The sequence below is a fragment of the Macrotis lagotis genome, chromosome 3 (genome assembly GCF_037893015.1).
Source record: "Macrotis lagotis isolate mMagLag1 chromosome 3, bilby.v1.9.chrom.fasta, whole genome shotgun sequence".
Classification (NCBI taxonomy): Eukaryota; Metazoa; Chordata; class Mammalia; order Peramelemorphia; family Peramelidae; genus Macrotis; species Macrotis lagotis.
In genome coordinates this window covers 101,798,292-101,870,380 of record NC_133660.1, presented here as the reverse complement: position 1 = coordinate 101,870,380, position 72,089 = coordinate 101,798,292, and positions in this window count along the sequence as shown.

Here is a 72,089-nt window from a genome sequence, read left to right as displayed (position 1 = left end):
AGATCTCTGGAATTAGATGATCCTTATAGATCTCTACCAGCCACCTTTTTTTTTTCCCATTCACCCTGTTTCCATGTGTACAAACTCCATCACTTCCCCCTCTCCTCCTCTCTCTCTTATCTTGGAATTTGTAATCACATAGATAACCTTTTTGCTACTAGAAAGGGCATGTCCTACTCCCCTAAGTATGTTATCATCTCCTATTATAATATAAACTACTGAGTGAACAAAAAGAAGCTTTCAGCTTTGCATTTGTATCCTTTAGGGATACAATACACAATTTAAACAATAAAACCTTTTCATTCAGTCAATAATTTAACTGATTCAGTCTCCATCTATCCATAATAACAAAATCATATCTCTCCATCTCATTCATGAGAATATCTTGATATCAAATATTTGTCTAAAAGTTTGCTTTTCTGTGTATGCACCATCTGTAAATAGCTATCACACAACATAAGCCATGCATTCATAATGTGACAAGTGACTTCTCTATCACTTTATAAGTTTGAATTATCCCTTGGCTTCATGAAACCACTTTCTGTAAGAACTTTGCTGTAATTAGAGCAAGTGACCAGCAGATGGTGGAAGTGCTGCCTCCATTCATTGTGGCCACAGGGACTTCTTTTTCCAAGAAGCTGAGTGATGCAGAATGTGATGTGAATTCAGTTCAGTTATTTTGAATATAACATTTAACACAATTTTATAAGTTAACATGCATTCCCATAAGCATTATGTAAGTAGATTAATACCCAACTATATTCAGGCACCTAGAAATTGTTATTCCACTTTCAATCTGTTATAGACATAAATGTTCTGCATATTCTACTGAAAATGAGTAAAGAAACACTTGTTGGTCTTTTAAGGCTATAAATTCTGTCCAGCTGAATAGGAGCTTTCAGAGCTTGTACTCTACAATCATAACCTTTTTTTAGGGGGAAGTGGAAAGAGGACTGGATTTGCTATCAGAGACCCGGGAGGAGGGAAGCAAGATGAGGGGGGGAAATTGTAAAATTCAAAATAAATAAAACCTTTCCAAAAAACTCCATCATTTTGCTTTTTGCCTGTATGACCTTAGAAAGCTATTTTTCTGAACTATAGTTTCTTCATCTCTAAGGAAGTAAATAAGTCTTTATTAAGCACCTGCTAGGCCAGCTACTGAGCTAAGCACTTTACAAATATTATTTCATTTGAGCCCCACTTAACCTGGGAGATAGGTATTATTATCCATCCTCATTATACAATTGAAGAAACTGAGGTAGATGGAAGTTAAGTGATTTGTGTGTAAGTTGAAATATGAACTTAGGTCTTTCTGATTTCAGGTCCAGTATTCCATCTACTACTTATCCATTTAGCCTCTCTAAAAAATGATAGGTTGGACTAAATGATCCCTGGAAACTCTCAAGTTTTTATAAATCCCAGGAAACCATAGGAAAGTTATTAAACACATAACCAGTCTAAAAGAAGTGTGATTTCTTCACTTAAAATAATAAAACAACTTGATAACCCACTTTTTTTTCATCTCTAAGCAAATGTCTTGCAAGTAGAATTTCTTTTTTCATTATTATACTTGTATTACCAGTACCTTTAATTGTATCTGGCAAGTAGTATGTGCTTAACAAATATTTGTCTATTGAATTACCCAAATTCTTATTATCTCAAGAAAATTTCAGCAAGATTTTTCAGGACATTGACTGAATCAACATGTAGAAGAACATGATACGGGCAAGTCATTCATTATCCATATTCTGGACACTTCTGGGACCCAATGCCTGCCTATTATTACTTCTGGTCCTCCTTCTCAGGAGATATAAGTAAATAAAAGTCTGTAGGTATAGCATTATTTATGTACATAACCATTTCATTTAAGAAATAGGAATTCATCTAAGGAAAGCTCTCTTTGCTGTCTATAGTGTTTTCCTAAAATTGCCACTGAATTTGGGGATATAGAATCCACTTAGAGGTCAGATGCTTTAGTATGGAATTCTGAAATCTCATTAAATTTTAAAAATAATATTATACAATATGTGCTTGAATTTTGACCAAAATTTTTAAAATAGGAAAAAAAATAAATCAAAATATCAATTTTTTGTATTGGTGCGCCATCTGCTGACAAAGAAAATATAGCTATAAAATTAGCTCTGACTTCAAGTCAGTTCTGCCATCCAGTGGTAAAATGAAAGATTGCATTATTATTTAGAAATTTTATATTCACTCTCTGAATAGGTTATCCTTGAAATGCGGCTGTTCAATAAATTTTTTGGGCTATTTTTCTACAATAACATGATTATAAGATTATAACCATTAAGATATGCTTTATTATATACTTTATAATCATTAAGATATACTTCATGATGAATTAATATTTACTTTATACATATTTTCATGCACATATTATCCTGGGCTCCATAGTAATTTGACCTACAAACAATATCAGATGTATTTCAAGAAAACTGTTATTCAGAGGGAAATGCAGACCAGCAGGATGACTTTGTAATTAATATACTAAGCCTTAAGCATACATAATATATACATTTAAATAGATACAAATTTATAGGCACACACATATATTATACATTCATATATATGCACATATAGACATATTTATACACTCAGATGCAAACATTGCTATAATTATATTGTATGTATTTTAAAATGTATTATTTGTTTTCTGCATTTAATAAATGCAAGAATATACTAATGAATAGGAAGAAAAAGTATTATTGAATTTCCATTAGGTACCATTTGAAGTATGAACATATACATGATATATAGATATAGATATAGATATAGATATAGATATAGATATAGATGATATAGATATAGATATAGATATAGATATAGATATGGCCCTAGAAAGGTCATTTTTATGAACTAGTTTTTTTCATCTCTATGGAAGATTTGGGCCTTTTGAAGTATGAACATATTCATATATAGAGAGAGACATGCATGTAAATATGTACACATATCAACACATATATTTACATGTTGAAATGTGTTATGACATGTATAATTGTGCAAATATACATATATTTACATGTGTACACATACACATACACATACACATATACAAACTCTTAAAAAGCCCAAGTAGTATCTAATAGTAATTTCAAAATCAATCTTTTTTGTCTGATCTTTTAAAATGTTCTTATTCTCTTTAGTTTATAAAGTTCTATAAGTAAAAAAAAAATCACACCATTTTTTTAATTAACAAAAGCAAAGGTCTGATTTTGAAAAGTGATTTTCAGTTTATGCTCTTGAATCAGAACAAATTCAATCCAATTGCTTCCATATTTTCCATTTCAGCTTCTTCACTATGATACTAACAATGACTCTGAAACGCATTCAGAGTCTTATTAGACTTCTGAATCCATAGAAATATTTTTCTATGCTCCCTATGGCTTTAAAAGTAAAATATTTTCAATTAGGTTCTGATTCTTTGAAAACTGACCTATATATACTTATACAGATATATAAGAATATTAAAATATGTCTATATAAACATACATATATCTGTACACATCTCTGCATATGTACACATATCTAAGTATGTTTATATATGCATAGGTATTTATCAATTTTCTAATCAAATGACCAGAATGCTCTTTGTTATGCAAATTTACATAAAATGAAGTTAATTATTAAATATCTATCAGAGATGGAGATATTATAATAGGTGGGACAGGCCCACCTATTATAGTTTAGGTTCATTATTGAAATTCTGATAGGTTAGGTTCAGTATTTAAATAAAATGAGACATTTATAGCTCATTTAATGGTTAAAAAGAAATGAAATTTACTTAACTATCTCACATAAAAGACATTCAACAAGGGTGCTGGAACAAGAGAGTCTTCTCAAATTTACAATGAAATGCATATAGTCATCTGGGAAGAGTGTGATAACCTGACAGTCTTCCAGGTGGATAGAGATTTTTATGTCTTTGGTTGGTTTTTGTTTTTCAATACAGAAAAAATACCAAAATGACATCACTATTTTTGAGACAAATTACAGTATATTCAATTGTGGCTGATCAGACCAAAAACAAGCTGGAGATGCTCTTCTGCAGGCACAAATTAGCCAGGGGTGTTTCCTCTGAACTTACTAATGTCATGTTTCCTTTGAGCTGCCTTAATTCTGTCTTCCTCATTGAGCTCAACACCCTTACTGATGAGGTCACACCATGCTTGGCAGCCCTGTGCCAGGGTCTCCCATGCTAAATAATCAGTTCCAAAAGTCTTAATAAAAACCTTCAGGGTATCCTGGTGTGAGAGTTCTCCATAAAAATGGACTTTTTGGCAAATGTATGTCTGGCAGCCCATCTTGTACTCTCTTTGGTAATGTTGTAATGCTAGACAGTTTCATTCAAGAATGAACCTCAGTGTCTGGTATCTTCTCCTGCTAGGTTATCTTCAGAATATTCCCAAGACAATTTAAATGTAAGTGATTCAGTTTCTTGACATGACTCTGGTAGACTGTCTAGGTTTCACAGGCATATAGCAATGAGGTAAACACAAAGGCTCTGTAGACCTTCAGTTTTGTCACCAGTATAATACCTCTTCTCTCCCACATTTCCTTTCCAAGCCTCCCAAAAACTGAGCTAGGTCTGGCAATATGTGTGTCAACCTCATTGTCAATGTGTCCCTCCTTGGAAAGGACACTTGCCAAGCTTCAATGATGGTGCACTTAGAGAAACCTATTAAACCAACTAAAAACTGCTTGAAATAATAACTTTAGCAAATTGGTACAATATAAAATAAACCAACAAAACATCATCAGCATTTCTATTATATCATCAACAAAGCATAGAAACAAGAGTTAGAATGAGAATTCCATTTAAAGTAACTGTAGACAAGATCAAATACTTGGGAGTCTGCCTGCCAAGACAAACCCAGAAACCATGTAAAAGCAATTAAAAATTCTTTTCACAAAAATAAAGTGAGATCTAAATAATTGGGAAAATGCTATCTACTCATGGCTAGATGGAGCTAATAAAACAAAAATAACAATTCTACCTAAATTAAATTACTTATTTAATGCCATGTCAATAAAACTACCAAAATATTATTTTATAAAGCTAGAAAAAAATAATAAAATTCATCTGGAGGAACAAAAAGTCAAGAATAGCAAGGGATTTAATGACAAAAATATAAAGGAAAATAGCCTATCTGTACTGATCTAAAATTATATTATAAACCAGCATTCATCAAGTCTGTTTGATATGGGCTAATAAATAGAGTGATGGATCAGTGGAATAGATTAAATAAATTTAAAAAAAAATAGTACATGACCATGATAAATTACTATTTGATAAATCCAAAGACATTAACTTCTGGGATAAGAACTCACTTGTCCACAGTTGTCAAAACTTCTCCATATGCTGCAATCAATGGTTCCACAGATGGTGGGTGTGGTGCTGGCTGAAGGAGCACCATGTTTTCTTGGAGTTAATTGTTAGACCAAAATCAGCACAAGCAGCAGAGAATTGATCCATACTTTGTTGCATCTCAGCCTCAGAGGCTGCATTGAGTGTGCAAGCATCTGTAAATAGAAGATCATACATCATCACACACTCCACTTTGGTCTTGGCTTGTAGCCTTTTCTAGCTGAAGAATTTGCCATCACTGAGGTAGCTGACCTTGAGGCCATGTTTATCCTCAATGAAGATGTTTGATAACATGGCTGAAAACATCATGCTAAAAAGTATGAGAGCATTCTTGTTTCACTTCATTGGTGACTGGGAAATCTCAAGAGTGTCACCTACTATCCAGAATCTTGACATACATGTCATCATGGAACTGACATACAATACTGATGAACTTTGCTGGGCAAAAAAAAATGTTGACATAATTTTCCATAAAGTCTCATTACTGATGGTATCAAAGACCTTGGTCAGATCTACTGCTTGTATACAGACCTCTGCTCTATTCTTGGCATTTTTCCTGGAATTGTCATCAGCAAATACCATATCTACTTTCCTCAACCCTTTCTGAAGCCACACTGGCTCTCAGAGAGGTGACCGTCTTTCAGGTGAAGGTTCAGACTACTGAAAAGGACTCTGACAAGAATCTTACTAGCAATGACTAAAAGAGAAACACCCCTGCTTGTGGGTACACAGGCTAACAGCCAGGACACAAATCATCTCCAAGTAAACAGCCATCTCTATAGCCACCACCCTTGCCACCACCCCACGGCCGGAGGATATAGAGCACATGGCCAGACAAATGGTTGTAATCTTTCACCAACAAAATGAGGTTAGTAATCTCCTGAGAGGAGCTATCTGTAACCTAAACCAACAGCCAGCCCTCACTAATGAACGAATCTCTTTTGTAGAACAGCAAATTAGGACCATGTGTGATGCAAGATATACCTCCTTTTGTGTAACACCATGCCTTGTAAAAAAACTTTCCCATGCTCAGACTCTCCTCAATAGGCAGCTTTCTTCCCAGTGGGACTCCCACTTACAATCCCTGCTTGCCAACATGACATATAAGGTCCTATACCTCAATGACCCAGTCATCCGACCACAACTAGACAGTAATTCCATAGACATGCTCTTGCATGATTTTTTTAGCTGGACTTCCCCAACCAAAATTGTTCTTAGGGTTCTCATTCTCATTTGTCTATTACTCCTTCTCTGTTCTTTGATTACCCAGCGCAGAGCTGCAAAAGCCCTCATCAGCTCTGCCATGACTATCCAGGCCCCCCGGGTCCTAAATGAAAAACAGGGGGAGATGTGGGTACACAGGCTATTCTAACAGCCATGACACAAATCATCTCCAGGTAAACTGCCACCTGGACAATCTCAGGAGCTAGCTTGCTGCCCTGAGAGATAAGGTGAGCTGGAGTCCTTTGGAGCCAGAGTCCTTGGGAGCTGGACATTCCGCCCCACTGTCCAAGGGCACTAGACACAGCTGTACCTTATCATCTCCTCCCACCCTGTAATGCAAGAAGCTGCGTATACATATTACTTGCACCCCTAACAAATACCTCATTATTTTTTGTTCTACCCCGGAAGACCTAACAGTATATATGTAATAGCTAAGCAATAATAAAATTGAGCTGGAGGCATAAGGAAGTAGTGGCTTGACTCCTTATTCTCAGCTCCCCTCCTGGAGGGAGGTCACCGCTGTGGGCCCCAAGGAAGCAAGCCACAACACCTGCTATTGTCATAGGACAATTTATTCCCTTCACCTTTATAGAGATGGACGATAGAGGCATTCTTGAATTCTTGTAGGATAACCTCTTTATGCCAACTTTCGGTTGAGCCATGGACCTTACAATTTGCACATCTCAGCTGGAATAGAGTACACACCAGGGCCTTTGCCACTTGAAAGGAAACTAATGGCATTCAAAACCTCTTCTTTAATTGGAAGTTTAGCTAGGGATGAATTGACCTTCAACTTGAGGTAAATGGTCAATGCATTGACAGTCCTTGGGTGACCAGGAAATGAAATCAATTTGGGAAGGGTAAAGGAGGTAAGAAAAACAAAAAGAAAAACAAACAAAAAACTAGATTACTTTTTCATAAGGGGATAGAGGAATCATAATAGATAGAAATCTTATTACAAATATGTGTTCTTTTATACTTTTGTTTTCAAGGACTGAAAATTTAATTTTCCCCCAACTTGGGAGAAAAATGGGGGAAAAAATTAAAAGCTTTTGTCATAAATATGTATGTCAAGAGTCAAGCAAAATAATTTCATTCATAGGTTATGTTCAAAAACATATATTCCTCTCTGAACTCTGAGTCTAACACCTCTCTATCAAAAAGGGGAGAGGTGTTATATATCCTATTAACCAGCTACAGTCTTTGACCTATAGGTGTTTATAATCTAAGACATATGCCTCTGATACAAATAAATATTGTCTTTTATGGGATAGCAAAACAGGAACTAAGTTAAAATATTTATTCTCACTAACCAATTGCTAATATGGAAATTCTATCTATTGATATAAATCAAAACTCTTCTTTAGCTTAATAAATAATCTTTTAGAGTTGCTGTGGAAGGGCAAAGCCAAGATGGATAATAAAGGCAGCAACCCAGCAGAATTCTCTAAATATTGTCCTCCAAATGACTTTAAAATAAAGTCTCAGATCAAATCAGAGTCACAAAAAAATCAGAAAAAGTCATTTCTCCTGACTTAAGAAAACTTAGGAGATCTACAAAGCATTATATAACATTAGAGTAGAAGACTGTCCTAGGTGCATGCATATGGAGGTAGTAATAGTAGACTCGGCAGCTTTAAGAGCTCTCAATTCAAAAAGAGTAAGGGGGTTGTGAAACTGGTTAGAAATAGAGAATTTTGCTACCTTTGCTACCACTGGGAACAGCTGGTACTGAGTTGCAATTCTACTGTCCATAGGCAATTCAGTGTTACAGCTTCAAAGCAGAGAAGAGTACACATGATTGATCACAAGGGAGCAGACACCTTGGTCACAGTTCCAAAAACTAAAAAGATGTCTAGTACTACTAGCTGTAGTATAGACCAGAAGATCAGTAACCACCCTTCTCCTAGGATCATATTACCATGAAAGCACCAAAGAGTTTGCAGACCCCCCCCCAAATTTGAAAATAACAGATACTCAACCAACAAATCTTTGAAACATGGGACAATGCCTCCCAACCCTAGTTGAGCAGAACTCAATTGTAAAGTTTGAAATCAAGAAATAAACTGGAAAAATGATTTAAAAAGGAGCTTGAATATAAAAAATTTACTATAATTACAAAAAAGACTGGGGCACAAAATCAGAAGGAGACAATAATGCACAAACATTCACAAATGTTAACTGGACAGAAGTCCATCAAGAATTCCTGGAGGAGTTAAAGAAAAAGATAAGAGTAGTAGAGGAATAATGGTAAAAGAAATGATGCAAGAAAATTATGAAAAGAGAATTAATAGTTTGGTAAAAGAGGTACAAACAAATTTTAAATAACACCCTAAAGAAACAGAAGTCACCAAATAGTAAAAAAGGCAAAACATTCACTGAAGAAAAAGCAGTATAGGACAAATGAAAAAGAAGTACAAAAATTCAGCAAAGAAAATAATAACTTAAAAACAACAGAATTGGCCAAAGGAAAAAGAGGTACAATACCTCATTGAAGAAAATAACTCATTAAAAATTATAATTGGGCAACTGAAAGCTAATGACTTCATGAGAAATAAAGAAGAAATATAACAAAGTCAAAAGAATGGAAAACATAAAGGAGGAAATATCACATTGGAAAACAGATCAACATTGTTGGAAGGGTTGTGGGAAATCTGGGACATTATTACATTGTTGGTGGAGCTGTGAACTCATCCAACCTTTCTGGAGGGAAATTTGGAACTATGCCTAAAGGGCAACAAAAACGAGCATACCCTTTGATCCAGCAATACCACTACCCGGAAGAGATCATGAAAAAGGGTAAAAACATCACTTGTACAAAAATATTTGTAGCAGCCTTGTTTGTGGTGGCAAAGAATTGGAAATCAAGTAAATGTCCTTCAATTGGGGAATGGTTTAGCAAACTGTGGTATATGTATGTCATGGAACACTAGTGTTCTATTAGAAACCAGGAGCGACGGGATTTCAGAGAAACCTGGAGGGATTTGCATGAGTTGATGCTGAGTGAGATGAGCAGAACCAGAAAAACACTTTATACCCTAACAGCAACATGGGGGTGATGTTCAACCTTGAAGGACTTGCTCACTCCATCAGTGCAACAATTGGGAACAATTTTGGGCTACCTGCAAAGGAGAGTGCCATCTATATCCAGATAAAGAGCCATGGAGTTTGAACAAAGTTCAAGGACTATTCCCTTTAATTTAGGGGGAAAAACAGATATCTTATTGTCAGATCTTGTTTTTCCTTAGACTTTTTGTCTCTTCCTTAAGAATATGATTTCTCTCTCATCACACTCAATTTGGATCAATGTACAACATGGAAAGAAAGTAAAGACTGACAGATTGCTTTCAATGGGGGGGGGTGGGGGAGGGAAGTAAGATTGGGGGGGAAATTGTAAAACTCAAATAATATCTTTAATAAAAATAAATTAAAAAGAGAAAATAGATCAAGAAAAAATAATTTAAGAATCATTAAAAAAGACTAGACATCATATTTCAAGAAATTATCAAAGAAACTGATCTAAGATATTAGATCCAGAGGGTAAAAATAGACATTAAAAGAATTCATTTATCACTCTTGAAAGAGGGCTTGGGCAAGAGTTAATTATATTGGAATGATTATCCCTCCGCTGGGAAAAAAGTGAGAAAGAGGGGTGCACTGAGAGAAGGAAGAAAGGAGAGATAGAATGGGGGGAATTTTTTTCACATTTAAAAAGTTCTCAAAAAAGTAATTTTTACAATGAAGGGAAAAATAGAGAAGTGGCAGACAGTACTTGAAACTTACTCTCTTCAGAATTGGTTCAAAGAGGGAACATTACATATATACTTATAAGGGTAGACATACATACATATGTATATGTGTGAATATTCACACATATTCAATTGTGTATAGAAATCTATTTCCCAGTAAGGAAATAAAATGGGAAGGGGATAAGAGGAAGTTGAGATAGAGAATGATAAAAGAGAATGTTGATTAAGAAAGACAACTAGTTAGAGGAAAAATAGACTTTGGAGGAGGCACAGGTTAGGAAAAGAGAGAAGTGGGATGGGGGAAATAGACAGTACAGTTTTCCCTTTATAGTTCTGGAGGTTGAAGGCACAAGACTTCCTTATTCATAAACAAACACAAATAATGCTAGATTCCATCCCAAATAATTATAATAATCATTTATTTTTAATAATAATACAGAATAACTGTAGAGAAATAACTTTTTGAAGGTATCTTAAGTTTCAATTCCACAATTATACCCAATCAAATACGAGTGATGATGATGATGATAATGGTGGTGATGATGATATTAAAGATAATGGTGATGGTGATGGTGATGGTGATGATTTTAAAATTTAATTTACTCTACTTTAAAATTTACAAAGTATTTTATGTTGAATTTTATTTTGAATTGAAATAATAATTCAATAATAATAACTTTTAATAAATAATTATTATCATCAACAAATAATTATTAGAAATCAATACATATTGCCTATGATTTAAAAATTGCATTAATAATTTAATAATGCATATTTTTAAAACACACTGAACCAACATACTGCACCCATGAAGTGCTGCCATTTCAATTCAAGAGAAAATATACTCTGCAGAATCTTTGCAACTGCCAGTTGTGGCTGCTGCAACTTGTAAATAAAGCGCAAGATACAGCAGCCACTGCAAGAAAAAAATCATGTGCTCGCAAATGGCTGGTAGAGAGACAAAACGGATTTCTTCCCAAAGAAAGGAAACAACCTGCATTTCTTCAGTGAACAGAAACTTTTAACAAAATTCAACTGTTTACAATAAATTTATGTATGTATTGGAAATTGAGGGACAACTTAACAATTGAGGAATGATTGAACAAGTTGTGGCATGATTATGATGGATTACTGTTGACTGTAAGAAATGATGAAGGCTGTGATTTCAGAAAAACATGGTAAGACCTATATTTATTGTTGTAAAATGAAATGAGAAGAACTGGAGATCATTGTGCACAGTAACAGCATTGATTAAGTGTGAAAGACTTGGGTTCTCTGATCAATACAATGATCTAACACAACTTTAAAGGATTAATCATGAAAAATATTATCCACCTCCAGAGAGAGAACGGATGAACTCTGAGTGCAAATTGAAGTACAATTTTCTCACTTTAATTTTTTTTTTGCTTTTCTTTGCAATATGAATATTATTATCTCAAATATTTTGCTAATATTATCCTAATCTTGAATAACATTCTAATATTATCCTTTTTTTTTTAGGTTTTTGTAAGGCAAACAGGGTTAAGTGGCTTGCCCAAGGCCACACAGCTAGGTAATTATTAAGTGTCTGAGACTGCATTTGAACCCAGGTAGTCCTGACTCCAGGGCTGGTGCTTTATCCACTGTGCCACCTAGCCTCCCCTAATATTATCCTAATAGAGTAATATTCTCATATAGAATAAACTAATATTATCTTCTGAAAATAGTATTCTAATATAGAAATATATTTTGTATAATTGATAGTATATTGCTTGCTTTCTCAGAGAGGGAAGGAGAGAAAAGAAAATGTGGAACTCAAAATTTAAAAAGTAAAGAATGTTACTTTTAAAAAAAGAGAGAGTTGTGGCTAAAAAAAGTCATTGCACTTGTGATAAACTTCTTTGAATTTAGCTAAGCTGGTTGTCAGACAACAAACATAAAACTTCTCACCTTTCTTAAAATTGTAAAACATGGTGAGATCTATAAAAATTTATATCCCTGATACAATCTTTAAGAACCTAGGACTGTCTCTATAACATATTGTTTCATTGATTCACTCTCAAAGAGTAAGAATGGCAACATCAACCCTCCAGAAAAAGATTTTAGGGATACTCTGAGAGAATTTGGTTTCTTCTCTAATTCTCTGAGCTTGATCCATTACTGTTTCTGCTTCATCCACTGTTAGTCACTAATGAATACTTTCCCAATTCCATTTTAAACACAATATCAATTAATCTTTCAAGAGATCAATAACATCAAAAATTTAGTAAGAACAAAGAAAATGTTTTCCCATATCACCTTGAGGACAAACTTTCTCTTGTCCTTCCATGGATTCTAGGGAAAAAAGGACTGAAAATAGTGTGTGTGTGTGTGTGTGTGTGTGTGTGTGTGTGTGTGTGTGTGTACATGGACACAAATAGATATACATACATGCATATACATTCAAATTGATATACATGCAAATACATATTTGTATATTAGATTTCTCCTTGTATATGCTCAAATGGATCATGGCTGCCAAATGAATAGTTATCTCAGTTATGAGTGGGATAAATCCTAAAGGTCATTCTAGAAGGTATTCCTTGGTCTTTTCCATTCTTCCAGAAACATCAAGGAGACCATTGTAACTGAATCCAAGTGTACATGGCAGATATTTTTTAGGGTGTAGGAGACAGCTGGGCAAGTATAAAACCTAAATTCTGGAATACCAGGAGGCTGGGATGTCTCTCTCTTTCAAAATTCACAATGTCAGTCTTCAATTCTTTCACATAAAATGAAAATGTATGTAGAAAGGATTGAGATGCATTCAGAGTCTAATATGATCCTCAGAAGAGAGAAGGCCCAAGGCATTTCACTTCACAACATTGCCTCTCATTAGACATCTTCAGTGAAAGAGTCAAACAAGAAAGAGGAGCTGTAGAGAAATAACCTTTTGGAGGTATCCTAAGTTTCAGTTCCACAATAATAGCTAATCAAATATGATTGTTGATGGTGATGATGATGATGATGATATTGATGTTAAAAATATGATGATAGTGATGATGGTGATGATGATGATGATGATAACAAGCTTTTTAAATAATACTTTTTTACAAAGTACTTTTTGTAAGTTACCTCATTTGTTCCTCACAACAGCATTGTAAGATAGATACCACTATTATCTGTCCTTTAAACATGAAGAAATGGAGGCTGAAAAGTTAAGTGATGTGAGCAGGATCACAGAGCTAAGTCATGTCTAAAGTAGAATTTGAACTCTGTCTTCATGGTTCCAAGTCTAACTTACTATCCACGAAACCCCCAGTTTACCTGAACCATTTACAGAATGCTTGACCATTCTTCCAAAAACAGCAAGGAGATCATTGTAACTTAATCAGAGTACATGGCAGGTATTGTTTAGGATGTAAGAAGACTAGGAATGTATAGGAGAACATGTTTTAAAGGGTTCTGAAAGTCAGAGGTTATGTCATTAATATTTATACTTTTCATTTTTATGTAATTGAAATGATCAATTTTGCATTTCATGATGTCCTCTATCTCTTCTTTAGTCATAAATTCTCCTCTCCATAAATCAGACAGATAAATGATGCCTTGCTTTTCTAATTGGCTTAAGGTAGCATCCTTTATGTCTAACTCATGTACCCATTCTGACCTTATCTTTGTTTAGGTGAGAGATATTGGCTATGCCTAGTTTTTGCCACACTAATATTTCAGTTTCCACAGTAGCTTCTGTCAATAGAGAATTCTTATACCAGAAGAGGGAGTCTTTGGATTTATCAAACAGTAGATTAGTGTAGTTATTTGCTACTGTTCCACCTTTATGTTTCTTAGTCATTATCAAATAGTTTTGATAACTGATGCTTTATAATATGGCTTTAGATTTGGTAAAGCTAGGCCACTTTTCTTTGTATTTTTTTTCATTAATTCCCTTGATATTTTGAGGGTTTTTTTTTCAGATAAATTTTATTATTTGGGTAGTTTGATGGACATATCACTAAATAAGTTAATTAATTTAGGTAGAATTGTCATTTTTATTATATTAGCTCTGCTTACTCATGAGCAGTTTATATTTTTCCAGATCATTTAGGTCTGACTATCTGTGTGAAAATTTTTTCATAATTACAGTCAGACTCGTGCTTTTAGGGATATCACTTTGATAGCTGAATGGAGGATGTACTGTAATGGGGAGAGAATTATAGCAAACAGATTAGCCAGAGAACTATTGTAATATTCCAGGCATGAGATAAATAAGACCTTCACAAGGATGGTTGGATCTGAGGTATTTACCAAAGGATGTATATCACAGATATTATGAAGGTAAAGTCAGCAAGCCTTGGCAATAGATTAGATATAGGGAATGAGTGTAAGTGGGGAGTACAGGATAAGCCTAGATTTTGAGTCTGGGAAACTGGAAGTAGGGTGGTGCCCTCAACAGTAATAGGAAAGTTTGAAGCGGGGGAAAATTTGGGAAGAAAGAAGTATAGTTTTAGACATGTTGAATTTTAAAATATGTATATATCATACAGTTCATGATATCCAACAAGCAGTCACTGATATAAGACTGGAGGTCAACAGAGAAGTTAAGATTGGTTAGGTAGATCTGAGCATCATTTACATAGAGAAGATTAATTCAATCTGCAGAAATTGATAAAATCACCACATGAAGCAGTATTGAGGGAGAATTGAAGAGAACCCAGGACGGAGCCCTAGGGGATCCACAGGGTTAGTGGATGATGAAAATCAAGCAAAAGAGATTAAGAAGAGATCATTTAAGTAGGAAGAGAATGAGGAGAGTGAGATCATAGAAAACAAAAAGAACAGATTCTCTGAGTGAAGAGGAGGATCAACATTATCAAAGGCAGTGGAGAGGTCAAGAAAGAGAAATGAGAAAAGACAACTTATATTTAGCAATTAAATGATCTTTCTATCTTTAAAGAGAACAATTTCAGTCATATGTTGAGGTTCAAAGTCAGACTCCAGAGAATTATAAAAGAGTAAGAAGTATCTATTAAAGCTGACCTTCTCAACTAGTTTGACCATAAAAGGCAGGATAAATATGAAATGATTGCTCATGGGAGTAGATGGATCATTTGAAAACTTTTTATTTAATATTTAATATTTTTCCAATTCCAATTCCATATAAAAATAATTTTTAATATTATTATAAAAATTGTTACAAGTTCTCTCCAATTTCAGGGGGGTTTTGAGGATGGAATAGACATGGACATGCTTGGACTCATAAAGAGGGCACCTCTTCATGTGAAACCAGGGTGAAGGAGGACATAGTAGCAGAAGACATTTAGGTTATGTGAGATAAGGAAAAGGAAGAAGGAGTAGAACAGGAGGAGGAGGAGGAGGAAAAAAGAGGCAGTGCTTGACAAATGGTCTTAATTTTTTCATTTAAAATATGAGGATAGGCTCTCAACTAAAGGGTGACTGATGGGGGGATATAAAGGTTTGAAGAGAGATGCAAAGGTTTGATAGAACCTTTATGGTAAATGGAATAGTGAATAAACTAGGAAGGTATAAAATATTTACCAATTGCCCAGTTGGGGCAATCACTGAAAAGGATCTAAGACATCACAGAATGATAGGGTGAAGGAATAGGTTATGGAAAATGAATAAACTAAGGAATTAGGGGTTTAGGGCATTTGAAAGAGTATTAAAATGTATGATGATAGGGTAGGAAGTAGGAGAAGAGAGGAAGCCTGTGGTTAAATACCAAAACCATTAAGGAAAAGAGAATGTTCTGGATTCAAATCAATTCAGTAAACATTTATTAAGTACCCACTATTACACTAAGCTCTGGAAAGACCTTTATATCAAGGAGAATATAATCTAATGAGAGAAGACACCACAAAAATAAACAGGAAAGGAAGTAGAATCCAGGAAGTACCCAGTGTATCTTGTTCCATGGAAGTGAAACCAGGCAGAGAGAGCAGTAATGCAAAATGGAGTGAGCTGAAAGTCCAATTTCTGTCCTCTATAAAGGAAAACTTTGAAAGGAGTTCGGTACTCCACCCTCTAGATTCCCAATCAGAAGGGATTATAGACTGAAGGAGCAAGGCTTGAACTGGCAGCATAACCATAAGATGGAAGTGATGAGTTTCTCCTCACCCTCCCAACATCTTTTTCCCTGGAGATAAAGCTAGAAATAGCAGCATATGCAAAGTGGATTAAATAGATATTGGTAGATAACAGATATCAGAATTTTTATTGGGTTATAACAATGGATTGATTGAACCTCAAGGGAAGATATTTCCAAGTGATGATATTAGTGGAAGAACCTGAAAGTGGCAGTAGCACCTAACCAAGACCAGTAGATTGGTAGAAGATAGTGAAAGAACAGCCAGATTTGGAAAAGGCAGCCAGAGAAGTTATGTTATCAGGAGGGAAGGAATGGAAAAGAAAAAGTTTTAAAATTAAAATAACTTTGTTGTCAAACACTGTAGTAGAAGGGTTTGGTAACTTGAAAGTAGGACATTCAAGTTGATAGGAATGAGAATAAGGAATGTGGCAAGGAGGTTATAGGAAATGGGACTTGAATGAGTAATACTGGGAACTGAAAATCACTGGGATGGGGAAGGTATAACCAGGGTAATGTTTATTAATTAGAGTTTAGTGTAAATTGTTTAAAGTCACAAAGCTGGTAACTAAACTAGCAAGAAAGAAGGAACTGATGCTGGACCAAAGAGCTGGAGCACTGTACTCACTTCTTCACCCTAAGGATGCCAACTTTTCTAGACCTTTATACACAATCCATACCATGTTTACTCCCAACAGAGTCTGACCCCCTAATGAGATAAAGTCTAGGCTTTCTTTCCTCATATTCTTCAGCTCCTTAAACCACCAACCCAGTAACTCTGAGTCAAGTTAATTAAAGTTTAGTTTGTGGCTCAAGGTTTCCTTAAAGGGAGGAGAAAAATATAAGATGAATTAAATATAGGACAAATATTTATTTCTTCTATACAAAGGAAATGATAAAGGACACATGCAACTCATAAAGCACAATAACAGAGCAACTCAAAACAGAAAGCAGTAGCTATACCTCTTGGAAGACCAATATGCCAATTATCATCAAATCACAAAATAGGGTTAACAAATAGATATTCCTGTTTCATTTCATAGCACTCTGTATTATCCATTCCACTCCCAATCCATAACTAATAGGAAAATGTACTAGACTTTGGTCAATCCTCTTGTTCATGATTTTTTTTTCTTAGAGAATGCTACAGAAGTTGGTAGGAACTTCTTCCCCTCCTGCCAGCTCTGAGCAAAAAAGGACTAGGGCCTCTAGGATTCACAGATTTGTGAGGTCACCTTCTATTCTGCAAAAATCTATCTCAGAATAAGATGCTCATTCATCTACAATCACTGAAGAATTAACATAAAAGAGGTATCCTAGAATGCATGTCCTTCCTAAGAAAGGATTTGTGATATAGCTATCATATGTCCTTGATTGCCTAACATCCAGGCTGTGGGATAGGATAAGCATATGCCTCTGATCTATGAGGAAATTATCTAAAATCATCCTAAGAGGATCTGAAGTGGAAAGAGAAGAGATCACTGAGAGTAGGTAGACTTACTTTTAAATATCCATTGAGTCATCAACTTTTCCTACTCTGAGGTCAATAACACAACTGCTTCATCAACTGAAAGCACAAAACCTTTTCAGCTTTGACTCATCACATGGTTGGAAACAGTCATGACATTCATTTTTACTGAATGCTTCACAATGAGTCATTTGTCCATAGATCAAAACCCTATGGAAGTAGAAGAGATCTCTCTTTAATGATTAACCAATTCCCACCTCCAGCATACCCTCCCCACCCCAACAATTCTGAATCTCCAGAAGTCATCATTCAAACTCCATTACCCATCTCTCATTGACTAGTCTCTTATTTCCATTCCCTTCAACCTTTTCCTCAAATATGTCTCATCCCAAAGTTACATGTCCTTTCCACTATGGAGTCTGAAATGTGTTTTACATAAGCAACAAATTCAGCTTCATCTATGAAAATTTCACTTTCTCACTCTTTCCATTTACTGACTCTCAGTAAGACTTACATCCTTCATTATGATACAGATTTTCTGGTTGCCCATTCTAGGATTGGCTATACTTTCACTCATTCTTTCCAGTTCATTAGTTTCAGTGTATGTGAGTTGTGTATATTGAAATCCTCTATGTGATTTCAAGTATTTCAATATACAAACAGATACTCTATCAAGTACCTTAAACTACTGTTCTTCAATTTATTTATTTCCAGTGACCTATTCTTCCACCCCACCTTAGACATACACACAGATGGTTATATCTCCCAATGCATCACTGAAAATTAAAGTCACTAAAATTACATTATTTGATTGTAATTTATTGTCATTCTTCCATTCCTTTTACTCCCAACCCAAAACCCAATTCTTCATCTTCATCATGCCCTCCAATACTTTAATCTTTCCATTCTCTCCTAGGCCATTACTCTTTCGCTCACTACACTCTCCTTACCCTATCTTGACTTCTTACTGAAACAGTTCAACTCCATACATTCTCTTTAGTCTTTTGCTGCATTATTTGGGACAGCTAAATGACTCAGTAGACAGGGTGCCAGTTCTGGAGTCGGGAGTATCCGAATTCAAATCCAGCCTCAGACCCTTACTAGTTGCATGACTCTGATGAAGTTACTTAATTTCTCTTTGCCTTAATCCACTAGAGAAGGAAATGACAAACCAGTCTAGTATCTTTACCAAGAAAATTTGATAGACAGGATTGATATACTGTGGTCTACAAGGTCATGAAAAGTCACAAACAACTGAACAATAGCAACAAAAAAGACTATCAGTTTATCAATCTGACTTGCCAGGTCAGCAATCATTGTTGTTAGGGCCCATTAGGTGGTCCAGTGAATAGAGCACCATCCCTAGAGTGAGGAGGACCTGAGTTCAAATCCCAATCTCAGATACTACATGGATGATCCTGGGCTATATATTTAATTCTATTTTCCTCAGTTTCCTCATTTGTAAAATTAACTGGAGAAGAAAATGGCCAACCATTCCAGTATTTTTGCAAAGAAAAACCTGAAATAGGGTCAAGAAAAGTTGGACATGACAAAAACAACTCGACAACTCATTATACCATGGATATTACTCTAATGATTCTCAGGCATGGATCTTTCCCATGATCTGCTGCCTTTTCTCCTTCACTCCTATGCATGTAATGCTAAATAATACTAGAGAAAAATCATAAAACTTTGCTGACTAGTCAGATTCACTATAAGTTTGTTACCTAAACCTTCCACCTCCCTAATTAATTCACCTTTCCATTTACCACAACATCTCCTGTAAACCTTTCATCCCTCATCCAAACCTCTTCTGGCTCCTCCTGACATTATCTCCTCAGTAGAGACCTTGTTTCATATTGTGCTAAAAAACCCCCACAAGATTCATAATCTAGGTACCATCCTTGATTCCTCACTGCCTTTCATCCCTCATATCTAAACTATTGCCAAGATTTGTCTATTTTATCTTTTTAATATCTCTCATGTGTTTTTTCTTCTGATACTGCAACTCCTCCTGATTCAGGCCCCTTTCATCTCACACCTGCAATATTGCAACAAGCTGCATGATGATCTGTTGCCACTATCCTCAATCCAACACATCTTCTCCTCAGTTGTCAAAGTTATTTTGTTAAAGCACAAGTCTGAGCCTGTCCTCTCCCCCATCCACCTCCCCCGATTCAATAAATACCAGTGGCTCCCTACCATCTCCAGAAGCTTATAAAAAAAATCCTCTATTTGGCTTTCAGAGTTCTTCATACCCCACTCTCCCTATCTTCCCAGTCTTCTTGCATCTCCTTTCTTCTCTGTCTCTCTGTAAGCTATAATCAGGTGACAATAGCCTTTTTTTTTTATTGCTGCTTGAACAAGGCTGTCCATCTTCCAATTCTAGGTATTTTTCAATGGTTGTTTGCTATATATGGAATACCCTCACTCTTCATTTCTGCCTCCTTGTTTCTCTTAGACCTTCAAGATCTAACTAAAATCCCACCTTCTATGGGAAGTCTTCCTCAATCCATCTTAATTTTAGTACTGTCTCTCTTTTAATTATTTTCTACTTATCCTATATATATTTTATTTGTACAGAGTTATTTGCATAATGTCTTCCCAATTAGACTGAGAATTCATTGAGAGTGCTTAGCCTAGTGCCTGACCCATATTAGGGGTTTATTAACACTGATTGATTGACTGATTGAACATTTCCCTAAAATCGCTAGAAGTTTTCAGGCAAGCTCCATGCCCATGATTTCTTGAGATGAAACCCAAAGACCTATATAGGTACTATAATAATAACAGTTGACATTTATATAATGCTTTCAAGTTTACAGTGCAATTTATATCCCATATCTCTTTTATGACAACCCTATGAGGTAGGTTCTGCAGATAAGAAAAACGGAAGTTCTGATTTAATCAATTGATTGATAAATAATCATTAAGTATCTACTATGTCAAACATTGCTTTAAATATTGGAGATCTAAAAAGAGTCAAAAACAGTCCCCACCTTCAAGGAATCTAAGGACAATAACTACCATTTATATAGTGCCTTCTTGATTCCAGATACTATGCTAAACACTTTACAAATATTATCTCATTTGATTCTCACAACATCCCAGTGAGGTAGGGTTTACAATCCCCTTTTTACACTGGAGACAACAGATATTAAAGGACCTGCCCAATGCCGTTCAGCCAGTAAGTATCACAAGGTGTTTAGAATGCAGGTTTTCCACATTGCAGACTTAGAACTCTCTCCATACTGCCTTAAACTAAGCAATTTTTCTGAGGTCATTTGCTAGTATTTATAAAACTAATATGTTCAAGCAATAGTATTTGATCCCATGTCTCTGATACTTCCAAATCCAAAACTGTTTCCAAGTATTATTGTTGAGGTAAATTCTGCTTTTTCAGTACTCATTTCTTAGATAAGATGAAAATAAAACTCTCTGTCCCTTTCATGATCCCAAAATTTCCTATTTATTTGGGGTCATCAACTCCATTTTCCAAAAAAAAAATTTAAATCTCTTCTTGAGAAATTTAAAATTAAACTCAAAGGGCAATATGACTGTACTTATCTGTTGAACCAAAAATACCACTGCTCTAGGTCTGTATCCCAAAGAGATTTTTAAGAAACTGGGGGGGGGGATACTTGTAAGTATGAAAATATTTATAGTGGTAAAGAATTTGAAATTGAAGGGATTCCTCTAATTGAAGAATGGTTGAACAAACTGTGGTATATGAATGCAATAGAACATTTTTGTTCTATGAGGAAATCATGAGGAACAGGACTTCAGAAAAGCCTGGAAAGACTTGTTTGAATTGATGCAGAGTGAAGTGAGCAGAACCAGAACATTATATACCTAACAGCAACATGGAGTGATGAGCAAACATGATGTACTTATACATTCCAACAGTAAAATAACCAAAGACAATAAATACTAAAAGACTTGTGACAGAAGATACCATCCATATCCAGAGAAGGAACTGTGGAGTTTAAATGCAGACCCAAGTGCTTGCTATCTTCAATTTTTAAAAAATGTCTTATGATTATATCTTTTTTTCTCTCTAATTTTTTTTCTTTGTTTGGATTGATTCTTCTTTCAAAACATGATTAATATGGATATGCCTTTACCAGGATTATCCATATATAGTTTATATTAGATTGTTTTCTGTCTGAGGCAGAGGGAAGAAAGGGAAGGGAAAGAATGTAAACTCAAAACCTTACCAAAAAAGTAATTGTTGAAAACTACCATTCCATGAATTCAGAAAAAAATAAACAAATAAAAGATCTGTTCCTTAAGCTTTCAAAATTCCAAGTTACACTCAATTTTTATTGTATTCTAATTATTCCCTCTACCTTCCTTTATTCTAACTACCTTCTCTCAATGTGAGTAGGTGATATAGTTAGTTAACAGTGATGATGAGTAGCTATGGAAAGAACTAACCAGGATGTAATTCTTTAATAGAAATATATATGAAAAAATTACAATTTACAAAGTAAGAAAGCTAAAACCAATACTTATTCCAGTTTGATTCCAGAAGATTCTTAAATGAATTTTGAAATGCCTTTTATTCTTTCTTTTCCAGTGGACTAGTCATTATGAATAGCTGGGTGGACTATTCTTAAGTCTAAAGTGGTACTTGGGGTTTCATTTTTTTCTCTTATTTCATCCTTGTAGGGAGTTAATGGTGAAGAAATCCCCTCTAACAATGCAAATAGGCACCTAGAGTTGCCTTCAATACTGAAAGGTGTAGGGGTTTGTCAAGAGCCAATAGTCCATATATATCAGAGGCAGGACTTGAATTTACATTTTTCTGACTCTCAAGTCAATTCTCTATCTTTCAGGTCATTAATGAAAATGTCATTTTAGGCAATATTTCATCACTTGTATAATTTGAAGAGGAAAAATTATTCCTCTAATTAAACACTTTATATTCATTGAGAATCCATTCAAATATTTCCTAAGATTTTAATCATTTTCCCCATCTTCTATGCAGATGAAATAAAGAAGCTTTTTTTTGTAAGTTAGAATGTATTTCTATGATTCAAGCTTGAAATGTAAACTTAGCCCTTTTGCTTTCAAGCCAATAGTGCAGAAAATGGATCGAGGTTGCTAGAAATCCCATAAGAAAGTGTTGATGGAGGGCAAATTGACAAGTACAAGGTTTTCTGAGTCACATTTGCTCCAAAACTTATTGTTCCTTTCCCCCACCCTATTTCAAGGGAATTCAGACTGAAGACTGACAAAAAGAAATTATCAGACACTTTAGGAAATACTTCCTAATTGACAATTAATGAGCAGTTTTCTTTGATGGCTCTTTTATAAGTGTGGCATGCTATAGGAAAGCATCCACAAAGGGAACACCATGTTTCCTGTTTATAATTAATATTGACTTTGTTTAACAAATGTCTTCAGGGAACCAAAATGACCTGCTTAATTTGTGTTTGTAAACAATGAAGATAATTGCTTTATTCAGGACTCTGGGGCAGTTATTAAGAATTGGATGACAGCAAAGAAAATATAGCTCATTTTTAGCATTATGCTCTTAATTTACATCTCTATTGTGAGAAATATATAGTAGAATAAAGCATTGGGCTGGAAAAGACCTCAAAATTCATTTAAACAAAACACCCCCCTTTAATTTTGATGGAGAGAGAGAGAAAAAAAGAGAAAGAGAGCCAGAAAGGGAAAAGGGGAGGGAAATGGAGGAGAAAAGGGGGAAAGGATGAGGAGAGCAAGAGGGAGATGAAATGGGAAAGGGAGAAGAAAGAAAAAAAAGGGGAGTTAGAGATAGATCCAAATTGGTAGGATCCTCTCGTGCTTTTGGACTTTCTAACCCAAGAAAATTTGCAGTCAAATTAATAGGAGTTTTGAACAAGAAAAAGGTGGTTAAATGTTAAAATACAGTTTTGGTTTCACCTTTTTAATTCATTTCCCTCCTATTAGGATATATTACCTAATAGAACAATAGTAATTTGACCTCCTAAAATATTCAATTTTTTCTCTAACCATTCTTTGACATGTTCCCATGAAGTAATCAAAGGAACTGTTCCCTGATCAATACCATAATTCCTCCAATAAATGGGGAAAGATGCCCTTTAATAGTATTGCCTTTATATAGTTAATAGCTCTCATCCATTAAGGGAATGGAATAAGGTTATGATCTTATATACACAAGAGTTGTTCTAGGTTTGATTATCATCCTTAATTCCTTGTCCTCAGGGTTTTTAACCTTATTCTTGACCTTTTGCACATTTTTTCTGAAGGGGAAACTAAAACAGGCAAACTTTTAGACAGCATAAGTATTTATTAAATTTTCATCTTAATTGATGATTTTTTAAATGTTTCAGACAGACAGCAGTTCAGAGTTAATGGTAGTTTAATATGTAGACAAAGATAACTGAAATAGAGAAAAGACATGATTTACCTAATATTTAGTATAGGGAGAAGAATGTTAGTTTACCTAATTAACCAACTCCATTTTTATTTAAACCTCTATATTGTGCTTGGCATTTTCTGACTGAGATTTTTTTTATGTTATTCAGGATTTTGTTCAGTATGTTGTTTTTCAAAAATAAAATATTCATTTGTGTAGTATAATAGTTTGGTAAATAAAATGTGTGTTTCAAAAACAATTAATAAACCCATATGAACAGATAGGACAGACCACCAATGAGAGCATCTTATAAACAAATTAGATAATTTATTAAAGCACATTAGATAATTGGCCACCACACCAATCAGAACTCTAATATAATTGGACCATACTTTCAGATAGTTTGATAAAACCATCCAGAGATCTCAGCCATCAGTCTGTTTTGGTTCTCAATCAGGACGGAATCCTGTGTTCACTGGAGGGCAGTGCCGCTTCATGGAAAACAACCAATGTGAAGGGTGGTACCCAGCCCCTGGTTGAGTAGAGAGGGAGCCTTGTTGAACACCAGTATGAAGCAAACTTTTCAGGAATTCTAGGAAGTTAGTAGTTTGTGTTTTTGTGGACTTTTTGGGAGGGATGGCTGATGTATGTAATGTCAAATAGACAACTGCATGCTATAAATTTTTAAAGTTTGATAGAATTTACTGATGAATAAAAAACTGATTTATTGTTTCCTTTTGCCTGTTTTAGTTTCCCCATTAGAAATGTATGCAAAAGTTCAAGAATAAGGTAAAAATCCTGAGGTAAAGGAATTGAGGATTATAACCAAACCTCAAACCAATAGCTGGAATTTCCTGGAGTAGAGAGGATCTAAGTTCAAATCCAGTCTCAGACAGTTATTGGTTATGTGATCATGGGCAAGTCACTTAGCTACTGTCTTCCTCAGTTTCTTCAACTGTGAAATGTGGATCATTAAAGTACCTAGTTTACATTATTGTTGCAAGAATCAAATGACATATTTGTAAAACATAATATATCACACACTATTTTTCCCCTTTTCCAACTCCCATCCAAACCTTCCTTATCTTTACATTGTTCTGTGCTCTGACCCAAACTGAAAATTTCTCTTTGGATCTTCAAACACCAGCTGCCTTCTAGGATGGTTGTATGGATAAAATAAGATCCTATTTCAAAGTGCTTTGCAAACTATGAAGTTCTATATCAATGCTAATTATCATTATTACTATTATTAAGAACTGACAAAGCCTAGTTGTGAACCCTTAGTCTCTGGACTTTGGTTACAGAGGTATGATTTGGGAGTACAAGAAGGCAGTTGTAGAGAAATAAATTTAATTTTTAGGTAATAAAAATCTTCTGAAAAATCTGTTGTTTCTGTTGAGTCATTTTTAGTTATGTTTTACTCTTGATGACCCCATTTGAGGTTTTCTTGGCAGGAATACTGGAGTGGTTTGCTATTTCCTTCTCCAATTTATTTTTACCAGATGATGAAACAGACACCCAGGGTAAATGACTTGCCCAGGGCCACACAATTCATATACACAGTGTCTAAGGCCAGATTTGAACTCTTCCTGTCTTTAGTCCCAAGCAATTAGAATTTTGCAAATGGGCTACTTCAGGACAAATAAGGTTCCTCTTCATTTTAAAATCCTTAAGCATAGGCTGGATGACCACTTGTCAGGGGTATAATAGAGGAAATTCTTTTGTGGGAAAGTTTGATTTGGATATATTCTTAAATTTTTCATTATTCTGCAGTTATTCTCCTTGGAACTCCAAGATCAACTAAGGTACTATATATATATATATATATATATATATATATATATATATATATATATATATATATATATATATATACTATTGATCCCATCTTTTCTTGTTTCCTCCTAGTAGTTTTCCATTGCAATCATTAGTGCTTGCTCTCTCTCTCTCTCTCTCTCTCTCTCTCTCTCTCTCTCTCTCTCATTCTTCTCCCCTCAGTTTATCCATGAACCTCCCACAAAAAAGTTATTTATCTTATTTATTAAATGTGTATGTTTATTTCTTCCCATGTCATATCTTCTCTCATATTTCTCAAATCTTTGCAATTTGACTTCTGACTCCATGACTCAAATGAAACCATTTTCTCTAATGTTATCAATGATCTTTCCCTAAAATTGCAAAATTGTTGTTTTCTCAATCTTCATGCTTCTTGACTTCTCTGATTAACTATCTTTTGTTTCTGGATGCTCTACTGAGTTTTTGTGACCCTGCTCTCCCCCTGATTCTTCTTTCTTTTTGACTTTTCCTTCTTTGTCATTTTCATTAGATCATTATGTTCCCTGATTGTGGTAGTAAGACAAGGTTTTATTTCTGGTCTTGTTCTCTTCTCTCTCTACATACACCCTCTTGGTGATTAATCAGAAAACATGAATTTAGTTATATCTCTTTCTCTCCTATTTATCTTTTTTCTCCTCTCTTCTTTTTCACTCTCTCCTCCCTCTAGCTCTTTTTTAAAGGGTTTTTGCAAGACAATTGGGTTAAGTGGTTTGTCCAAGGCTACACAGCTAGGTAATTATTAAGTGTCTGAGACTGGATTTGAACCCAGGTACTCCTGACTCCAGGGCTGGTGCTCTATCCACTGCGCCAACTAGCTGCCTCCTCTCATCTCTTTTTGAATCAGTTCTTTATCCCTCTGCTTTCATTCTCTCCCTCCTCTCTCTCTCTGTCTACTTGTCTTTCTCACCCCTCCCAATCTTTTACTCTCCCTTCCCACAATACACCTTCACATGATGTATATAAATAGCTATATAAGGTATGTATGCTTACATATATACATGTATACATGTGTTTATAAATATACTCATAATCTATGCATACATACATGTATATAAGTGTGTATAGATAATAAATCTCATCTGGGCACTTAAGTTCTGTTAAGTGAATTTTTTCCTTTTTTTCTAAATTGCTATATAATCACTTATTTAGGGAGATCTTTGCTGCCAAAATGTATGAACAAAAATAGGTAGAAGGTAACCTGGTCAAATCAATTTTAACTTAAATGCATACAGAGAGTCCTCATTCAAATTCATGTTCTTTTCATGTTCTTTCCCTCCCAACTATCCCTCTTCCAGACTTCACTATTTCTGACAAAGGTAGCAGCAACCTTCTACTACAGTCACCCAGATTTATCATCACAGATTCATTTTCAACTCTTCACTCTCCTTTCCTCAGTGAAATATCACAGTGGTAGCTATGGAGGGGGTCCCTGAGTTGGAGAATCAATTATAAGGCTGTTATAAAAGTGAGAAATGAAAGCCAACTAGGGTGGTGGCCCTTTGGTTGGAAAAAAAGAATGGATGAAAAAAAATCAAAAAAAAATTTTTGTTATTCGCCCCTTTCTTTCTACAAACATGTACTACCCATTGGTCTTCATCATCTCTCAATTTTGTAAAACTTTTTAAAATTCTCCTCATCTCATGCTCCACCACCTTCTACAGAACTGCTATAATGATATTTCTAATATTCAAGTATGAATATATTTCTCTCCTAGGCAAATTTCAGTAATCTTCTATTGCCTTGGGAACAATAAAAAATTCTCTGTCACTTAACAACCTAGCTGCAACCTACTTCTCCAGGCATATTCTATGTTACTTGCCTCCATGTACCCAAAGTTCAACCAAACTATTTGCTGTTTCTGACATAAAATATTCTATCCTCAGCCCCCCTTACCATGTCTTTGTTTAGGCTGTTTTCTATTTCTAGAATGCATTCTTTCTTCACCTCTGCCTCTTAAACTCTATACTTTTCTTCTTCCACTTAAAAGTCAGTTCCTACAGGAGACTTTTCATATACTTACCACTATCACCTACTTGTGCCTCTCATTCCTCTATATAATGATTTTGTATTTATTTTGTAAGAACCTATAGAAAGGGTGGAATGAAATTATTTTCTCTTGTTTCTTTAAAATTTGTTAATCATAAAAATGTATTTTAAAACTCAAATAGCAACTGAAACCATAGTTATCTAATCAACTGACCCAAATGTTTGAAGGTCAGTCACTATGCTATGGATCTGGATTATAGAAGAATTAATGTGATTTAGTTGTTAACACTGAATAAATGAACCAGTAAGTGCTAAGCATTTGTCATAATAGTTAGACATAATAGATTCAGACAGAAAATGGTCAAATCAGTGTTCCATATAGATGAAGACCAATTTACAGAGGATAGATACTGAAGCTGCCTGCAGGGGCAAGTGAAGCCTATCAGTAAGACTCAAGTATAATTTATGAGTAAATCAGAAATTTCAGTGGCCTCTGAAGGGCACACACTCTTGATGATTTACAGATGGCTATGGAATTATAGAGGGAAAAAGGCAATGTTGACACAAAATACTTCCACAGGATACTTGGAAAGAATATGTGGCTTTGTGGAAATAGTTTGATTTGGAGTCTGAAGACTTGTTTTTCAAATCTCACCCCACCTGCCACCTACTATCCTGTGTGACCTTGGACAAATAGTGTCACTTCTCTAGTCCTATATTTCATCTTCAAATATTAAGAATTGGCCTCAAAGACATCAGTTTCTTTTCAGGTAAAGCTGGATCTTCTATTTTAGGAATATTTTATTATTTTTTTTCAGCTCACTCACATTATCTCAACTGCCAGGAGTGGCTACCTCTTTTCGATACTTCTATCTAAAGCTTTATCATCTTTCCAGCCACAATTTATTCTACCCTTTCTGGAGTAATTCTTTGCAATACTTATCTCACTCATCCCTCAATACCTAGAGTACTTATTGTTTGAACTGGGGACTCAAAGTTTATGGAATATTATGGAATATATAACTATTCCTAATTCAAAAATAAACCTTACTTCTAATAATTTTTGCCATCACTATAGCCACAGGACACTCTTCTTCTCTAAGAAATTCTTCAAGAATTGATTTCATCTCCAGGAATATAATACTTGTCCCAAAGTATTTTGGTATAGGATTGTCTCCTTAATGGTAGGAATGAATGCTCTGCCCTGGATGACCTTTGACATCCCCACTTTTTGTCTTCAGAACTAGTCCTCCTTGGGGTTTCAAAGAGTTTTAAATCTTCTTCAGAATTCTCCAAGTGATGTCTTTTTAGCCCCAAAGAGAAGATGGAAGGGGCAAATTCCATTTCAGATTACTTAAGGAAAAGTCTATAGGAAAACACAAAAGCAGCCAGCAGTATTGATCATAGCATCTTAGTCTCAGCTACCTACAATAGAGACTTCAAGATGTTTTTGCTGGAGAGATTCAAGACACACACACACACATTCTCTCTCTCTCTCTCTCTCTCTCTCTCTCTCTCTCTCTCTCTCTCTCCCTCTCATATTATGTGAAAGGGATACATAAGAGATCATTTTTTATAAAGTGTTCATCAGATTTGGAAGGGGGTTTGGGGGTTTGTGTGTTTGTGTGTGTGTTTTTTGCTTTTCTTCCTCTGGTTGGGGACATTATAGTCCATAACCAATGGACTATACAGTTGTCCAAGTTCTCTGGACTGTCAAGAGGAGCTATTTCCATCAAGGTTGTTCATCTTATAATGTGGGTGGTATAAACATTTGTTTTCTTGGTTCTACTCCTTTACTCAGCATCAGATCCCATAAGTCATTCTACACTTCTCTAGAGTCTGACCATTAATGGTTTCTTATATAACAATAGTATTCCACAGTATTCATGTACCAATGACTTGTTTAGCTATTCCCCAATTGATGGGCATTCCCTCAATTTTCAGTTCTTTGCCACTACAAAAAGAACTGCTATGAATATTTTGGAACATGTGGGACTTTCCCCATGTTTTACAATTTCTCCTGAATATAGACTTAGAATTGGAATTACTGGGTCAAAGAGTATGAACAGTTTTATTGCTCTTTGAGGAAAGTTTCATATTGCTCTCCAGAATGGTTGGATGTGTTCACTACTCCACCAGCAATGTATTAATGACCCAATCCTCCCACAACCTCTCCAACATTGATCGCCTTCCCTTTTCCTCATCTTGTCTAATCTAATAGGTGTGAGATGATAGGTCATTGTTGTTTTAATATGTATTTCTCTAACCAATAGTGATTTGGAGCATTTTTTCCATATGGTTATATGTGTAGCTTTAATTTCTTCATTTGAAATCTCCCTTTATCTCTGTCTCTCTCTCTCTCTCTGTCTCTGTGTCTGTCTCTGTCTCTCTGTCTCTGTCTCTCTGTCTCTGTCTCTGTCAATGTGTCTCTGTGTCTCTCCTGGTCTCTCTCTGTCTCTCTCTGTCTCTGTCTCTCTGTCTCTGTCTCTTTCTCTCTCACTATCTCTCTCTCTCTCTCTTTCTCTCTCTTGAGCTGAATTATCTGGCTGCCCATGGGAAAGCTCCTTTGTTCTGCATTGTCTGCTTCATGTTATCTCAAACCTTCTCTGGTTTCTGTTTTGCTAGATATAGATAATAACAACAGTAGTTAACATTTTTATATATCTTCTATGGGCCTTGATCTGTGCTAAGTACTTTAAAATTCCTGTCTCATTTGATCTTCACAAAAACTCTGGGAAATAGGTGCTATTATTGGACCCATTGTTTTACAGATGGGAAAACTGAGACAAACAGGGGTTAAATGAGTTGTCACACAGGGAGTGACTGGTGATAGATTTGAACAAAGATCCTTTTTTTTTTTTTAACTTAATTTTTTTAGTCTGAACTTAAGAAATAAAAGGAGCATTCCAATAACACAATAGGATAAAAAATGATTGCATATGAAACTGCAAGTCAATTATATATTTAAAAGAAGTATATTTCTTTTAAATAATAATAAAGTTTCCATGTAACTGTTTTTTTTCATTTCTTTCTTCTCTCTGCTACTCCAAGAAGGCTGCCATTAGACACAAATGGGTGTGTATATGTAAAATCATTCTCAATATATTTGTATTTATCATTTCTTCCTCTGGATGCAAATAATGCCTTTCTTCATATGTTCTTCATTGTTAATTTGGGTATTTATAATAGTCAAAACTACTTAGTCACTAAAGTTGTTCTAAAAACACTATTTTTGTTTCTGTATATGATGTTCTCTTGGTTCTGCTCATCTATTTATTTCATGCAAGTCTATATTTTTCTAAGGTCATCAAACTCATCATTTCTTATAGCAAGTACGGTGATACTCCATCACAGTCATATCTCACAATTTGCTTAACCATTCTCCAACTGTCAGACCTGACTAGAATTTCTAGTTCTTTGCCATCACAAAGAGAACTGCTATGGATCTTTAAAAACACGCAGGTTCTTCCCCCCACCCCCACCCAATCATTTGGAAACAGACCCAGTGATGGCATTGCTGGGTCCATGAATATAGGCAGTTTAATAAATCCTTGGTCATAATTCCAAATTACTCTCCAAAATGATTGGATTAATACACTAACAGTAAATTAGTGTCCCAATTTTTCCACATTCCCTCCAAAATTTATCACTTTCCTCTTCAATCACTTTAGCCAATTTAATAGGTGTAAAATGACATCTCAAGTTGCTTTTCATTTTAATTTCTCTAATCTAGCATTATTATGCTAGCAAATTTTATATGATTATAAATTATTTTGATTTAAAAATAAATCATATATATTTATATATTTATCACATAAATAATCAGTATTCCTATACATCACAAACAAAATATCCTGCAAGAGGAGATAGTAAGCAATACTCCATTTAAACATACTCTAGACAGTGTAAAATACCTGGGAGTACTCTTGCCAAAACAAGCCCAAGACGATAGGAACAAAAATTTTTTTTAAAGCTTTATTTTAAAATAAAACCATATTTTAAGAAATGGAGTAATATTAGTGGTTCTTGAATAAACTGGACCAATATAAAAAAGTGAAAATTTTACCTAAACTAATTTATGTTTTCAATGCCATTCCAATTAATTTATTAAAACTTATTTTACTGAATTAGAAAAAAAATTCATGTGAAAGAACTGAAAGGTCAAGGTTTTCAAAGATACTGATAAAAAAATGTAAAGGAAAGAGGTTTGACAGAATTTATTGACTATGAAATAAAAAGGTAGATCAGTGAAAAAATAGACATATAATTTGCAGCAGTAAATAAATATTGTAACCTTGTATTTGACAAGTGATTCAAGTTTTTGGGATACGAATTCGTTATTTGATAAAAATTGTTGGGAAAACTGAAAAGTAGTCTGGTAAAAATTGGACATAGACCAATATCTTCCATAATTTACTAAAATAAAATCAAAATGGATACATGACCTACATATAACCAGAGATATTACAAGAAAATTTGAAGAACATGGAACATTTTACCTATTAGACTTATAAGTGAACAATTTATGAATAAACAAGAAATAGAGGGCAGTATGACATGTAAAATGACAATTTTGATCACACTAAATTAAAAACATTCTCTACAAATAAAACAAAATGTAACCAAGATCAGAAGAAAAACAAAAAATTTGGGGGGAAAATTTATAGACAGCTTCTCAGATAAAAGTCTCATATCTCCAATATATAAATATTTATCAAATTTGTAAAATATGAGTCATTCATAATTGATAAATGGTCAAAGGATATGAACAGGCAGTTTTACAATGAAGAAATCAAAAGAATTTATAGCCATATAAACTAAGGTCTTCTTGACTCCAGTCCCAGAACTTTACATGCTACAGCTGGCTTCTTCCATTTTGCTATGGCTATTCATTGGGGAATTACTACAGGATAGGCAAGGGATCAAATCTTGGACAGAGCTTGGGGTCCTCCTCCCTTAAAAGGACAAAGCTTATTGGAAGCTTTATTAACAATCAAAACTAACATTTATTTGTTATTTTGAGTTTTCCAAGTATTTTACAAATTTAATCTCATTTAATTCTCACAAGGTACTATTATTCTTTTGGGAGGAAACTAAGACCAAGATACATTAAAGCAACTTGTCCAGATTCACAGAGCTAGTAGTGCCTGAATAAGGATTCAAATCCACATCTTCTCAACTTCGAGTTCAGAACTCTATTCATTGTAGCTTTACATAAAACTTGAAAATGGTAAAATAATAATAATAATTTAAAGGATAAAAGAGGAAAAAATTAGCAAAACTGATCAAGACTTCAAAAAAAAGCCTGAAATTATATGTAGTGTATCATACCCATAAACTTCCTCACTTCTGCAAAGGAGTAGGAGTGGTGCTAACTTCTCATAATTCTTGTCTAGAGCCAAGATTATTCTTTATAATTTTGTAACATTTATTCTTGATTGTTGGGGGACTGATCTTCAAATCTTGTTTTCTTGTATTTATTCCTTAATTCTGAATGAGATCATGTAAATGTTTCCATGTTTCTCTGTATTAATATTTTCTATTTCTCAGTAGAGTTATATTCCATAAATTCAGTTACAATGATCTATTTCCTAAAAAAAGTATTTCTATTAATTTCCAGTTCCTTATTTTACACACACACACATACACACTCACAAATATATGTATATATATATTTATAAGTACTTTCTATATGTAAATGTAGGCCTATATATATATATATATATATATATATATATACACAAACATTTATTTATTTTGTTTGCCTAGCTTAAAATTGGTTTCATATTCATAACTTTACTGACAATGCATTATAAAACTTACTCTCCTACAATTTCTTACCACCCAAATGCTGACTATTCCTGTTTGATGTGAGTTTGGCTTATGCCTAAACTATTCAAGCTATTCCAGATTGTGTGACCTACTTGGAAGGTAATGAGGACCTGCTTTTGGGAGTTGGAAAAATAGACATATGCATAGGCAGTTAATAGTTGGCCTACCTACCAAATGACAGAAGCAGCTTTTCCCATTGGTTCCATAGCCAGAAATGGTTGTTTCTTTACAATTGCATTGACTGAGCATTTTTGGAATTTTCCTTTGAGCATGAAGGACTCACAGTCAGCAATTCCAGGTAGTAAAAGAGGAGGGTCTGAGTGCTGTCTGCCCTCACCCCAAATTAGTCCATGTGGCCAGAGAAATGGGCTTGAAATTTATGGTTTCTTTCTTCATTCTTTTCTATTCCAGGAAAAAAGGGAGTGGAGTCTCCAATTTAGATGCATGAGCCACAGGGATCTGAGATCCTGGAATGCAGTATAAAAATTGTAACCAGCCCAGCAGCAAAGAGGAAAGATTCAAAACATTAGCCCATAAAGGTTTTGGAATTGAGTTAATCTCAGACTAATTGTCTTGTCTCCAGAGATCAAAGTGTTGGCTGTGGGTAGAGTATGTACTTGAGGTTATAGAAAAAGTGTTTTATGTTTGCCCTTGTATCTTTGAAATTATTTTTGTGTAAAAGTTAATTCAGTGTTAAGTGACTAAAAGGAGGTAGGATGACAGTCACTTAAGAATTAGGGACAGGGGAATGCAAAACAATCTGTAAGTTTGCGCCAACCAATGGCAGAAAATAAAAACTTCTCATGCCTTTTTTCCCTTCCATTCCTGGCTCCTACCCATCTATCCTCCCACCACTGTCAGGTGCCAGAGAAAGAGGTTTTCATGTAACTGATTAGGCTGAAAAGCAGAGAGACCAGAGAAAACCAGTTACACCATCATTTGTTATCTTTGCCAGTTTGGAGGGTGTAAAGGTAAAAACTTGAGGCACCTTAAATTCACATTGTCTAATTATTAGCCATTTAGAAAATATATTTATAAAATTGTTAATCATTTACAATTCTTCTTTGTAACTGAAAACTCTATATTTGTTTCCTTGAACTATATATCCAGAAATTTAATCTCTTTCCTGAGTTTCAGGGATACCTTTTGGAAATCTAGAACTAGATATCTATAAGCAACACAAAATCAATGTGGACAAAACAAAATTCTCTTCTCTCAAACCTTCCCTTCTAACAAACTTTCCTTTTATTATCAAGGGGGCTAATACCCACCCTGTTAACCTGATTCACAACCTCAATATCATTCTCAATTCATCATTCACACTCCTCCCTTTCACATCCAATTTGTTTTTAGTGATAGGAGCAACTCATACTTCTTTCTCATCGAGTTGGTGTGAGTAAGAAAGACACACTAGAAGCCTATGTAGGGACAAGAGTCAGTGTTGTAGGTCAATACATGGCTTGTTGCTAAAATGTTTCTTTACTTTTATTTTTTCTTGCTCATGAGTTAGGGCACATTTGAAATATTGTATGTTTTGAAAAGTCAGGAGAGTGAGTCTCCAGAAATTCAGGAATTGGAGTCTATGCTGGAGTCAGTAATTTTCAAGTACATCACCCAACCACTACAGGACATAGCCCACAAGGAGATTATTATCACAGAGAAAATAGGAGTTCCTATAAGCAAGAGAAAAAACTTTATACAGCAATGTTGTTGTTTGGTCACTTTTCAGTTCTGACTCTCCATGACCCCATTTGAGTTTTTCTTGCCCCAAAATACTGGAATGGTTTGCAAGTTTTTTATTTTTTCCAGTTGATTTTGTAGACGAGGAAACTGAGACAAGTTTTGAACACAAGAAGATAAGTCTTCCTGATTCTAAACTTAGGACTCAATCCCCTATAGCACCTATCTATTCTCATACAAAATATAACACATTAAAAAATAAATATGAAATCAATGTCTTTCAGTAACTCCATCATTTGAAACTACTCTGCTCAGAGAAAAGGATATTCCTCACAGATGCTGAAAGGAATGACTCATTTCTATTTCTTACTCCATCTTTTTAGTAAATAAAGTTTTGTAAAAACCAATTGACGAATTGACTAAATGATACTGGGGGCTTATGAATAAGAATTAATATTGGGGGCGGCTAGGTGACACAGTGGATAAAGCACCGGCCCAGGAGTCAGGAGTACCTGGGTTCAAATCCAGTCTCAGACACTTAATAATTACCTAGCTGTGTGGCCTTGGGTAAGCCACTTAACCCCATTGCCTTGAAAAATCTAAAAAAATAAAAAGAATTAACATTGAAGAGACTGGCTAAAATGGGGGCTCCAGTCAATGTTTTTAAAAGAAGAAATCCACTGTCCCTCAAGGGATAGCCCTAGAGACTTGAGGGAAGGATATATAGCTTGAAGTCTTTTGGGGAACTCCACTTGCCAATGAAAATGGAAACTGAGAAAATGACCTCCAAAGAACCACACAATTACATGTATTTAGTTATTTACATGCTTTCCCCTCTCCTCTCCTCTCTGCATTAGAAAGTGAGCTTTAGAAACCAGGGATTCTATATTACCCTTTCTTTGCTTCCTTAGAATGTAGCACAGTGCCTGATACATATTAAGCATTTATTAAATGCTTATTAAAAAAAAAACTTTGAGCCTTAGAAGCAGGAACATTGAGTTCAAATCTGCCCCCAATACATGTGTACTTGGGCAAGTCTCAGCTTCAATTTCCTCATCTGAAAATTGAGAAGGGTGAACTAAATGTTTTCTCAGATCTTTTTCATCTACAAATGATCCTATAAGACATCTATTTGCAGTTAAATCACAATCTGCTGCCCATTTTCACTGTATCATGATTCAGAAACCTTCATTTCACACAGTCAGACAGCCTCTAGCTGATGACCATGAGTGCTTAGTTAGTAGGAGTATTTTGTCATCATTCCTCCTTCCACTAGCTTCTCATTACCAGGACATGTTTCTTTGATGGAAGTACCTCACTGATATGGGAGAAGAAATCATGCAAAGGTCAAGAGCCTTCAGTAGCAGACCATCAACAGAACTCCTGTTTCCTATCAAATCAGACCATGGGATGACATGGTTCTAGAAAAGGCAAGTGAGAATGGGACAGTACACATCAGCCACACATCAGCATTTCATAATTAGGTTGGCTACACATGGCAGCCCTTTTATTCTATTCCTTCTTTAAAAAAAACATAAAATACTAAATTGATGTTTTTATATCCAATTCATTTCTGCATATAACCTTTTCTTCTTTGCTACCCAGTGAGTCATCTCTTACAATAAAAAAAAAAATAAAAGAAATGGGGGAAAACATTAAATAAAATGAATAAAATTATAGAACTAATCAACTCACTGAATGTATAACCTACCTCTGTAATCAAGGAAATTGACTTCATTTCTTCAATGTTTCTCTAGGGCCAAGCTTGGTCATTATATTTAGATTATTCAGTTTCTTTCATTCTTTCTTTTTTAATTTGCATTGTGATAATTATGATCTACAAGTCACTGACATAGTAATTTATAACAAATTCATAGATACAATAGCCAATGCCTCCACCTCCATACTCTGAGCTATTTTCCTTTAATGCACCATCTCATCTCCTATAAGCTTGCTTTGAACAGCAACAAGCTGTGCCACAGGTGATATCTCGCCCAGCATCATTCCCACTAAGTTTTTTCAGGGACAAACTACACATCCTAGATTGAATCATCCTCAGTAATCTAGTTCTCATGGACACCTACTTATTCTATGTGTAAATCCCTTTTACTTTCTTTTCCAACTCCTCTCCAGTTACTTTCAGCAAAGTTTTCTTTCTCTTTAACTTTTCCTTTGCAATTTCTTTCTAAATTTCTTCCATTTTAAAATCAAATAGTAGTAATAATTGCCAACATGTATATAGCATTCTAAGCTTTGCAAAGTATTTTACAAATTTTATCTCATTTCATCCCCACAACACTAGAAGATAGGTGTCATTATTATCCTGATTTTGCAAATGAGGAAATCAAGAGATTTTGAGTGATCTGCCCAGTATCACATTGTTAATAAATGTCTGCAACCAGATTTGAACTCATAAAACACACACACACACACACACACACACACACACACACACACACACACAAACACACAACACAAACATCCATAAATGCCAAGATGGCAGTGCAATACTAGGAAGCTCTGAGATCTTTTCCTAAAACAACTTTAAATGAAGCCTCTAAATAGACCCTAAAGTGACATAATACACACACACACACACACACACACACACACACACACACACATACAGACACAAGACTGAAACAAGTCCTCAACTCTAGATACCATGGAAGTTCAGTAAAAGTCTGTCTCATGGAGGTAAAAGGAGAGTATAGCTCAGCATAGCCAGGGAAGTTAGAAAGTCAGCAGGAGACTCAGCCACAGTTCAGCTCAGGTCTGAGTTCAGCAATCCAGCAACCAGTAGGCCAACAGTGAGGGTCCCAATTCCAGCTTGAGAGACAAAAGTTCAAACCCCAGATATGCTGGGCAGCAGTCAGGACTGGGTTAGACTATCCTAACACAGATGACAATTACCAGCTGAAATACCATAGACAATGCCATAGGTAAGCATTAAGCCAGGGTCCAGATCCCTGGCCTCAGTTCAAAAAGTTTGGCACAGTCCTCCATTTGTTCAGGAGAAGAGTTCAATTATCAAAATGAGCCAAAAATCCTGTACCACAAACCATAAAAAGCTACTATTCTGAGGACAATAAAAATATATTATCAGAAGAGTGAAGCAGGAAGAAAATACCTACATATGAAACTTCAAAGGAGTTTTTTGAATTGATCTAAAAGCTAAAAAGATCTCTTGGAAGAACTCAAAAAGGATTTTAAAAACCAATTAAGAGAGGAAGAAGAAAAATGGATGAGAAATAAGAGTCATGCAAGAGTCATGAAAGTCATGAAAAAAATTTATTGAAGAAAACAACTCCTTTAAAAGTGAAAATGGTCAACTGGAAAAAGAATTAACTCATAAAAAATAATACTGATCAACTGGAAAAGGAATAAAACTCATCAAAGAAGTAAAATTAACCAACTGTAAAAGGAAACAAAAGTTAACTGAAGAAAATAAATTCTAAAACTTAGAATTGGACAAATGGAAAAATAATGACTCTGTTAAACATCAGGATTCAGCAAACAAAACCAAATGTGGGAAAAATAGCAAAAAGTGTAAAATATCCTAATGGATATTTTAATTATTGATCTGGAAAACTGATCCAGAAGGGATGATTTATGAACTATAGTTCTATCTGAAAGCCAAGATCAGAATAAGAGTCTGGACAATATTATGCAGGAAATTTTCATGGAAAGCTGCCCAAATATCCTAGAACAAGAGGACAAAATAATCCTTGAAAGAATCCATTGATCACCACCAGAAAGATATACAAAAATAAAAATTCCAAGGAATATTCTAGTCAAATTTCAGAATTCTCAGCTAAAGGAGAAAATACTACAAGTTGCTGAAAAAGAATACCAGGGAACCACAATCAGGATTACACTAGACTCATCAGACTTTAACATTAAAGGATCATAGGATCTGAAAGGTGATAGCCTGGAGGAGCAAGGATTATAACCAAGAATCAACTACCCTGAAAAATTCAGTATATTCTTTGAGAGGAAAGATGGATTTTTAATGAAACAGAGGACTTTTAAAGTTAATTGATAAAAAGACCAGAAATGAACAGAAAATTTAATCTTCAAATAGAAGACTTAAGAGATCCATAAAAAAGGTAAATCGGAAGAAAAAATGTTAGCCAATAAGACTAAGGAAGATCCCAGGAGGGAAGTTTCATTAACTGAGTGAAGTAGAAACCCCTCCAGTCTAGCTTCTTGAAACAGCAAGAGGTGAGCCCCTAATATATCTCATTAAAAGAGATAAGGAAGGAAATTATATCCTCCTAAAAAGTACCATAGACAATGAAGCAATTTCAATACCAAATATGTATACACCAAGTGGTATGGCATCCAAATTCTTAGAGGGGAAGCTAAATAAGTTATAGGAAGACATAGTTATAGGAAGACTCCACTGGTGGGAGACTTCAACATCCCTCTCTAAGATTTATATAAATCTAACCATAAAATAAACCAGAAGGAAGTTGAGGTAAATTGAATGTTAGAAAACCCAAACATGTTAGAGCTTTGGAGAAAATTGAATGGTGATAGAAAGGAATATACTTTTTTTTTCTAGAGTATATGGCACTTACACAAAAATTGACCATACACTAGGTCATTAAAAAGCTATAATCAAACGCAGAAAGGCAAAGATAGTAAATATTTCCATCTCAAATTATAATAGAATAAAAATCACATGCAATAATGGGCCATGGAGAGATAGACCTAAAACTTATTGGAAACTAAATAACCTCATTTTAAAGACTGAACGGATCAAACAATAAATTATAGATAGAATTAATGATTTCATCCTTGATAATGACAATAATGAAACAATATACCAAAATTTATGTGATACAGCCAAGGCAGTTGTTAGGGGATATGTTATATCTTTCAATGCTTACATGAAGAAAATAGAGAAAGAGGAAATAAATGAACTAAGCATGCAACTAGAAAAATTAGAGAAAGAACAAATCAAATATCAAATTAGAAATTCTAAAAATTAAGGCAGCTAGGTGTTGCAGTGGATAGAGCATGGTGCTGGAGTCAGGAGTACCTGAGTACAAATCCAATCTCACACACTTAATAATTACCTAGCTGTGTGGCCTTGGACAAGTCACTTAACCCCATTTGCTTTGCAAAAACCTAAAAAAATTTCTAAAAATTAAAGGAGAAATTAATAAAATCGAAAGCAAGAAAAATGTTGAACTAACAAATAAAACCGAGTTGGTTTTATGAAAAACCAATAAAATTCATAAACCTTTGATTAATTTTATTTTTAAAAAAGAAAAACAAATTGCTAGTATCATAAATAAAAAAGGTGAACTAACCACCAAGAGGAGGAAATGAAAATAATAAGCCAGAATTATTTTGCCAATAAATTTGATAATCTAAGTGAAATGAATGAATATTTACAAAAATATTAGATGCCCAGGTTAAATGAAGAGGAAATAAATACCTAAATGATCCTATCTCAGAAAAAAGAAATTCAGCAAGCCATTATTGAACTCCCTAAGAAAAAATCTCCAGGGCCAGATGAATTCACAAGTGAATTCTATGAAACATTTAATGAACAATTGGTTCCAATTCTTTGGGAAAATAGGTGAAGATATAACTCTGTTGAATACCTTCTATGACAACAATATGGTGCTGATACCTGAACCAGGAAGAGTAAAAACAGAGAAAGAAAATTATAGACCAATTTCCTAATGAGTATAGATGCAAAAAACTTAAATAAAATCTTAGCAAAGTGATTTCTGCTAGTTATCAGTAGGATAATACATATGACCAAGCAGAATACAGGGCTGGTTCAACAGTCAGAAGACTATAATATAATTGACTATATCAACAATAAACCTAACAGAAATCACATGATTATCTCAATGGATACTGAAAAAGCCTTTGACAAAATACAGCACCCATTACTTCTAAAAACACTAGAGAGCATAGGAATAAATGGATTGTTCCTTAGAATGATAAGCAGTATATATCTGAAACCATCAACAGCCATTATATGCAATGGAGATAGGCTAGAGGCATTCCCAATAAGATCAGGGGTGAAACAAGGATGACTGTTAGCACCACTACTATTCAATATTTTATTAGAAATTTTAGCTTCAGCAATAAGAGAAGAAAAAAGAATTGAAGGAATTAGAATTGGGAAGGAAGAAACAAAACTCCCACTCTTTGCAGATGACAAGATGGTATACCTAGAGATTCCCAAAAAATCATCTAAAAAACTGCTAGAAATAATATATATATATATATATATATATATATATATATATATATATATATATATATATATATATAATTACTAGCAAGATACAGCAGCAAGAGCTGGAAAGAGAAATTCCATTTAAAGTAACTTCAGGCAATATAAAATACTTGGGAGTCTACCTGCCAAGGCAGACAAAAACTCTATGAAAATAACTATAAAACACTTCTCACACAAATAAAATCAGATGTAAATAACTGGACAAATATCTACTGCTCATGGATAGGTTGAGCTAATATAATAAAAATGATAATTGTGCTTAAACTACTTATTTAGTGCCTTACCAAACTTCTAAAAAACTTACTTTAATGAGCTAGAAAAAATTGTAAGTCAATTCATATGGAGAAACAAAAAGTCAAGACTATCCAGGGATTTAATTTTTTTAAAAACTGCAAAAGAAGGTAACTTAACCTTGCCAGATCTAAAATTATACTACAAAGCATAAGTCATGAAAACTGTTTGGTGCTGGCTAAGAAAAAGAATGGTGGATCAGTAGAATAGATTATGTGCAAAAAAGATAGGAAATGATTATATTAATTTTCTGTTTGATAAATCCAAAGAGTCCAGCTTCTGGATTAAGAATTCTCTCTTCAAGAAAGACTGATGGGGGAAAATTTGAAGTTACTATGGCAGAAACTTGGATCAGACAAACATCTCACCCCTATACCAAGATAAGATCAAAATGGATACAGGATTTAGACATAAAAGACGATATTATAAGCAAGCTATGAAATCAAGGAATAGTTTACCTGTCATATCTATGGAAAAGGAAGAAGTTTATGACCAAGGAAGAAATGGAGAACATCATTAAAAACAAACTAGATAATTTTGATTACATTAAATTAAAAAGCTTTTGTAAAAACAAAACCACTGTAACCAAGATGAAAAGAAATGTGATAAATTGGGAAATTATTTTTACATTTAGTATTTCTGACAAAGGACTCATTTCTAAAATATATAGAGAACTGAGTCAAATTTGTAAAAACAACAAGTCATTCCCTAATTGACAAATGGTCAAAGGATTTGCAAAGGCAATTTACAGATGAGGAAATCAAAGTGATCCATAGTCATGTGAAAAATTGCTCTAAATCATTACTGATTAGAGAAATGCAAATTAAAGTATCTCTGAAGGACTACCTCATACCTCTCAGATTGGCCAATATGACCAGAAAGGACAATGATCAGTGTTTGAAGGGATGTGGGAAATTAATACATTGTTGGTGGAATTGTGAACTGATCCTACCTTTCTGGAGAGCAATTTGGTATTACTCCCAAAGGGCAATAAAAATATGCATATCCTTTGATCTAACAATACCACTGCTGGGTCTATATCCTGAAGAGATCATGTAAAAGGGTAAAACATCACTTGTACAAAAATATTCATAGCAGTTCTTCTTTGTGGTAGCAAAGTATTGGAAATCAAGTGAATGTTCATCAATTGGGGAATGGCTGAACAAACTGTGGTATTTGTAAATTATGGAACATTATTGTTCTTTTAGAAACCAGAAAGAATGAGAATTCAGAGAAGCCTGGAAAGACTTACATGAACTGATGCTGAGTGAAATGAGCAGATCCAGATCACTGTACACCATAACAGCAACATGGGGGTGATGATCAACCTTAATAGACTTGCACATTTCATCAGCTCAATAAGAAGGGACAATTTTAGGGTATCTGTGATGGAGAATATCATCTGTATCCAAAGAAAGAACTGTGGGGTTTAAACAAAGACCAGACTATTATCTTCAATTTAAAAAAAGTTGTCTTATGTACTACATAATGTTATTATTTCTTATATTTTGTTTTTTCAAGGATATGATTTTTCTCCAACATATTCAATTTTGATCAATGTACAGTATGGAAACAATGTAAAGATTATCAGAATGCCTTCTGTGACTGGGTGGGGAAAAGGAAGGGAAGTTGGGGAAAAATTGTAAACCTCAAAACATTTCAAAAAATGATAGGTAGAAACTACTATTGTATAAAATAGGAAAAAATATTTTTATTAAATAAAGTGAAGCACCTCGCAAGAAAAACAACAGATTTGAAAAACTTCTCCAAATCATTATTGATGGAGAAATGAAAATTAAAACAACAATGAGATATCATCTCACATCCATCAGACTGGCCAAGATGAGAAAAAGGGAAAGGTTGTGGGAGGATTGGGAAATTGATGCATTGCTGGTGGGGTTGGATCCAACCTTTCTAGAGAGCAATATGGAACTATGCCAAAGATCAATTAAACTGTTCATACCCTTTGACCCAGCAGTTTCAATTTTAGGCCTATAAAACCAGAAGAAATCATAAAAATTGAGAAAAGTCCCAAAATATTCATAGCAGCTCTTTTTTTTATAGTGGCAAAGAATTGGAAATTGAGGGGATGCCCATCAATTGGGGAATGGTTAAATAAGTTATAGTACATGAATACTATGGAATACCATTGTTCTATAAGAAACCATAAATGGTCAGTCTCTAGAGAAGCATGAAATGACTTAGAGGATCTGATGCTGAGTAAAGGCAGTAGAACCAAGAGAACAGTGTACACATCAGCAACAACATTGTGACATGAACAGTCTTGACAGAAACAGCTCGTCTCAGCAGTCCATTGAATTAGAATAATTATATTAGATTAGTTATATTATCCCCATCCAGAGGAAGAAAAACAAAACAAAACTCACAAAAAGCCCCCAACCCTTCAGAATCTGATGAATACTTTATAAAAATTCTCTCATGTATCTCTTTCCTTTAATACTAATTCCTTATACAGAAAATTACTAATCTGTAAGCATATTTATCAAAATTTGTATGTATAATGCCAACCTGACTGTGTGCCACTGAGGAAAGGGGGGTGGGAAGAGAGGGTGGAAGGAAATTTCATACCTTAAAAACATACATGTGCATATCAATGAAAATAAATAAATAATTAGAAAAAAAGAAAACTATCAAATTTGGAGTAAAGACCAAGATATAATAACTACTATAAAAAAAAAAGAATCTTGATAAAAGAGTCATTAAAGAAAATTGTCCTGACATTTTAGAACAAGAGAGGAAAGTAGAAATAAAAAACAATTAAAAGATCCTAGGAGGAAAACTCACAGGACTATTTTTTGTTTTTAAGTTTGTTTGTTTCATCACAGCTAATTTCTAAAACCCTCAGGTTAAGGAAAAATTCTTAAGAACAACAAGCAAAAAACAATTAAAATATGGCAGAACCACAATTAGAATTACACAAGACCTAGCAACAAGTACTTTAAAAGACAATAGGTCATTGCCACTAGGTAATGCAGTGGATAGGCACTGGCCCAGGAGTCAGGAGGACATGAGTTGAAATCCAACCTCAGAAACTTAATAATTACCTAGCTGTGTGGCCTTGGACAAGTTACTCAACTCCATTGCCTTGCAAAAAAGAAAAAAGAATTTAAAAAAAGAATATAAAAGTCAATAGGTCTTGGAACACAATATATCAAAGAGCAGAAGAACTGAGACTGCATCAAAAATATTATACCTATCAAAGTTAAACATAATCCTGAACCAAAAAAAAAAAAATAGACATTCGATGAATTGTCTGACTTTTAGGATTTTGTTGCAAAAAAAAAGACCTGAACTTAAAAGAAAATTTGATACACATAAACCACAGTAATCCTGGCAGGGGGAGCAGGGAGGGAGGAAAAAACTAAATAAACAGAGCACAGCAGAGAAGAGAAGAAAATCTACAATAAAGCAAAGAAAAAATGGACAATTTTGAGCACAATGTTTAATATTTATTATATAGGTTTCATTGAAATGCAAATTTATAATTCTCATGTTATGTGCACAAAATGATTTTTCCTTATTTTTAAAATAAAAAGATTTTTAAAAAGTGTTCAGAATTCCTTTAAGAAGTCCTTTGATACCATCAGCTACCTTTTTAAATGTCTACTAATTAAAAGACTATTTTTGACAAAAGCAAGCATTCAAAGAAGAAAAAAGCTTATTTAATGTTTTTGATTAGATTAATAATTAATTTAGATACTCTATACAACAGTATGAAAATATTCTACTATATTTCATTGTGCATTTATAAACACATACTATTTCTATTACATCATAAATTAAGTGTTTTTGTTGATTCGTTTGGTTAAACATCCAATAGGCCAGTTATTTACTATGTCCCAAGTCATCCTTAGTCATTCTGACTTTTGTTTTCTCACTTGACTTTCATGACTCTTGAGGCTGATGACTCTGCAACTCTTCCTCACTTATCACCCATGATGTCATTGATTTAAAAAAACTAAGGACAAACAACAACAACATTGCTAGTTCATCAAGATGTCATGAAATGATTATGGTTCCTGTTTCTTTCTCCAATGAGGGAGGCTAAATATTATTGTTATAGTTTTACTAGAATAGGGAATCACTGGAGTTTATTGAATTAGGGGAATTACACAGTGGCATTTGTGCTTACAGAAAATTAGTTTGACAGCATAACAGTTAAAGCAGCTGAGAGATGCTTGAGATCAAATTTGGAAATCATTGCAATAGTATAGGCAAAATATTACTAAAATAACATAGAGGGATCTAATACAAAGGATGTCATAGAGGTAGAAATATGAACATTTGGCAACTTACTGGGTGTCTATGATAAGGATGAATGAATAGCTGAGGTTGGTGTCAAGATTTAAAATCAGAGAGACTGGAAGCATGGTGGTACCTTCAACAAAATTAAACAATCGTGAATGAGACATGGGTTTGGAACTCTGTTTCAAAAGAAAACTTTGCTAAATTTGAGATTTTCCAAAATATCAAACTTGAAACATCCAATGGTTGAGGATTTGTGTCAGAAGCTCAAAGAGGAGAGTAGTACTGGCTTGTATAGAGACTATCACTAAGCCCACAAAAATTGACAAGGTTACTATGAGATCATATAGAGAAGAGAAAAGACCCAGCAAAGAACCATGGATAACACCAAAATTAGCAAACATGATATGGAACATAATTAAGCAAAGGAAATTGAATAGATTGATTATACAGATTGGAAGAGAAAATGACTAATTAAAAGGTTTTTTAAAAGATAGTTATATATGTCTACACACAAATATATTTATATATAATGTGAATAGATCAATGAAGATAAACTAGAGATAGATAGCTGGAAAAGGTGAGAGAAAGACAGAGATAGAGACAGAGAGAGACAAAGACAGAGACAGAGATAGTTAGACATGCCTCATTCTGCCTGCCCCCCTTCCTCCACCCTGAGTCTTTTACTTATCAGGAGCAAAGTGACATGCTTCACTTTTAGCCCTTTCTAATCAAGGTTGGTCAGTGTGCCAACAAATTCCTAATTTTCAAAGTTGTCTATATAATATTTTTGTAATTGTATAAATTGTTCTAATTCTATTCACTTCACTCTGCATCAGTTCATATAAATTTTCCCAGGTTTCTCTGAAATCATCTCCATTATTTCTTACCGTAGAATAATATTTTTTAACATTTCTATGCCATAACTTTTCCATTCCTTATCTGAAAAGGACTTCCATATTCTAAGTAGATAAAAACCTTTACTATTAAATATCATACTGAGCAACTAAATGGTGCCAATGGATAGAATTCTGGATCTGGAGTTAGGAAGATTCCTCTTAGTTCAAATGAACTACCTGTGTGACACTGGCCAAGTAGTCACTTAGCCCTATAAAAAGAGCTGAAGAAGGAAATTACAAACCAGTCCACTATCTTTACCAAGACTCCAAATGGGGTCAAAGCAAGGTGGATACAACTGAAAAAATAATCAAAGAACAAGAAATTTTAAAAAATTAGAAGAAAAACATCATATTCCTCTGGCTATTATGGGTAGGAGATATATTCTTAACTAAAAAAGAGACAGAAGCACTTATGAAAGGTTAAATACAAACCTTTGATTACTTGAAACTGAAAATCTTCCACAAAGATAAAATCAATGCAAGTATAATAAGAAGAGTTATGGCCAAATAAGAAAAAAAATCTTTGCATTAAATTCCTCTGAGAAGAGTCAGATATCCATGCTATATAAACAGGAAGAAGTGTATCTATCTATCAATTTATATTAGACTATGTCATCTATGACTCTTGTTAATGAAAGAGTTCAGAGGGAATGCATATATTATCTCTCGATCTCTTATGATTGTTTGTTCATGTTTATACTTTTATATTTCTCTTAATTTCCATATTTGAACCTCCAATTTTCTACCCTGCTCTGGTCTTTTTTTTCTTAATTTTATTTATTTAAGGCAATGGGGTTAAGGGTGACTTGCCCAAGGTCACATAGCTAGGCAATTATTGTGTGTCTGAATTCAGATTTGAGCTCAGGTCCTCCTGACTCCAGGGCCAGTGCTATCCACTGTGGCACCTAGCTGCCCCCTTCTGTTCTTTTAATCAACATTACTTGGACGTTCTTTATTTAATTAAAAATCTATTTTTCCCCAGAAGGATTATATTCAGTTTTTCAAATTGTTTGCTTTTTATGAATTTTGACTATAATATTCCTGGGGAATTTCATTCAAGAGATAACCATTAGATTCTTTTCAATGCCATTTTACCCTCTAAGAGATATTGACCTTTTTTTTAAAAAATATTTTTTTGAAAAATAATGTTTAGGATTTTGTTTGGTTTTTGTTTTTGTTTTTTTATTTTGCTTTCAGGCAGTCTACTGATTTTTATTATATATTTTTCTCCTCAATCCACTTTCCAGGATAGTTGTTTCTCCTGAAGGATGCCTTAAATTATTGCCTATTTTCTTCAACCTTTTGACTATTTAGAAATATTTCTTCTCTCAAGGAATCATTAACTACAATTTGATTTTTTATTTTCAAGTAGTTCATTACTTGGACAAGTTTTATATTTCTTTTGCTAAGCTATTAATTCTATTTCTGCTTCTTTTTCCTCCATAAATTTATTTAATTTAAAATTTTCTTATCTTTTAGAGTTTTCATGCTATTGATAAAAATATTGGAAACTCTAGTTCAATGTATTTCAAACCTGTTTTTGTCTTTAAAACTTTGTAGATATTTGGATTCATTCCCTTCTGGGTTCGTGATACGAATATTCTTGTTATAATAGTAGCTTTTGATAGTGAAATTGTTTTGTTTGTTTTTGTTTTTGTTTTTTTAACTTTCTTTCATCCTACTTTCTGACTTCAGACTATGCACGCTTGAAGAAAAAGTCTACATTGGTCCTATCTTTTTCCTTCCTGCAGCATTTAGTTTTGTATTGATACAAGATTTCAGGTATAACTGGAGACCTGCAAACTAGCAGTGCCCCCAAAATACCCTGCAAATTCAAGGAAAAATCTATTCCTCCCTTCACCACTTGTCTATGCTTTCCTACTTCTTGACCCAAGTTTGAGTGTGAACAAAAATAGACTAATGCTAGACTCAGCTACTATAAGATTGCCCTGGTTATTCCTTTGTAGGCTTCAGATTGGGCTAGAAGGTCAAACTCTGATCTTCTCCTGGGGACTGAACTACATACACTATTGCTGATTCTTCTGAACTTATTTCTAGTTTGGTGCACAGCATAAATCCAGACACCTCTTTAACCCACCATGGCACCCCATAGTCCAACTCCCCTCCTCAATCTGTACTAGATCTATAAACTTGTTCCTAGGTAATAAGAAAAAGTGTTGTCAGTTTGTACCTATTGCTCCCTCTTCCTTGCAAAGGTCATGCTGTCCTATTTTGGCTATGGAACCTCCTCTTACCTTGGTGCATAGGTCCCCATTATAGCTGAATGTTCATTATATTTCCAGACCTGTCTCCTATGTCCTTAGAACTCTCTGAATCCCCAAGCTAATCAAGTCTACAAAGATGACTCACTGGGATTTTTTTTCTTGGATTTCCCCTGCAGATTTGGCTTGATTTGTTTCTTAGATTTTTTTTGGAAGATTTTTTTTTTATTTTTTGCTTTTGTTTTTGTTTTTGTTTTTGTGAGTGGGGAATATAGTACAGCTAGACTTCTTCCTGCTATTCACCGTCTTAGCTCTGACCCCTTGGCTGTATTTTAAAAGGAAGAGAAAATAAATATTGAACACTTTCTATGTGCCAGACATTTTATAAATACTATCTCATTTGTTCAGCACTATCAAATGCTGCAAAGAGAATTACCTGGATGAGATTAAGAAAAGATCATCAAAAAAAAAGATCATCAGATGTGACAATTAATCATAGGTTGGAGAATAGTTTCAAGTGAGAGATTGAGTTGGAAACAGACTGCAAAGTGAGTGAAAAGGAAAAAGTGGAAGCAACAAGTGTGGACAGTTTATTTCTAGGTCTTAGTGATAAAAAGCAAAGAGATAGGATGGTAGTGCAAGGGGGTGGTAGAGTGTCATGAATTATTTTAAAATAGGAGAGATTGGAATGTCACTCTTACTATCAAATGATATAGGAAATGAGAGTTTCAGATAAAGGGGGGGGGGAAGAGGAAGCTCATAGCAAGTAGACTTAATTTTCTCCACTACTGAATTTATCCAGTTTTAGTGATCTTTGTCAATATTCTTAGTTTAGGGTAAAACCTCAAGAGTTGTTTTTTGGGGTTTTTTGCAAGGCAAAGGAGTTAAGTGACTTCCCCATGGTCACACAGCTAGGCAATTATTAAATGACTGAGGTTGAATTTGAACTTAGGTCCTCCTGATTCCAGGGCCAGTGTTTTATCCACTGAACCACATAGCTGCCCTCTCAGAGTTGTTTTGATTCTAAATTCTCGTCTTAGTGATTTAGAAGAAAATTTTATAAAAGTGATAATATTTTTCAATTTTGCTAAAATGTGTTCATATCTTTTGCATACAACTACTAGGGAATGACCTTCTATATTTATTCCCCATGCATATTGGATATCAGAACCTTAGAAAATATATTCAATCCCAGGATTCCACCCCTCCAATTGATAATTTGTTTTTATTCTAGTTGTATTGTTTTTTATCATTCTAGGTGATTCAGTAAATAGAGTGTCCAGCCTGGAGTCAGAAAGACCTGACCTAACCTTAGACACTTTCTAGTGGTGGTGGTGGGGGGGGAGAAAAGTCACCTAACTAGAAGAATTGTTGTGAAGATAAAATGAGATAACAATTATAAAATATTGTGATCAGTGCCTAGTATATAGTAAGCACTATATGTAAAAGTTAGTCATCATTATTATTAATCAGAAATATCTATTTTATTCTTTCCTCTGTCTCTTGTTTCAGTAAGAATTCTCTAGTTATAGAAACTATGAAATCTCATGCTTTTCCATTTTATTTTTGATGCAATCTCTTCTGTGGTATGTGATGAAAGATGTTCTACACCGAATTTCTACCAAATTTCTTTCTAGCTTTCCCAACAGACCCATGTCAAGGAGAGTATTCATCTCCAAGTATTTTATGTCCTTTTACTTATCAGAACAAACCAGCACATCAAGTAAGTCTGACATCATGTATAATATTTCACACTTGTTAGTACCCACTTTTCCAAGCAAGAAAAAAAATGCATTTTCTCATTTCTTTTTGGAATCCAAGCTTGATTATTGCAATTACATAACAGTTACAACAGAGATTTTTTTTGTCGTTATCATTGCTTTTCTCATTGTCATTGTTATAGTCACTGTGTACATTGTTTCCATGGTTAAAACCTAATTTCTACCAAATTGGTTTCTAGTTTTTTTCTAACATTTTCTTTTCTAGACAGTTTTCTTGTTTTATTTCCTGCAGCATGGTATTAAAAAGTTTTATTTTGTTTTTACATTTATACTATTTTTCTGAGAGATTTGGGAATCTTAAATCATCACAGTATATCTTTCTTCAAGGTCAACTTCTTGAATTTGAAAGGAATTCACATATTCTTTTAACGTTGTTGCCCTAGTGAGTGTGATCAGCAAGATGTCGAAGTAATTATTTTCCACAAACCACTCCAGTGTAAAATCAATACATTGACTTCCCACTTGGAGACCTCACTTTCCAGCTCCCTGCAAACTGGTAAATCTCACAGACTTGTGTTTTAAGATCTCGCCTCCACCTCTGTTCAGTCTCACCTTAACAATAACTTAACTTACACCCCACCTAACCCCACAAGAGATGAAAGTCACTTAATATGTCAGGTCACTACATGTGTACATACACCTATGCTCACATATATTTATTTATTCTTTTGACCATGTGATGCACATGATTCTAATATTATTATGAGTTAAGTACCTACAGTGAACTATATGAAGAGATTTGGGAAATTATCCTTTACTGCGTTGTCAATTTATTTTGCTTGTTATGTATATTTGTTCACTAAAAAAGTATCTGATTTAAAAGAGCAAAGTATTAACATAAAGGTTCTTGTTCAACAAAGTGTCTCTCATGAATATTTCAAAATTATACAAGATTCCATGAAAAATGCAACAAAAGAAATTTCAAAGGCACTCTAATCACTAATATCAAGTGAAGCATAAAACGGAGACAAGCTAGCCAGAGCTATTTGCTACTGTCATGGAAGAGATTCAGTGGAAAATCTAAATTGAGGGAGGATTCTCTATGGATTTTGAGATCCTCTAGAGGCTTATGTTTATAGATGACATTGTGCTGATTACATCAAGCCAAAGAACATTGCAGAGCCTCCTAAAAGAGATGCATAGTCACTCCAAAGAGTGTTTTTCCCCCTCAGGAAAAATCAAGTGGATGAAGAATGTTTATTGTCCAAACTCTGATATGGAATTGAATTTACAATCTATGGAACTCATCTATCAGGGGATGGGGGTGGGACAGAGCAGCAAGACTTAGTGTATAATGAGCCAATCTTGAAGCCTGGAAGATAAAGATTCAAGTCCTACCTCTGGCACTTGGGGCTGTATGACTCTGGATAAATCCTTTAACTTCTCAGTGTTCCAGGACAGAGATGTCAAATACCCAGGAGGGACCTGTGGCAGGTCCATAATACTCAGGGTCAAAGGAGATTAAAATGTAAATGGAAAAAAATTTAGCAAAATAAATAAAAAAGGCAGTAGATAAAATTGATATGTGTTTTTCTAAGTCATTATGCATCCCTGAAGATCCTTATGTATGGATTAATGACTCCTGTTTCTTTTGAGTTGGAAATCTTCACTCTAACCACAAGATATAGCAAAGATGTTGATCTGGAATAGAGATGGGAGGCAATTCACCTAGGAGTTTGCAATACTAATAAACTCTTAAGATCAAGTTCTATTCCTGTCCTTTATAATACATATATACACAAACATACCCACATGCACATATATATATATATATATATATATATATATATATGACATGCATCTATAACATAATTAAAAACATACCTAAAATTTAGAATATACATATATGTGTGTGTACATATATAAATAATGGATGAGTTCTAGTTTATCCTCAATTGTCATTTTGTCTGAGTCTATACTGTTCTGTGACTCCCTGTCATACAACACTGGCAAACTGTTGTCATTTAAAAGATGGATCTTTGTTGCAGGAAAAGGGATGGGTCACTAAAAACAAATTTATAATTCATAAAGGCAAGCCAGGCCATTTTTTTTAATTCTTATTTAATTCTGGGCTCTATTTGTTGTCCATCTGAAGCATATATTCTCTATCCATCTACCTATCATCTATCATATATGTACAAGTTGCTGATGTTCATACTTCATTCTCAGAGAGGTCCAATGACATATACAAATATCATATAAGTGTGTGTGTGTGTGTGTGTGTGTGTGTGTGTGTGTGTGTGTGTGTGTGTGTATACAGGGAGGGAGACAGAGGAAGAAAGACAGAAACAGAGGGAGAGACAGAGACAGAGAGACAGAGATTTCAATGCATGGCAGAGTAGTTCAGGTATATAGGATGAGCTGTTCTGATTATGACTAACCCCTAGAACCTAAATGATATTCATAGTAAGATATTCAAAAAGAGTTTTCTATGCAATAAAAAGCAAGTGAGTGAAGAAGACCTGATCAATATGGTTCATGGGATTAAAGAGAAGCAGGACCAAAGCCTTTCATTCTGACCACTTGCTGCTCCATCATCATCAACGACCCAGTATGCAAAAGAAAGAAAATAATTTGGAAGGAGAGTGGTAGACATGAACAGAGAAATACTACAGAAATGTTCAGTGGGGTGAGAGATACAGTACAAAGGAAAGTAGCAGTCCTAGATACCTCCTATGAAATTTACTTTGGGGAAGGACATGAGTTCTGATAAGACAATAGTAGGCTTATTTTCGGGAAGTACCAAGGCTCAGGTAGGTATAGATCCCTATAGATCTGTGAATTATTTGAAAGAGGAGTCAAGGAGGGAGGAAAGAAAACAGGGACAAGTGCCCGGGAATACAAAGGAAAGATTGAAATGATCCTAAGGTCAAGGGAGAAAGTTCAAATGAAAACCTTAAACACAAGCAGAAAAGCTAGCAGAAAAGCTTATATGGACAGGAAGAAAATGAATAAATATGCAAAAAGAAAATTAAGAACAATGAACAGGTATAATAAGTACTATGATGAGAAATGAACCAAAATTCCCCAATGGAAAAAAAAAGAATCCTGCAGCCTCCCCAGAGATTATGTAATAGTAGCCACAAAGTGCAGAATGCTATTAAAAAGAAATAAAACTGATAAAATGGGATAATAGGATTAAAATTAGGTAAGCAATCAGAGTTCTCAATGAATAATTTTAAAAAGACAAGTAGCAGGGTAGGAAAAAAACTGAATGCACTAATAGAGAATCTATCCCCAAGAAGTTATCACTGAGAGATAAAATAAAAGATATGGAACACAAAACACAGGACTGAGAGAACATCTGACAAAGGACATACAGTTTCATTTTCATTAGATATAGATTTCTGGTGGTCAGTTCATCCAGCAATGTGGACTCCAGCTGTTGACCAGAACCTAGCCAGTGTGTTCATCTTGCCATGGGCACTACTATCTGTCTACCAGGACCAGTCATTCTTCAAAGCCCCCAGAGCTCCAAATCCCAGTATGAGAGAGATAATCAACTCAACTTTGAATCAGGGTTGCCCTGGAAATGAATAAGGATTGGCCCCCAGGCTGAACCCTAATTTCAATCAGCTATTCAGTCTTGATTCCCTGATTAGGACCAGATCTAGAGTGTGAACAACTTGTAGTCTTCCCTGACATTACCCTCTACCCATCTTAGATGAGCTAATCAATTAAGCTTTGTAGTTGTTCATCGGGAAGAACAACCTTGGATAGTGAATGGATGTGTACAGGATGTGTATAGGATTCTCTACACATCAACTCTCTTTAATAAGTTAGGTCCTAGACTTGTTTCACAAGCTTTTATTATACCCCTGCAACATATCTCCACTAGATCCACTTTTTTCCTCTGACACTGCAACCATTCTAGAGCATGCTCTCATCACCTCTTATTTGGATTATTGCAGTAGCTTGGTGGTTCTGCTTCTCAGGTCTCTCTCCCTACTCCAATCCATCCTCCATCCAGATATTAAATTCTAACCTTGCCAATCTCCTACTGAATAAACTTTAGTGACTTCCTATATATTGCCTATAGAATCAAAGGTGAAGTCTTCTTACTGGCCTTCAAAACCCTTCATAAACTGGTCCCCCTCTTACCTGTCCAGTCTTTTCTTTTAAAGATTTTATTTTGAGTTTTACAATTTTTCTCCTAATCTTGCTTCCCTCCTTCCACCCCCATAGAAGGCAGTCTGTTAGTCTTTACATTGTTTCCATGGTATACATTGATCTAAGTTGAATGTGATGAGAGAGAGAAATCATATCCTTAAGGAAGAAAAATAAAGTATAAGAGATAGCAAAATTACATAATAAGATAATGGTTTTCTTTCTAAATTGAAGGTAATAGTCTTTGATCTTTGTTCAAACTCCACAGTTATTTCTCTGGATATAGAGGGTATTCTCTGTCACTGATGGCCCACAATTATCCCTAATTGTTGCACTGATGGAATGAGCAAGTCCATCAAGGTTAACCAACACCCCCATGTTGCTATTAGGGTGTACAATATTTTTCTGGTTCTGCTCATCTCACTCAACATCAGTTCATGCAAATCCTTCCAGGTTTCCCTGAATTCCCATCCCTCCTGGTTTCTAATAGAATAATAGTGTTCCATCACATACATATACCACAGTTTGTTAAGCCATTTCCCAATTGAAGGACATTCCCTTAATTTCCAATTCTTTGCCACCACAAACAGGGCTGCTATGAATATTTTTGTAAAAGTGATGTTTTTACCCTTTTCATAATCTCTTTGGGTAGTGGTATTGCTGGATCAAAGGGTATGCACATTTTTGTTACCCTTTAGGAGTAATTCTAAATTGCTCTCCAGAAAGGTTGAATGAGTTCACAACTCCTCCAACAATGCATTAGTGTCCCAGATTTCCCACATCCCTTCCAACATTGATTATTGTCCTTTCTGGTCATACTGGCAAGTCTGAGAGGTATGACGTGATACCTTAGAGATGCTTTAATTTGCATTTTTCTAGTAAGTAGTGGTTTAGAGCAATTTTTCATATGACTATGGATTGCTTTGATCTCCTCATCTGTTAATTGCCTTTGCATATCCTTTGACCATTTGTCACTAGGGGAATGGCTTGTTTTTTTTTTTTTTGAAAATTTGACTCATTTCTCTGTATATTTTTAGAAATGAGTCCTTTATCAGAAAAAATAGTTGTAAACATTATTTTCCAATTTACTACATTTCTTTTGATCTTGGTTACAGTGGTTTTTGTCTGTGCAAAAGCTTTTTTAATTTAATGTAATCAAAATTATCTAGTTTGTTTTTAATAATGCTCTCCATTTCTTCCCTGGTCATAAACTGCTTCCCTTTCCATAGACCTAACAAGTATACTACTCCTTGATCTTTTAGTTTGCTTATAATATTGTTTTTTATGTCTAAATCCTGTATCCATTTTGATCTTATCTCGATGTAGGGTGTGAGGTGTTGGTCTAATACAAGTTTCTTCCATACTAACTTCCAATTTTCCCAACAGTTTTTAACGAAGAGAGAGTTTTTATCCCAATTGTTGGACTTTTTGGGTTTATCAAACAGCAGATTTCTATAATAATTTCCTGCTATTGCAGCTAGTCTATTCCATTGGTCCACCACTCTGTTTCTTAGCCAATACTAGACAGTTTTGATGACTTTATAATATAATTCCAGAACTGGTAAGGCTAAGCCACCTTCTTTTGCACATTTTTTTCATTGAATCCCTGGAAATTCTACCCTGTCCAGTCTTCTTAATACCTCTTTGTTATTGTTGTCTTAACACCTAAATGTCCAGATAAGTATTCTTTCTTTAAATTTTTATTTATATAATTTTAATTCTTGGAGTAAAACAAGCATTTCCATAACATAACATAATTAAAAAAGATGACTGAACATGAAACTGCAAATCTATTATATGCAACGTTCTATTCCTTTAAACTATATAATAATGTTATCATGTAAATTTCTTTTCCCTTTTTCTCCCCTCATAGCTACCATGATACATATATATACACAGATACACAGATACATATATATATAATATACCATTCATGTTTATATGCTATATATATTTTATACATACACATATATATTTAAAAATTATTTATCTGTTATATATATGTGGGGGTGGTTCTTGTGTGCATGTATGTGTGTGTGTAAAAATCATTCAAGATACATACTTTCAGCAATTCTTTCCCTGAATGCAGATAGAGTTTTCCTTCATAGGTCCTTTGTAGTTAATTTGGATAGTCAGAAAGACTTAATGACTCAAAAGTTATTCTTTTTTTTTGCAAGGCAATGGGGTTAATTAATTTGCCCAAGATCACAAAGCTAGGTAATTATCAAATGTCTAAGACCAGATTTGAATTCAGGTCCTACTGACTCCAAGGCTGATGCTCGATCCATTGTGCCACCTAGCTACCCCCCCCCCCTGCCAATTCTGCTTACTAAATTCTCTGGCTTCCTTTAATTTCAACTAAAATCTCATCTGTACAGGAAGCTTTTTCCAACGTTTTTTAATTCCATGCCTTCCCAATGTTAATTATTTCCTATATATCTTATCCAGAGCTTTTGTTGTTGTTCAATCTTGTCTGATTTTTTTTGTAACCCCATTTGGAATTTTCCTTAGCAAAGATACTGGAGTGATTTGCCATTTCCTTTTTCATTTCATTTTACAGATTAGAAATCTGACATAGTCAGGGTTTGCTTAAATAATAATAATAGAATTTGCATAATGCCTATATAGTTACAAAACATTTTCCACATAGTATTTATTTTGATATTCACAACTCTCCTGGGATGTAAATATTACCATTACCTCCATTTTACAGTTGAGGAAGCAATAGTTGAGAAAAAAAAATGTAGTGATGTGACCAGAGTCAAACAGTTAGTTCAAGTCATTTCTTCCTGAATCAATGTCCTGGGATCTATATACTCCACCATCTATGGTTCTCCAATGAACTTCCACAAGCTTCTATAAATAGCCAGACTCATTACAGGATCCTCATTTTTATTTGGTTATAGATTTTAGTGATCCTCAGTTATCTAGTAATCAAGTTGCTTTGGTGATCTGGTCATGTTTCCTGCTTAGCCCTTATGACCAGAACCCCGATAACCAGAGATATTCACTGTGCTTGGGGCAGAAATGGGAGTTGGGAATGGGGGAGAAATGAGTAACAGACTATTGGAGATTGTCTTGAGAATGAGCTTCATTGACTGGTATTACAAGGCCAAGTTCCAGACTGAGGCTACTGCCTATGAGTCTCCAGGCCTAATTACGGGATATAGCCAGTGTGGGTCTCATACCTTTTGCCCAACCACTATCCAGACCTTATACCCAAGTCTAGTGACCCTCAATATTATCAATAGTACCTAGGGGGAGTTGACTCAGCATTAGGAATGGCCCCAGGGCAGTGCTGCTCCGGAGTGGGGGCCAAGTCACAGACTGTCTTCTATCCAAACTAGAATCAGCCACTCACTGACCACAAAAGGCACCAAGTCAATTTGAAATGATTCCTACCATCAACCCTGATCCACCTGAACTTCACTCTTGGTACTCCTAAAATTTCTGCATTCTTCTCCAAACCTCAGCAACAATCTACTTATGGGGAATTTAATCAAATCATCTTGGAGGGAGCCCTGGAATCATAGATTAGCTGGGGTTCATAACTTTCTTATGTCATAGACCCCTCTGCAGTCTGCTAACCCTTCTCAGAGTAATGCTTTAAATGCAAAAAAATAAAATCTATAAAGTTTGAAGGAAAAGCAATTTTATAGAATTACAATTATCAATCAAAAAGTTTCATCATATTAATGAAAGAAATCACACCCCAGTTTTTCATGAGCTTATGGGCTTCATTCAGAACCCTAATCTTATCCAACTATCCAAGTAGAGTTTAAGGAACAAGATGAGAGAGAGAGAGAGAGAGAGAGAGAGAGAGAGAGAGAGATTGAGGATTAGCCAGTGATTTTGTAATATAGGGACACAGGTAGTGGGAGTTTGGTAGCTAAAGGAGTAGTAGAGAGTGGAAGGAAAAATGTTACTCTCAGCCTTCATGGGCTGGACCTAGGTAATGAACTACTCTTTAAGGATGGGTAAGGTTGAGGCAACAGGGGATTTGGTAAAGGAGCACTTCTCTAACCTGGACAGTCTAAAAACTTTGCACATCAATTCTTCTCTACCTTGCTTTTTCTTCTTTGGAAAACTCTCCTTGAGTCACCATGGATCTCGTTTAAGAGACACTTCAATGTTCCAGGAATTTGATGCAAACAGAACAATGTAACTGGCAAATGGAAATATCTGAAGCACCTCACCAGAAGTGTCTGTTTTATATAAAGAGATATAGGACAGACACTTCAAATGGACAATGAATTGAGTCCTGAATTGAATTACATAGATGAAAGCAGTCGATTGTTTTTTGTAAATTATAAAAATTCTTTTAATGACCCCAACCTTCTATCTGAAACAAAAGTTCATCCTTTTAATGCCAACATTTTATCAGGGTTGTGTATAACTGTGAGTCATGGAACACTACAGCCTCTAAAGAATTAAAATTGAGGACAGAATAGAACTCATCCATCCACTTTATATACCAGGTGTCCCAAAAGTCCTGATGCAGTTTTAAGTTGTTGAAGCTTTTGTACAAAGATAAGTCAATACAAAATACTTTAAAAATTATTCGAAAGTGATTTCAGTAGTTTTAAGCTATTAATGCTTAAATCCACATATTGACTATTGGGACACCTTGCACATACATTTTGGGGGAAACAGCTAGCTAGACACTGGAGCTGATTATTTCAATATTCAGTTTCACTGGTATTGGGAATTCCCGGGGCCAGAACCAGTACTTTATTTGTAAAAGATAGTCTTAGTTTCCTGGAGCATAAGTGACTTGTTCAAGTATGAACAGATTTGAACTAAGGTCTTCCTGCTTTCCAAGCTAGTTCTATCTCCACTAAGCCAGGTGATGTATATATGACCTCTGAAGCACTTCATCATATCAAATTGTCAGTTTTCTATAGAGCATATAGGACAGACAATTCAACTGCATGTCATAGCTTTTATAATTTGGAAGACAGGATTTCATTCTTTTGATTTTTCCTTTGGTGGTGGGGAAGGAGGGATTTCTTTCAAATAACTATTCATCTCTTTTGAAAAATTCTGCAATGACTTCTTTCTGCCTTACTATAAAAGTTGCAATGGCTTCTGTAAACATAGGGATTCCAAAGGATCTCACCATCCACAAAGAATTCTCCCTATGCTCCATCAATTCTCTTCCAGGACATTTGCAAATGCCTAGAGGGAACTCTGCCTGTTACATGATATTAGTGATCAGAGTGCCTTTGAACCTTTTCTTGTTACATATTTTCAAAGTATCTTGCATAATTTTGAAATATTCATGACACACTTTGTTGGCGGTGGTGTTTTATGTCAACACTTTGTTCTTTTGAATCAAATGCTTTTTAATAGTCAACAGACATGCATAATAAGGAACATAAACTGATGAATAATGAAATCTAAGATAATCATCCAAAGTTCAGTATTCATGTAGGTACCTAACATAATACATTCTTAAGAGAATTATCTAGATTTATGTGGTCAATAGTATATATATATATATATATATATATATATATATATATATGAGAATAGATATGTACACATTCTAAGGACACACATTTAATATGTTGCAAAATAAACAGTCTTATTTGGCAAAAACATATACAGTGAAAAATAAATAGATAATAGGCAAAACAGTATGTAGAAATAGCATGACATATTGGCATAGGTAACAAAGCACATTACAGAAAGGAAAGCAAAAGAAACATAAAGGTCATATTCAACACATGATATTATGTTTCTACTTTACATAAAAGCATACAACACATTCAATCTGAATGGAAGTCATCATCTGACTAAGTGAGCAACCACTTTGCAATTTCTCCAAAAGTAAGTAAATTTGGTTTCTTTGTCTAATTGGCCTCTGACTATACTGTGGCTTCCTAAGTTTGTGGGAAAATCTAATCTCTTACTGTCTCTAGGTGAGATTTGTTCCTTTGTTGTTCCTTAAAACCATTAGACTTGAAAGGGACAAACTCTAGATTTGGTCTTTATGACTTGTTTGAAATGTAATATTCTTCATACCCAAACTCAGCTTCCCTCTCATCTAAATCATTGCCTTTTGAGGTATTAAGGAAATCCTCTAGTCTCTGATGTTGTTTTGTTGTTTTTTTCTCACTTTCCTTCCTGCTTATGAGAAAATCCTGATATTTCCTTAATTCCCAAAAGAAGGTTGTACTGTATTGATACTTAAGAAGCATGTGATCCCCATTCATTCATTCACGTAAATTATTTGAGCCTTATCTTCACCTAAAACCTGGGAATGATCTTTGTTGTAATTACCTCCCCCAACCCTCCCCTTTTATTAAATGTTTGAAATATTATGATTGCACCACTATTCTCCAAATCATCCAGGTTCTCTCTCCCAACTGGTGGGGGAGAGAGAAAAAGAGAAACAGACAGACAGAGGCAGAGGCAGAGGCAGAGACAGAGAGATCCAGAGAAACAGGGAGAACAAAGAAAAGAGAAGAGAAAGAAAAATTAAGTCAAATTAAAGGAGGAGAAGTAAAAGGAAGAAAAGGAGATGGAGAAAGAGGAGGAAGACAAGAAGCAGCAGCAGCAGCAGAAGAAGAAGAAGAAGAAGAAGAAGAAAAAGGAGAAGAAGAAGAAGAAGAAAAAGGAGAAGAAGAAGAAGAAGAAGAAAAGGAGAAGAAGAAGAAGAAGAAGAAGAAGAAGAAGAAGAAGAAAAAGGAGAAGAAAAAGGAGAAGAAAAAGGAGAAAATCAGGAGGAGAAAAAGCAGGAGAAAAGCAGAAGAAGGAGAAAAAGCAGAAGAAGGAAAAGGAGAAGGAGAAAAAGCAGAAGTAGAAGAAGGAAGAGGAGGAGGAATAGGAGGAAAAGGAAAAGAAAAATGAAGAAGAAAAAAAGAAGTAGGAGAAGGAGGAAGAGGAGGAGCTGGAAGGAAAAAAAAGAAAGAAAGAGAAGCTGAACCAGAAGAAGGAGGAGGAGGAGCAGGAACAATATTAAGTATGCCAGGCAATATGTTAAGTGATGGAGATAAAAATAGAAGAAAGTAAGACAGTCCCTCTCCTCAAAAACTATAATTTTTTTTTTGCAAGGCAATGGGGTTAAGTGGCTTGCCCAAGGCCACACAGCTAGGTAGTTATTAAGTGTCTGAGGCCAGATTTGAACTCAGGTACTCCTGACTCCAGGGCTGGCACACTATCCATTGTGCCACCTAGCCACCCCAAAACTATAATTCAAGTGAAGAAAAGTCAACATATTAATGGGAGAGGGTATTCAGCTGACAGCATTGTATAGAGATGTTCCAACGGTAAGATTACCTCTGAAGAACAAAACTTGAAGTCTAGAGAATCACCCTCTATTTCTGATTTTATGTCACTTCTCTGTTGATCTCAGCTGAGGCAAAAAGAATTGTTTAAATACAATAACTGTCACAGACAATAATGACCTATTCTATAGTAGATCTCAGACTCTTAGATGTCCTTTTCTATGTTCTCAGATATTACTTATCTGTGACAAACCCCTAGATTTCAATATTTCACTGATAATTTTCATCCATCTATGGAGATTACCATAACTCTATTTATAAGGTCAAAGGGACAAGGTTATCTACATCCCTATTAGTTTTCCCTTCCCACTCTTAAATCATAACTGGGATAGTTCTGCTGGCCATGTTTGATGAGTAGTGTTCAATTCAACACTATAAATATTAACTCATTTGATGTGAATAAATTTTTTAGAGAATGTTGTCCATACTTTGAAATTGAGTTTTATGCATAGTCTCAGAATTTGTCAGCAATGGCCAGTTTCAAAGTCAAAAATTTCAATTTGTGTATGGGATAACAAGACTCACTGTAAACAAGCATTTCACTGTCAGATTCAATATGTTTCTGGTGATGATTTCTTAGTACATTTTTTCATAAACATTCTTGGCTAGCATCAATATGTATCAAAGTGATCTTTTCTGAGTTTGCATAAACATACCTCTCATTCCTGTAAACTCCAAATGTTGTCAAAAAGATTAGACCAGATTACAATTTTTATTCTTCTATTTTTCTGGGAGTTTGTATTATTCTTTTTCTTTTCAAAACCATATGCCCCTAAGTGAAAACATATATGTCCCAGTAATGAGAATGATAGAGACTAAACCTGCAATTTAATTGGCATAGACAATTCCCAGATTTTAGCAATACCTCTACCAATACAGTTCAGCACATTCTGTGAAACTTAGAATGTTAAGAGAGGTGCCTGGAAATTTGAAAGTTTAAGCTTTTTGTCCAGAGTCTAATAGGGTCTGCATGTAAAAGCCAGGACTTGAATCGAGGGCATACTTTTTTAATCTTAGCTCCTTATTTACTCCATAAAATATTTCTCAATTATTCACAAACTTTTTATACAAGGTATCAAATCTTAAAAAGTCTTCAATTAAAAAAATTTATTCACATCAAATGAGTTAATATTTATATCTTTCCAGGATTCACCTTCACACTCTGAGGAAACACAATACGATTCAAATACTTGGCAAAAGCTCTACAGAGGGGCAGCTAGGTGGCATAGTGGCTAAAGCACCGGCCCTGGAGTCAGGAGTACCTGGGTTCAAATCCGGTCTCAGACACTTAATAATTACCTAGCTCTGTGGCCTTGGCCAAGCTACTTAACCCTGTTTGCCTTGCAAAAACCTAAAAAAAAAAAGCTCTACAGGACTTAGAGATATATTTCCATCAGTGTTTTCTCATGCTCTTTCTTGTTTTAATTGAAATTTTATTTAATTTTTCCAATTACATGCAAAAGTGGATCTCAACATTCAACCATGAGCAAGTTTATGAGTTCTACATTTTTCTACCACCCACCCCTCCATGGTGGCAAATAATCTGGAAAAATTTATACATGTACAATCATGCTTATAATTCCATATTAGTCATGTTGTAAAAGAGGAAGGAGAACTAAGGGGAGAAAACCATGAGAAAGAAAGGAAAAATATAAAAGAAGTTTTTAAAAAGCGAACATAGAATGCTTTGCTGTGAATTCAGAATTCATTTTTTTTTCTGGATGTAGATGGCGTTTTCCTTAAAAGGTCTCTCAGGATTGTCCTTGATCACTAAATTGCTGAGAGGAGCTGCATCCATCATAGTTGAACATTTCACAATGTTGTAGTTAAGGTGTACAATGTTCTCCTGGTTCCACTCACTTCACTCAGCATCATCTCATGCAAATCTTTTTCACTCTTCTCTAAAGTCTGGTTGCTCATTACTTCTTACAGAACAATAATATTCCTTAACATTCATATACCATAATTTTTCAGTCATTGTGATTGATGGGGACTCATTCTCTCAATTTACAATTCTTTGCCACTACAAAAAGAGCTGCTATAAGTAGTTTTAAATGTGTGAGATTTTCCCTGTTTTTTAATGATCTATTTGAGATATAGGTCCTGTGGTGATCTCGCTGGATCAAAAGGAATGCACAGTTTTATTGCCCTTTGAGCATAGTTACAAATTGCTTTCCATAATGGCTGGATCAATTCACAACTCCTTCAATATTTGGAACCATTGTTTATGGGAGTATTGGGAATTATCTTCACCTGGTGTCCTCACACACCAGAGTCTTGTCTTGCTAAGTACCATGGGAGTGGGAGTGGATGAGAGAGTGGAAAGGTATTTAAGCACTGGTGTTTTGGTAAATAAATGGAGCACTTGGAGATCTTGATGGAGTACTTGTCTCCTTTGTCTTCCTTGTCTTCCTTGTCTCCCACCCCTCCAACGCTCAACTGGGAAAGATAAGGGAGTCCAGAAGTGGGACTCTACACATCAACAATGCATTAGTGTCCCAATTTTCTCATGACCTCTCCAACATTGTTTGTTTTCCTTTTTTTGTCATCTTAGCCAATCTAATAGGTATGAAGTGGTACTTCAGAATTGTTTTAATTTGCACTTCTATTATCAATAATTATTTGAAGCATTTTTTCCTATGATAAATATTTTTTTATTTCTTCATCTAAAAACTTCCTGTTTAATTCTCATGCTCTTTCAACAACTAACTAAACATTAATAACAACCAGGTATATCAGCAGCTCTGTTTACCTTAGAGTTTTTCCAATAACCTTTCTCAATAAATCATTAAAAGTGAAAGGTGCTCCCAAAGGAACTTTGGGACATGTATTCCAAATGGGAGAATATAGATGGAGATATGAAATTTGTTTTCTCCTTTTCTTCACTTGCCATGGAGATTAGATAGTATCAACTGCTAAGGTCTAAGAATGGAAAACCCTGGTTTCCTAGCATATACTCCTATAATATCATTGAGAAATGACCAAAGAACATGCAACTCTTCTGACTTTTGTTCTGTCCCATCACTATTGATAGTCTATAGAGATTGGTAGGTTATGAGGGGTGCTATTGACCAACAGATTGTTTCTGAGGTTTTGGGTTTTTTTTAGTTGTGTTTTGTTTTTTGCAAGGCAATGGGGTTCAGTGGCTTGCCCAAGGCTAAACAGCTAGGTAATTATTAAGTGTCTGAGGTCGGATTTGAACTCAGGTACTCCTGACTCCAGGGCCAGTGCTCTATCCACTGTGCCACCTAGCCAACCCATGAGGTTTTGTTTATAGAAAAAGAATTTTCCTGAGATATATTTAAATGCAGTCAGAACATAAATTCTTATAATGAATTTCCTTCACAGAGGAGTTTTCCATTCTTCAGATCCAATATAAGCCTAACTACTTTCATCCAATGTCAGGATAGAAGTGACAGTGTGTCTCCAATGCTCTCTGTCACTATTAGCTTTGTTCTTCCTGAAAGCATCCATTCATCCAAACTGTCATATATTCCATGTGCCTTCCATTTGTTGTCCACACTTTTCTTCCAATAATCTGAACAAGACTGAGTTTAATAAATACTGACCCATCAGGGATGTTCACTAGGTTTGGACATACCACATTCACCTGGCAATGTTCTTGTTCATGCCTAAGACTTTCCTAGGGAAATATTTATTTTAGTCCAAGCATGAATACTTATCATTCAGCCTAAATTGGCCAGAATCCTGCTGTTAAGGATCTTTGGAAAGAGTCTTTTATAAAATGATTTAAAAGCAATTACTACTTGAGATGCACATTCTCTTAGAGCAGGATATTCTACATCTTTAGTCTCCTTGGACATCTAGTTATGAAGTCATGTGAGTCCAAGTACAACAGACCCTGATGGAGCACAGTTTACTTTCTTTCATTTTTATTTTTCTCTTCTGAATCTGAAAAGAACTCTATTTCTAATCACATCCTTGTTTTTTAAAGTTGGTTCAGATCATTCTGATATTGGCATACTAATTCTGCATTGCTATTTGAAGTGCATGCAGAATATCTGTGTCTACATGGCTCACAGGTGTGATGGAAAAAAAGTTCTTTTCTTCTGATTGTGCTCTGCTGTTGGCATTCTTATATCAACTTACTGTGAATTCTGGTCAATCAATAATCATCTATGAGTCCACATTATGCTAAACTCTTAGAATACAAAAAGATGGTCCCTGTCCTCAAAACAATTATAATCTAATAAAATCTTTGATCTTTCTTGGAAGAACAGTTCTAAAGTAATCTATTACTTTGCTTCTGAAGTCCACATATACAAAGTTGTTTGGAATAGCAATATTTGGATTGCTTTTGTAGAGCAATAAATCTTTTACCCCAAATAATTGTTTGGAATCTTTCAAGTTTGATTATATATATATATATATATGTATATATATATATATATATATATACCCATAATCTCACCACCCAGATTATTATTGGGACTGCATTCCTTTCCAGGCTGCACTCCTGGAGGACACTCTAGACTCATCTCCACAGAACTTTTGTCGACTGTGCCACAGAAAACTTTTCTCTTTGGAAGCTCCCTCTGCCTCTGAATTTCTTTGGACACTGAAAGTACCCTCTATCCTGGTAGTTCCTTTGTAAGGAGGAGGACCAGATCAGTCATATCTTTGTTTTTCTTCAGGCTGCACACCTAACACATCTCCACAGGATTTTGTGTACAGTTTTATGTTCCTCTCTCCTGCTCAGCTCCCTTTTATGTATTTGTAGTCTTCCACCATTAGAATGTAAGATCCTTGAGGTCAGGGACTATTTCTGAACCTGGAACAGAAATTTCCAGAAAAAGTCTTGTTAATTGCCAGATTGATTTCTTCTTTCTCCTCCTCTGATTACTAGTATCCAAAAAGACACCCACAGAGACACACAGACACAGATATATTATGTCTCACCATCTCTTACAACACTTCCTCCTCTTGAGGGAAAGTCTTGAGTTTCATTTCTACTTTTTTTTATTGGGGGTATTCTATCTAGATTTCTATTATTTCCCCAACTTTTACTATGATAGGAATATATAAAACTCAATGAGTGATTTGGATCATATACAGACCATAGTCAGGGATCTGTTGACTCCCTGTAATATTTAATAATAAGTTAATATCCCTTCTCCTCAGCCCCAACATTCACAGTATCACAAAGAATGCCCTTGATGCCCTTGTCTGTAATTCTGGGAAGCACTGTTAATATCAAAGGTCCTTCATGGGAATTCAGTTCTAAAACCCCATGTCAATGCTCTAAAGACTTAATATCTGTTTTGTTTATTTTAGCTTAAATCATTGCCAGTGTACATAGAAATGAAAGAGATATCAATACTTAAGCATACAACCATGCAAAGTAATAAGCAAGAGTGCACAGCTTTAGCATGAAATTAGAGACAAAATCATAGGAGTAGAGGTAATCAGTAGCAACTCTGTCAATTTACAAATAAGTATTTTACAAATAAGAGACCCACAGAGACTGAATGGCTTACCCAAAGTCCCATAGGTAAAAAGACTGTTAAGGCCACCTTTTCCCACAGCGATACATACTTTTCTTTGTAATAACATGGAAAATACCAGTGCTTAACAAAGTTGCATGGTTTTATCATAAAATTAAATGTATAATGAAACATTATAGTCCTAGACAAAAAGGACACCAAATCAAAACAAAGCATGAAAACACTTTTTTAAATCAGTCACAGACTTACAATAAAAACAATTATATCTGACATACTTCTTCCTTATGGGACCTAGAAGATGCTGTGCATAGACTGACCCTTTTCAATAGTAAATACCTTATTGCTCTTGGAGGCAGCCAGGTGTTTTCATAGTGCACCAAGAGCTGGAGTTGGATTCAGGAAGACCTGTGTTCAAATCCAATCTCACACATTTTACTAGCTATTTGATCCAGAACAAATCACTTAATCTCTACCTCAAATTCATCACCTGTGGATCATAATAGCATCACAGGGTTGTTGTAAGAATAAAAAAAAAAAAGATATTAGCACAGTACCTAATACATAGTAGAGAATTTAACATTTTTTTAGGTTTTTTGCAAGGCAAATGGGGTTAAGTGGCTTGCCCAAGGCCACACAGCTAGGTAATTATTAAGTGTCTGAGACCAGACTTGAACCCAGGTACTCCTGACTCCAGGGCCGGTGCTTTATCCACTATGCCACCTAGCCGCCCCTAGAGAATTTAAAGTTGCATTATTCCTTTACCACCCTCCTCCCTTCAAACCTCATTTCTACCTGCTATGTGCACAATTCCAAGGCATTCTCTTTATCTAGAGTACTATCTGGTCTTCTTTTAACTTCTGCCTTTGTGAGTAACCACAATGGTGTCATTATAGATGAGAGAGACAGAGAGAAAGATTCACTGTCCTAAAGTTCCTCCCCTTTGTCACACCACTGTATGCTTTATTAATACACTAATTGAACGTATGAAATAAAACCTTATAAAGCTGTTAGAATTGGAAAAAATAAATATTAATTGTCCCCAAGATAAGTGCTTCCAGTAGCCTATGAGCAGCTTCAGACCAGAGAGTATAATAGACAAGAGTATTGAACTTGGAGTTACCAAAAACTAATTTTGACTCCTGTCTTTGACCTTTACTTCCTTTGTTACTTCTGACCTCTCCGATCTTCAATTTCCTCGACCGTTAAATATGGGCTATACCTATAATACATTGTTAGACCAACAAAAGAAATAATGAATACGCTTTGCAAAATTTAAGTGATTATAATTAATACTAATATCATTAAAACTTCCCATATTCCTCCTAATCCAGACTAAAATCATTTCATTTGTCAATTGGAATTCTGTAACTTTACTTGAAATAATTATCTCCTTATCTACTCTCCCTCTCAAACCACCATCACTTCCAACCTATCCTTGCTTAGTTATATGCTTGTTTTATGTACTTCTCCTATTCTGACTTTTTAAAAATTGTCATTACCAAGTCTAGATAAGGATGATATTCATGAGAGTACAGATGTGGGAGACATTTAGGTCAGAATAAGGAGGTGCATTTTAGAGTTAGGTTTAGTGTTAGCTTAGAGTTCTGTCTGATTCCTAATTTGATGTTTGAATGATCTTCTTCTATAGCAACCCAACTATAATATTTATATTGAACATGCACATATACACACACACACATATATATATGTATATATGCATAAATGTATGTGTGTATATGTAACTTGTTCATCTTCCTCTAGTCTTCCTTGGGCTTTTGTTTGTTTGCTTGTGAAAATTTTAATTTTCTTTCTGTTTTTTCATTATCCATTAGAAATGATGAAATTCTATAGAAAAAAAAGTCTCTCTGTCCTTTTTGATTCTGACGAACAATTATAATTAAGTCATTATAAGAACTTCAAATTTCTTCATATCTTTTTTCTTTTGTCCACAATAGTTGCCATTAAATGTTTCTATCTGAATAGGAATGCTAAAAATTAATAATTCTTTTATATTCCTTTTTTTTGTTTCGTGAAAAATTAGGCTTAATGCTGCATGTAAGTTATTCTTGTATAAATGCCATTTTCTTTTAATTTTCAGTATATGTTAAACTTTTCTTTCTATTTGTGTGATAGATGATTAGTACTATTTGATTCTGACTTGGGTTCTTGAATACTTAGATTATCTCTTTCAACTGCTTATATAATGTATTTTTAACTGTGACTTGGGAGTTTGTGATCTGATGATACTTTGGGGAATTTGATAATAGTTTTCTCCCTTGTGATGAACTGTGGGTTATAGCTGTAGTTTGTTCACCACTTCTAATATTTGTGAATGATTTTATTTTATAGTGTCTAATAATATGTTCAGCTCTGTATGAGTGTATATGTGTGTGTGTTTTATTATCAGTCATTTCTTAAATTATCTCTATTTTCTCACCAGTTTTTTGATGCTAGACTCTCCTCCAAGCTCAATTTTGCAATTATTAAGTTCTTTATAATATTTCATTTTTATATAATTAATTATTCGATGTTCATTTCCTCCATGATTTAAAAAAATACTTATTTATTACTCTGCTTTTAGCTTCTGTTTTAAATGGTCCATTCCACTCTTCTTTCTACTTCTTTTGTTAGGGCTTCCAACCACTTTCTAGAGTCTTATAGTTATTCTGTTCTTTTTCAGGATTTCTTCTGAATTTTTCTCTTCTAGAGTTTGATCCAAAGTCTTTCCTGGATCCCCCCCTTCCATGCTATTTTGCCATTGTTCTAGAAGTTATTTATCTGGCTGTCTATCTATCTATACATATGAATATATATATATATTTCTTTTTTCTGCTTTTTAAAAAAAATACATTTAAAAATTTGTTTTCCCCCTGCCTCCTCCTCAAAGTGAAAGGTTCTAATTGAACAGCTACTGAGGGAATTTCATTAGGTAACAACTAACATATTGCAATTACATTAAAATGGTTGTTGAAAGTAATTGGTTAAATCTTAACTGTTGGGGGCCCTGCCAACCCATGGCAGAGCAAGGAAAGAGTTAAAGAGTTACATGACTGAAGGCTGACTAATAAACAAAGAGATGGGTCTCCAACAAGATGGAAAAGAGAGTCTGATTTATTGAGCCGTGCAAAAGCTTATATACTGCAAAAATCACAAGGTTTCTTTATCTAATCCCCTGAGCACATTGAATACTGCCCTTGTTCTTAGGCCATGCTGTATGTACTGGCATATCAAGTGCATCATAACTGCATAACTTCTTATCTTCTAGGAACACAGTATGCCTAGAAAGTAACTACTTAAGCTTCCTAGGATGGAAAAACAAACCAGGCAAAGAGTAGACCCCTTCCACTGAGAGGGTTTATTCAACCATCATGGTCAGGGACCCACTCACCTGTGGTCCTCAATACTTAACTATAAATGTGAATGGGATCAACTGTCCCAAAAAATGGAGGCAGATAGCAGAATGAATTAAAAACCAGAATCCTACAAGATGTTGTTTACAAGAAACATACCTGAAGCAGAGAGATACACACAGGATTAAGGTAAAAGATTGGAGCAAAATATATTATGCCTCAGCTGAAATAAAAAAAAAAAATCTGGGGTAGCAATCCTTATCTCAGATAAAGTAAGAACAAAAAATCAATCTCATTAAAAGGGATAAAGCAACTACATCTTAAAAGGCACCATTGGTAATGAAGTTATATCATTACTAAACATGTTTGCACCTAGTGCAATAGCATCCAAATTCCTAGAGGAAAAGCTATGTGAATTACAAGGAGACATAGATAGCAAAACTTTAATACTGGGAGACCTCAATCTCCCTCTCTCAAAAGTAGATAAATCTAACAACAAAATAAACAAGAAAGAAGTTGAGAAGGTGAATGAAATCTTGGAAAACTTAGATATGATAGG